The sequence below is a fragment of the Bos grunniens genome, chromosome 6 (assembly GCF_055505025.1).
Source record: "Bos grunniens cultivar Pamir isolate PY7600 chromosome 6, Bosgru_T2T1.0, whole genome shotgun sequence".
Taxonomy (NCBI): Eukaryota; Metazoa; Chordata; class Mammalia; order Artiodactyla; family Bovidae; genus Bos; species Bos grunniens.
Window position 1 is genome coordinate 39883691 of NC_141170.1, and position 72089 is coordinate 39955779.

Here is a 72089-nt window from a genome sequence, read left to right on the forward strand (position 1 = left end):
CGACGGAGCCTGGTGGGCTGCTGTCCACAGCGTTGCACAGAGACGGACACGACTGAAGTGATTTAGCATGCATGCATGCACACACCTACAGAATAGCTAAAATCAAAAACAATGACAACACCAAATGGTGGTGAAGATATGAACCAAGAGGAACTGTCATTCTTTGCTGGTGGGACTGCAAATGATACCACCACTTTGAAAGATAGTTTGGCAAGATTTTTGTTTACAAAACTAAGTATAGTTTTACCACGATTGAGTAATCAGACTCGAAGTATTTATCTAAATCTACAAAATCCCACACACAGATGCTTATAGCGGTTTTACTATAATTGCCCCAAATTGAATGCAACCAAAATGACTTTCAATAGGTGAATGGATAAACTGTGATAAATCCATACAATAAAATGCTATTCTATGATAAGATAAGTGACCTATCAAACCAAGAAAAGACATTGTGGAGCCTTAAATGCATATTGCCCAGTGAAAGAAACCAGCTTGAAAAGACTACATACTACATGGTTTTCACTATGTGACATATTGGAAAAGGTAAAATTAGAGGCAGTAAAAAAGATCAGTAGCTGCCAGGATTTGGGGAGGGAAGGATGTACTGGTGGAGCACAGGGTGTTTATAGGAAAATAGACCTATTCTGTGCAATATTGACATTATGCATTTGTCAAAACCCATTGAACTGTACAACATAAAGACTGAACCCTAATGTAAACTACTGACTGTAGTTCATTATAATATATTAATATTAGTTCAACAGCTGTAACAAATGTACCACATTAATGCAAGAGGTTAGTAATAGAGAAACTATTGAGGTGGGGGGAGGCAGGAAGGAGAAGGAAATACACAAGAACTCTTTGTAAAGCTCATTATTTTCTGTAAACCCAAAACTGCTCAAATAAGTAAATTCTATAAATTAAAAAAAAAAATGTTGGGAGAAGTATGTTTAAAAGAAATAAACTTTTGCCTAGTGTTGTATTGCTACTAGGCAAAAGTAGAAAAATCAAAAATGGCTTATGTTCTACTTTTTGTTTTGTTTATATTTCTATTCTAGTCTATTTTTCCAATTCAAAAGTGTTCTTCAAAAAGATGTATTTTGGAACAGTTGACAACTTATTAATAGAGGTAGCACTTCTGACATCAAGTGAGAATCAGTTCTATATTTCAACAACAGAACACAAAAAGGCTTGCATTCCTTAAGGATTTCACAAACTGCTTATTAAACTTTCACAGGCTACTTCGAAAAGTAGAAAGAGGAGTCAGGTAAAAAACCTCAAAGGAAAAAATAAAAACTACATAGAAGGCAAACTCCTATTTTATTCTCCACACAAACACAACTTCCATTGAAAATGTTTTCTTTTTTCTTTTATTCAATGGCAGACTAAGAATTCTACAGAGAAACAAACCTATTCCCAAAGTGTACGTAACTAGTGCTGCCAAACAGAAGGTTATATCTAAAGGTGAAGCTGACCTCTTCACCATGAAGAGAATAGTGGAGAAGCGAAAAGGTCTTTCATCTGGACATTCAAGAACAACTGTGCAGGACTTGTTAGGGTTATAACTATAGATGACACTGAGAATCTGGATTTAAACAGTCATCCTATGTACAATATTAGCTTGGCTCAAAGGGCCTAAAATATTATTATTTTTTGAAGAAGTTTGTCTATTAAGAGACTGAGAGCAATCAAAAATGGAATCTTTATACAAGAATATAAAATCCTTTTTCTCCTCCAGAAGGTGTTTCCGATAACAAAAATTACCCAATAGCTCAATTTATACTACAAAATGTATTCCCTATAATTATAATATGTAGAGTAAAAAGTAAAGTTGTATGAAGGTTTACGCTACTAAATCAAAAACATAGAAAGGGGCATAATATATAATAGATTTAAATGTCAATGTACACTTTTTCATCTATATGAAATACTGCTGGTAATTTCATACAGGTACCAAAATAGAGGTGATATTTTTCATCATTATGATTTGCTTATAACAGGAGGCTATTTCATAGCTGCAATCTTTTATAAAAAATTATATGCTTTAAATGACTGGAAGCTCTGAATATAGTCTAGGAGAAAGGGCTACTGTACTAAGATTAAATTTATCTATGAAAGCTTTGCTCAAAAAGTCTGCAGGAAATTACTTTATGGCAATAAATAATTTTTCAAAATTAAATTTATCATAAATATTGAGAAAATGTATGTGGAAGGTACTTTTAATGGGTGATAGGATTTTGACATAGCTGACAGATAAGATTTGAGAACTACAGATTCTAACTGTACTTTCTCCTTCTCTCCTGCTAAAAGCAGCTAAAAACTCATCTGCTTCAAAAAGGCTTGGCTAAGTAACCCTAACAAAATTCACTTTCATCCTGCATATATTCTCATTTATGTAGAACCATAATATGAATAATATCCAATGGATCTTTGAAAATAATATTAAATCTTTATTCCACAGGCAGTTTTCTAGAGACCACATTTCTTGAGTATTATTATTTTTAGACCTCATCAGTTCAATTCAGTTCAGTCACTCAGTCCTATCTCATTGTGACCCCATGAATTGCAGCACACCAGGACTCCCTGTCCATTACCAATTCCTGGAGTTTATTCAAACTCCTATCCATTGAGTCAGTGATTCCATCCAGCCATCTCATCCTCTGTCATCCCCTTCTCCTCCCGCCTTCAATCTTTCCCAACATCAGGGTCTTTTACAAGGAGTCAGTTCTTGTAAAACTGGCCAAAGTTGAGGTGGCCAAAGTATTGGAGTTTCAGCTTCAGCATTAGTCCTTCCAGTGAATATTCAGGCCTGATTTCCTTTAGGATGGACTTAATGACTGAGCACACTGGCACAAGTGATTATGCATATGCTGAATAGCAGTAAATATCACTGCTTATTTATTAATAATTTATATCAGAGGTAGCCAATTATGGCCTACAGGCCAAATACACCAACAGCTTGTTTTTGAAAATAAAGTTTGAAACACAGTCATATTCTTGGTTTACATATTATCCATGGCTACCTTTATGTTACAATGATAGAGCTGAGTATTTACAACTGACCACATGGCCAGCTAAGTCTAAAATATTTACTTCTGGACTTTATAGATGAATTATTTATTTGCTACCCCTGATTTCAAGAAATACTGTAATTCCCTGGCTATTACATTTGAGTATTTTGATAGTCCCGAAAGAAAGAAATGGTGAGTTTGGAGAAATTAAATATATTTTATTTTGTTGTTAAAAAAATGAGTTGTAAAAGAGAAAACAAATGTAGTTTAGCCTTTGACTAAATCAAGTTTCTGAAGTTTAAAGACAATACAAATGGTACCATTTGTTACATGCTTACCTTTTGCTTTACCTGTAGTGTTTTCTTCAATAATACTTTTAATGAGAAGGAAATGACAACCCACTCCAGTACTCGTGCCTGAAGAACCCCATGGACAGAGGAGCCTGGTAGGCTGCAGTCCATGGGGTCACAAAGAGTTAGACACAACTGAGCAATTTCACTTCACTCACTTCACTCACTTCATACTTTATCACTGGAGAAGGAAATGGCAACCCACTCCAGTATTCTTGCCTGGAGAATCCCATGGACAGAGGAGCCTGGCTGGCCATGGTCCATGGAGTCGCAGAGTCGGACATGACTGAAGGGACTAAATACGCACACACTTTTAATGAGGAATTATTATAGTTATTTTCCATGTGAGAAAAATGTGGTTTACATAGATTAGGAAACAGCAAAACTTACCTAGCAATTTACTTAGGAAGTGACATGACTAATTCCTGATTTCAAGTCTATTGAATTTCAAACCTAAATGTTAACAACAATGTTAAATTGTACTTTGTTCCTGAACAGTGAAGTATATCATGATCATGAATATGCTTTACCAATATTAGGAAAAAAAATTTCAACTGAATGTCCAACTAAGAATGAATTACTATATACTTCCTTAAAAAAAAAAGGCATAGATATGTTTCTATTTACACTGCAAACATTTTCCTCAATAAGAAGGAGAAACGGCTGGAAACAGTTCGTATGGAACAGGAGGAATCAACCTACCTGACTTCAGGCTCTACTACAAAGCCACAGTTATCAAGACAGTATGGTACTGGCACAAAGACAGAAATATTGATCAATGGAACAAAATAGAAAGCCCAGAGATAAATCCACGCACATATGGACACCTTATCTTTGACAAAGGAGGCAAGAATATACAATGGATTAAAGACAATCTCTAACAAGTGGTGCTGGGAAATCTGGTCAACCACTTGTAAAAGAATGAAACTAGAACACTTTCTAACACCATACACAAAAATAAACTCAAAATGGATTAAAGATCTAAACGTAAGACCAGAAACTACAAAACTCCTAGAGGAGAACATAGGCAAAACATTCTCTGACATACATCACAGCAGGATCCTCTATGACCCACCTCCCAGAATATTGGAAATAAAAGCAAAAACAAACAAATGGGACCTAATTAAACTTAAGCTTCTGCACAACAAAGGAAACTATTAGAAAGGTGAAAAGACAGCCTTCAGAATGGGAGAAAATAATAGCAAATGAAGCAACTGACAAACAACTAATCTCAAAAATACACAAGCAACTCCTGCACCTCAACTCCAGAAAAATAAATGACCCAATCAAAAAATGGGCCAAAGAACTAAATAGACATTTCTCCAAAGAAGACATACAGATGGCTAACAAATACATGAAAAGATGCTCAACATCACTCATTATCAGAGAAATGCAAATCAAAACCACTATGAGGTACCATTTCACACCAGTCAGAATGGCTGCGATCCAAAAGTCTACAAGCAATAAATGCTGGAGAGGGTGTGGAGAAAAGGGAACCCTCTTACACTGTTGGTGGGAATGCAAACTAGTACAGCCACTATGGAGAACAGTGTGGAGATTCCTTAAAAAACTGGAAATAGAACTGCCTTATGATCCAGCAATCCCACTGCTGGGCATACACACTGAGGAAACCAGAAGGGAAAGAGACACGTGTACCCCATTGTTCATCGCAGCATTGTTTATAATAGCCAGGACATGGAAGCAACCTAGATGTCCATCAGCAGATGAATGGATAAGAAAGCAGTGGTACATATACACAATGGAGTATTACTCAGCCATTAAAAAGAATACATTTGAATCAGTTCTAATGAGGTGGATGAAACTGGAGCCTATTATACAGAGTGAAATAAGCCAGAAGGAAAAACACCAATACAGTATACTAACACATATATATGGAATTTAGAAAGAGGGTAACAATAACCCTGTGTACGAGACAGCAAAAGAGACATTGATGTATAGAACAGTTTTATGGTCTCTGTTGGAGATGGAGAGGGTGGGAAGATTTGGGAGAATGGCATTGTAACATGTATAATATCATGTATGAAACGAATTGCCAGTCCAGATTCGATGCACGATACTGGATGCTTGGGGCTGGTGCACTGGGACGACCCAGAGGGATGGTATGGGGAGGGAGGAGGGAGGAGGGAGGAGGGTTCAGGATGGGGAACACATGTATACCTGTGGCGGATTCATTTCAATATTTGACAAAACTAATACAATATTGTAAAGTTTAAAAATAAAATAAAATTTAAAAAAAGAATATTAATTAAACGGTTTTATAAAACCAGTTACCTACTGTTACAAAGAAACAAAAAGTGAAGTAAATGCAGTGAAAACTCTGCTTTGCCACTAATTTTGCTTTCTAGCCAAAACTTTTAAACTATCTGAGCTTCAAACTGATCAACAGTAAAGCAAGACTAAGAAATCTGTATTCCAATGTTCATAGCAACATTAATTATAATTGCCACGATATGAAAACAACCCAAGTGTCCATCAACAGATGAATGGATAGAGAAAATGTGGTATATATCTATACAATGGAACACCACTCAACCAAAAAAAAATGAAATTTTGCCATTTGTGACAACATGGATCAATCTGGAGGGTATCATGCTTAGTGAAATAAGTCAGCTAGAAAAAGACATACTGTCTGATATCACCTATTATGCAGAATCTAAAAAATTAAAAACAATAACACCAACAAATGAATGAACAAAAGATAGAAACAGGCTCACAGGTATAGAAAATAAACTAGTGGTTACCAGTAAAGAAAGAGGAAGAGGGAGAGGCAAGATAGATGAGGGAATGACAAGGTCCAACTATTAGCTGCACAATAAATAGCAAGGAGAGCACAGGAAATATAGTCAACATTTTATAATAACTTCATAAGGAAAATAATTCTACAAAAAATAAAATTACTATGATGTACACCAGAAACTAATACAATAGGTACTGTACTTCAATTTAAAAAAAAGAAAAATTTACAGTAAGTAACTGATGCAACCATGATACAAAAATGCATAGAATGTAGTAGTTAATAGATAATAAGTAGTTAGTTATGAAATACATTGGTCATATAGGAAGACTGTTTTTCTTGCATAAATATTTATTTAAAAATTAACTTATAGTTTAAAAGTGTTGCAAAATAGTATGTTTTCATTTCTCTAAGATGTATGGTTTTCTAATTTGAGTGGGTAGATTCTATAAAAGCAGGAATCAACAATCTCTTGAGGTCTTTTTACTTCCAATAACTTAAAAGAAGTATTAGTTTACTGGATACAAATTAAGGCCCAGAGCTAATCTCAGCACAGTGGATATCAGGCATGTTTACCCTTGTTTCCACCAAACAAGTTTGCCTGATTCAAGCATTGTCTACCTAATACTTTCAATAGACTTTGTCACTAAGCTTACCATTTCCAGAAGCCCAGTTCTGTTTACTTTCTGAACACTTACCACTATTTATTAGAAAGTACAATAACATGCAGAAAATAAGAGTTTTATGGCAAAGATGTTATCTTGGTTAAGCAAGATCTTGAAACTGGTAATTACTGAGAATTTTGCATTACTACTAAATCTGTTCTAAATCTGCATTACTACTAAATCTGCATTACTACTAAATACATAAATATATATGTATGCATACATATTATGCATTTATATACAGTAAAAAAATAATCTGGCTTTGTAGTTATTCTTTCCAACCTATTTTAAATTCAGGAAAAAGATCATTTTCCAAATGACACTAATAGGCAATAAATATCATTCTACTATTAAAAGCAAGCAACTCGCTGCTTTATTATGGGCAGGTTTCTTGCTCTTCACTAACATTTACTAGATATTTACTATGTACTACCTATCCTTATTATTTAATATTCATTAAAACTACAAGAAAAGTCTAGTCAGTATACATGAGAACTGAGGCTTAGGAATCATAATTTACCCAAAGTCTTAGTAAGAGGCAGAAATGGAAATCAGAGACAGCCCTTTCTAACAATGAAGTGTACTATTATACATCAGGGAATTGTATTTGCATTTCAAATTGTGGTCATTTGGGATAGTGTATTCTCCACTTGGAAACAGCTATTATTATAGTCAGTATGTGAAGGATTAGAAAATTATAAAAAGGCCTATTATGATGACAGAGGGACAAAGTGCCAATGTGTTTATGACTTGCATTTACTCCATTAGATATGCAAAACAAAATGTGGTTTTAGGATGCAATTCTTATGACAAATTCTTTTGTACATTGACAAATCTCTGGTATGAAAATGTCATTATATGAAGTGAGACTGGTTAAAAGCAAGCAAAAAAAAAAGAAAAAAGTTACAGCTAATAAACATCTCTCTGTTTTGCTTCTACAAGGTATGAGTACTTTCAGATTTGACTTTCTGTTGATCTGTTAAATTTCTGTAGGGACTCAGGTGTAATTGAGTGCAACTCTTGTCTTTTCTAAGTCTAAATTCTTTCTTTACACAATTATCCCTCTTTTCATGAATCCAGTGTGTGTCTGCCCCTTACCACAATTGAACTTAACCTTTGAAACAAAATTAATCTAATACCAATAACTACTTAAGTGCTGTCTTTCCTGGGCATATTTGCATTTTAAGCCTGTTAACTCTTATCTACAAAAACGACTTTTAATTTTCTTCTGGTAATTTTTTTTTAACACTGCAAGGAAATGGGTCATACTTCAAAGAAGAGAATAAGCCATATAACTCATGCAGTTAGTCATTTTACAATAAGACTAATAAATATGGCCATACAGAATGTCAGCCCTGAGGAATAACCCGGGTACACTCTCTAGACTCCTAATCATAGGAGCTATTAAGGGTGGAACCCTTTCACTCCTGAGTCCAGAATCTAAATTGCATAGCCCTGGCACCCATCCTTTCCCTCTAGTTTTCCTCTCTAACACTTCTTCTTAACCCAGCTATGCATCACTTAACCCAGCCGTATATCTTTAGGAACCAAGAAGCCCAGATCTATAGATTAAATTCTTTGGATCTATACATAATATTTTTAAATGTTGTGACAATTTATAATTTGTTATGAATGATTTCTGTGTTTTCTATTTACAACTGGGAACCAGAGATCAAATTGCCAATATCCGCTGGATCATGGAAAAAGGAAGAGAGTTCCAGAACATCTACTTCTGCTTTATTGACTATGCTAAAGCCTTTGACTGTGTGGATCATAATAAACTATGGAAAATTCTGAAAGAGATGGGAATACCAGACCACCTGACCTGGCTCTTGAGAAACCTATATGCAGATCAGGAAGCAACAGCTAGAACTGGACATGGAACAACAGACTGGTTCCAAATAAGAAAAGGAGTATGTCAAGGCTGTATATTGCCACCCTGCTTATTTAACTTCTATGCAGAGAACATCATGAGAAACGCTGGACTGGAAGAAGCACAAGCTGGAATCAAGATTGCCAGGAGAAATATCAATAACCTCAGATGTGCAGATGACACCACCCATATGGCAGAAAGTGAAGAGGAACTCAAAAGCCTCTTGATGAAAGTGAAAATGGAGAGTGAAAAAGTTGGCTTAAAGCTCAACATTCAGAAAATTAAGATCATGGCAACCAGTCCCATCACTTCATGGTAAATAGATGGGGAAACAGTGGAAACAGTGTCAGATTTTATTTTTTTGGGCTCCAAAATCACTGCAGATGGTGATTGAAGCCATGAAATTAAAAGATGCTTACTCCTTGGAAGGAAAGTTATGACCAACCTAGACAGTATATTCAAAAGCAGAGACATTACTTTCCCAACAAAGGTCTGTCTAGTCAAGGCTATGGTTTTTCCAGTGGTCATGTATGGATGTGAGAGTTGGACTGTGAAGAAAGTTGAGTGCTGAGGAATTGATGCTTTTGAACTGTGGTGTTGGAGACAACTCTTGAGAGTCCCTTGGACTGCAAGGCGATCCAACCAGGCAATTCTAAAGGAGATCAGTCCTGGGTGTTCATTGGAAGGAATGATGCTAAAGCTGAAACTCCAATACTTTGGCCACGTCATGTGAAGAGTTGACTCATTGGAAAAGACTCTGATGCTGGGAGGGATTGGGGGCAGGAGGAGAAGGGGACGACAGAGGATGAGATGGCTGGCTGCCATCACTGACTCGATGGATGTCATTTTGAGTGAACTCCAGGAGTTGGTGATAGACAGGGAGGCCTGGCATGCTGCAATTCATGGGGTCGCAAAGAGTAGGACACGACTGAGCGACTAAACTGAAGTGATTAAGGATAAAATGAATAATAGCATAGACTGGTACACAAACAATCCTTATTAACAGTGTCATTATTATTGCTGTTTAATCTACTAAGCAACACTGCTTTTAAGAATAATCATTTCACAAATCAAATTATTTGCTGGATGTGTATTTTAATATATAGGAAAAGTGAGATTTGTATTTCATGCTCAAATGTCACTTTGTACTTCAGACTTAGATATGAGTTATAAAAAACAGATGAAATTATTATTTTTCACAAATCATAACTGAACAGTTATAACCTCAAGGAGCTCATCCTGACATACATAACAGACCTATGGGCTAAGTGTGACAACAGCATTGTACTGTTTGAGGTCAGAGTATTATCTCCAAAGTAATTATTTTCTAGTCCTATTCTGAGACAGCGTAATTGATTTAATATATCCAATCAATACATATTTGTTTCTGTTGTTTTGATTGTGGATTTTTCAGAGAAGTCAGATTGTTATTTTCAACAGAACAAATCTTTGCATATCCAGTGTAAAATAAAATACTTAGAGACATTGAAAGCTATAAACTTTAATTTTACCACCATAAAACAGAAATAACCCCCAAGTATATTGTAAAAAAGTAGCTCTACTTCCTTTTTAAAAGATGAAACATCTTTTGCTTCTTCTCTTGATTCCAGTTTTTTCCTCTTCAATTCATGCCACCTCCTTAGGGCTTTTATCAAACAAGCACCACTTCTTGATTCATTATCCTTCTTTTTCACTTTTTTTCACCACCCTGCTACCTCCCAACACATGCCAAACAGAATGCTAGAATCTCTAGGCATTACATAAATAGGCAATCTTAGTGTTTCCCTAATGCCTTTCTTTATTTCGTATTCAAGAATAAATATTAGTCCCAAGTTCATCACCTTCACTTCCCTGCCCTACATTTTCATTTCAGTTTTCAGAAATCTACATAGGTACTCTTTTTGAAATTGTTCCCTCTAAGGTCATCAATTACTTCCTAGTGGCAAGTTCATTGAAAATCTCTTTGGTTGACTTCTCTTTGATGTCAATAGCATGCATGATCTTCTCAATTAAAAGCACCCCCTCTCTTTACTTCCATGAAAAAGCTTTTCTTCCTTCTGCTACTTCTCTACCATTTTGTGGTTCTCTACCAGTATTTTTTCCTCTAACTATTCTATAGGTTCACATCACCTATATATACATGGTCTTCTTTCTCTTGAGCCCCAGACATTTGTATCCACATTTAAACTTACATATCTATTTGAATAAAATATAGACCACTGGGTCACTACATAGATAATCTCAATGCATATACTACACCAGTTCCTCTTCTTCAAATATTCTCTATGAAACAAAAAACTGAGAATTGTTTTCCAGTCCCACCCCCTCCAGTCAAAAAGCTTTGTCTCCTCTACATTTTCAGTGTCTTTCCACATTGCCCTACTGACATCACTCAAATTCAGTCCATCAGTATGTCAATTTTTGTACTTTTTCCCTCAGTCTCCAATGTCAACTCTGTCTGGTAAAGAATCCACCTGCAATGCCAAGGAAACCTGGGTTCAATCCCAAGGTTGGGAAGATCCCATGGAGAAGGGAACGGCTACCCACTCCCGTATTCTGGCCTGGAGAATTTCATGGACTGTATAATCCATGGGGTTGCAAAGAGTTGGACATGACTGAGCAACTTTCACTTTCACATTCTCCTTTTTACTACCTGCAAATTCTTTATTAATCCATGAAACAACTTAGAGACTGAAAAACAGATTGGCACTTATTTTAACACAGTCATTATCTCCCCTATTATCCTTAATAAAAACTGCTTAATATACCTATGTCAACTCAACTTTCCTTCTCTGAATCATGAGTGTATGGGCTAAATTTCAGCCTTTAAAGTTCATTTAACTTTTTCCAATTGAATGTCAATATCTCAGGGCTCTCTGCTTTTTATACATTTTCTGTTGGAAACTCCTTCCTTCTCTGGATAACTACTCTTAATTATTTGGGTTCAGAAAAAAATAACACCATATGTAAAAACCTATCTGTGGTATTCCTCACTGGCCTCAGAGAACAAGACAACCAATATTACAGCACTTACTAGGCAATATTACAACTTTGATATTCTTATCAATCACCTTTATGGAAAATTTTATGGACATGTGTTAATCTTTGCATTCACTATGCCTAGTAACTTTAGTTAATCTTAAATATTTATGAAGAAAAAAAAGTTAATCTACAATAAAAGACAGAAGTATCAAATTAATCAAAGATTAATGCATGAATGATATAACCAGAATGTTATTTTTTATCCAGTATGGTAAAACCAAAGTATTTCATTCAGTTCAATTGCTCAGTCATGTTTGACTCTGGGACTTAGGACTACAGCACTTCCTTACCCATCACCAACTCCCACAGGTTGCTCAAACTCATGTCCAATGAGTCGGTGATATCATCCAACCATCTCATCCTTTGTCCCTTTCTACTCCTGCCTTCAATCTTTCCCAGCATCAGGGTCTTTTCCAATGAGTCAGTTCTTCACATCAGGTGACCAAAGTATTGGAGCTTCAGCTTCAGCATCAGTCCTTCCAATGAATATTCAGGACTGATGTGAATCCCTTGGAGAGCAAGGAGATCCAATCAGTCCATCCTAAAGGAAATCAGTCCTGAGTATTCATTGGAAGGAATGATACTGAAGCTGAAACTCCAATACTTTGGCCACCTGATGCGAAGGACTGACTCATTTGATAAGACCCTGATGCTGGGAAAGATTGAAGGCAGGAAGAGAAGGGGACTACAGAGGATGAGATGGTTGGATGGCATCTATGACTCAATGGACATGGGTTTGAGTAAACTCTGGGAGTTGGTGATGGACAGGGAGGCCTGGTGTGCTGCAGTCCATGGGGTCACAAAGAGTTGGACACGACTGAGTGACTGAACCGAACTGATGTGTTTTAGGATAGACTGGTTTGATCTCCTTGAAGTTCAAGGGACTCTCAAGAGTCTTCTCCAATCCCATAGTTCAAAAGCATCAATTCCTTGGTGTTCAGCTCTCTCTATGGTCCAACCCTCACATTCATACTTGACTACTGGAAAAACCAAAGCTCTAACTGGTCAGACCTTGGCAAAATAACGCCTCTGCTTTTTAACACGCTGTTTAGATTGGTCACAGCTTTTCTTCCAAGGATCAAGCCTCTTTTAATTTCACGGCTACAGTCACCATCTGCAGTAATTTTGGACCCCAAGAAAATAAATTCTGTCACTCTTTCCCCATCTGTTTGCCATGAAGTGATGGAACTGGATGCCATGATCTTCATTTTTGAATGCTGAATTTTAAGCCAGCTTTTTCACTTTCCTCTTTCACTTTCATCAAGAGGTCCTTTAGTTCTTCACTTTTTGCCATAAGGGTGTCACAAGATGTACTCTGCATATAAGTTAAATAAGCAGGGTGACAATGTACACCCTTGATGTACTCCTTTCCCAATTCAGAACCAGTCCATTTTTCCATTTCTGGATATAACTGTTGCTTCTTGACTTGCATACAGATTTCTCAGGAGACAGGTAAGGTGGTCTGTATTCTCATCTCTTTAAGAATTTTGAAGAGGAATTATGAGACTCCAAACATTTATGGGTGCCAAATAGCTCAGCCTTTAAAGAGAACATCAGAACATATTCCTCAGTAAATTCCTTAGATGAGGACAAAGACATGATAGAAAATGAAAAAAAAAAAAAAAAAAAATCAGCATGTGAAGCCAATAACCATGAAAAACAATGGATTCAAAAGCTAGAGCAGATGCAGGACTGTATCCTAAATAGCAAATGTTTCCTATCCCCAGGGCAGAGGTACAATATGTTTATCCAGCAGGATTTCAAAATTACTACTGTAGGTTTCTCATTCTTCTGCTTTTTGAATGGTAGTGTCTTATTTTCCTGAGTGGTAGTGTCGTTTTCAAAGCTTGTGAGTGTGTTAAGTTGCTTCAGTCGTGTCCGACTCTTTGCGACCCTGTGGACTGTAGCCCACCAGGCTCCTCTGTCCATGGGTTTCTCTAGGCAAGAATACTGGAATGGGTTGCCGTGCACTCCTCCAGAGGATCTTTCCAAACCAGGGATCGCACCCATGTCTCTTATGTCTCCTGAGTTGGCAGGCATGTTTTTTACCACTAGTGTCAACTGCGAAGCCCTTTTCAAAATATACTAGTTGCTGTAATATATTATAACTAAAGATATTACAATGTAATTTTAATTTATATTATAGATAAATTATAAATATGTAATATATAAATATTTTATTTATTATTTAATCTACGTATATGCCAGAAAAAGAAAGTCAACATTTTGAATCTTTTCCATTTTCTGGCAAAATGAAGGAATATGTGTGTGTGTGCAAATTACCTCCACCTCACTGTTTTTTTAACTTACAGTGGCCCTCTGCCTTGAATGTCCTTCCAAAAATGTTTACTTACTTACTCTCTTTTTGCCTTTTATTCTGTGCTTAAATGCCATATAATCGGAAAATTCTTGGCCCAACCACTTGTATAAGTTAGGAAGACACATATTTTTCTATCTTTTTCTCCTGCTTTGTGTTTGGAATGAAGTACTTATCACCATCTGATATTTGTGTTCATTACTTATTTTGCATCCCTGCCCCTCACTGTGTGTGTGTGCTCAGTCGTGTCTGACTCTTTGCAACCCTATGGACTGTAGCCTGCCAGATTCCTCTGTCCATAGGCGTTTTCAAACAAGAATACTGGAGTCTGTTGCCATTTCCTCCTCCAGGGGATCTTCCTAAACCAGGGATTGAACCCATGTCTCCTGCACTGGCAGGCAGATGTTTTATTACTGGGCCACAGATTCACTGCTATGTCCTCAGTGCCTAGAAGAGTTCTTGGCTCATATTAGGAACTTAACATTAAATACATGATTGAATAAATCACAGAATGTTAATCTCAATAGATTTCCTATCAAATTATTTATGTAATAGATTGATCCTTGAAAATATATTAAACATATCATATCACTTAATATTACACTTAGAATACATCTAAACTACCTAACTTTTGAGAGTTTCATGGGGTGCAAGGAGATCCAACGAGTCCATTCTAAAGGAGATCAGTCCTGGGTATTCTTTGGAAAAAATGATGCTAAAGCTGAAACTCCAGTACTATGGCCACCTCATGTGAAGAGTTGACTTATTGGGAAAGACTCTGATGCTGGGAGGGATTGGGGGCAGGAGGAGAAGGGGACGACAGAGGATGAGATGGCTGGATGACATCACCGACTCAATGGCTGTGGGTTTAGGTGAACTCCGGGAGTTGGTGATGGACAGGGAGGCCTGGCATGCTGCAATTCATGGAGTCGCAAAGAGTCAGACATGACTGAGCAACTGAACTGAACTGAACTGAAACTACCTAAAATGCACCATGATCTGATCAGATGAATGTGATCTGACCTCTGTCTACATTCTCCCATGCAGACTCCAGGGGTAGCTTGTGAATGTCAAATTGGGGTTTTTTAAGCTCTCTGTAATCGCTATCTGCTCTCCCAAAGTTATGGCCAAAAAAAAACCAATATGCTTATCAGGCTCATGATACCCTCCCAACCTTTATTTCCAAACAGATATTAACCTCAACTTTGTAAGTGGACACCATTTATGTACATAAGATCTGTATTCTAGTCCTAGTGCTTTACAGATCCTCTGGGACTCAGTCTTGAGTTTGAACTAATTTATGGTAACCCTTTGACTTCTAAAGTCCTGTAATTCTGTAGCAAATGAAATATCAAATGCCATTCTCATCAAATACATTTAAAGTCTTAACTATTTTGCAGTATTTGTGCAGTTCAATTTTCTGTAGACTGAACTCTTTAAAGGAGAATACAAAAATATCAATGTATCTTGACTGGAATAATTTGTTTTTGCTGAGCAAAGCTCTACTGTTATCAGTAAAATACTAAACACACACACACACACACACACACACACACATGAAAACTGAGTCAATTGAGTATTCCTGTAGCACAGAACAGATTAAGCAATATTAAGGTATTTTTATGTTAAACTTTCCAAATGCAGATAAATAGATCTAGGCTTAGAAAAGTCTATATGTATCAGTTTACTACTTGAGTCAACCTCAATGAAAGAAGATGCCTGAATTTCTAGAAAAATCTGAAAAGCAGAAGTCAGACAAAGTTATATTAAGTTCACATTTTGGTCTGTTTGAACAAATTATATAACTTCCTCATCTCTCACTTTTATCATATCAAAAATGAGATATTATTTGTGTTGTAAGTATTATCAATGATATGCTTATTATGTGTACCATAGCATATTCTCAATGTAATAGGTACTAAATAAACTCCACCTGCTAAGATAATGATTAAGAGGAAAATTTCATATTTATTGTCTTTAAGAAGCAGGATTACTCTTTTTTATTTTTTTTATTTAATTTTATTTTTTAACTTTACAATATTGTATTGGTTTTGCCATATATCAAAATGAATCCGCCACAGGTATACATGTGTTCCCCATCCTGAACCCTCCTCCCTCCTTCCTCCCCATACCATCCCTCTGGGTCATCCCAGTGCACCAGCCCCAAGCATCCAGTATCGTGCATCGAACCTGGACTGGCGACTCATTTCATATATGATATTATACATGTTTCAATGACATTCTCCCAACTCATCCCACCCTCTCCCTCTCCCACAGAGTCCAAAAGACTGTTCTATACATCAGTGTCTCTTTTGCTGTCTCATATACAGGGTTATTGTTACCATCTTTCTAAATTCCATATATATGCATTAGTATACCGTATTGGTGTTTTTCTTTCTGGCGTACTTAACTCTGTATAATAGGCTCCAGTTTCATGCTCTTTTTTAAAATATAAATAATGACAAGGTAGAGATATCTTTTGATGGAAATAAAGTTACGTAAAATTTTTCTTAAAATATATTAAGATCTGGGTCGTACTATTTGCTATTAGTGTTGAAAAGCAGAGATATTACCTTGCTGACAAAGTTCTGTATAGTCAAGGCTATGGTCTTCCCAGTGGTCATGTATGGTTGTCAGAGCTGGACCGTAAAGGTGGACCACCAAAGAATTGATGCCTTTGAACTGTGGTACTGGAGAAGACTCCAGAGAATCCACTGGACAGTAAGGATATCAAGCCAGTCAATCTTAAGGGAAATCAACACCAAATACTAATTGGAAGGACTGATGCTGAAGCTGAAACTCCAGTGTTTTGGTCATCTGATATGAACAGCCGACTCACTGGAAAAGTCTCTGATTCTGGAAAAGACTGAGGGCAGAAGGAGAAGAGGGCATCAGAGGATGAGATGGCTGAATGGCATCACCAATGCAATGGACATGAACTTGGATGAACTTCAGGAGATGGTGAGGGACAAGGAGGCCCGGTGTGGGCTCCAGTCCACGGGGTCACAAAGAGTCAGAGAGGACTGGGAAATTGAACAACAAGTAGCTATTTATATATGTACATATTTGGACTGAACATGAAATTGAGTTCCAAAGCTCTTCCAGTTGATTGTCAATGAAGAAAATATTTTTGCAAAACAATTATATTTTCTAGATAAGAAGTGTTCTAAATATATATATTAATGCAACAATGATAACATAATTTTACCATTTACTGAGTCCCTGAAATTCCACCAAGAACTCTACAAGAGAGGATCTGTTAGCTTGAACTTTACAAGAGTGGATTTTTCAGCTTGATTTAACAGATGAAGAACCAGAGGGCTTCATTTTGTGACATAACATATGCTTTCCAAACATTACCATAAAACTAATATAAAAGATAATCAAACTGAAACAGCTTGCACAGATTTTTTCCTGATAAATATAAAAAGCAATAGATGCATACTTATGACTATATAAGGGAATTCATAGTTCATTACAATCTGTGCACAGATTCAGTATTGTACCTGAAATGGTGTTATCATATTTAGTAAATTTTAGATGATTTGTTTATGATGTAATGTTTTAATTAAAAAGTAATTGGCAACATATGTATTTTTGCTGTCCTCTCTACTCCAAATAGGGTAATTTGTGGGGTTCATTGGCTACCTCCTTAATCGGAAATATTCTATTCTAAATCTGATTATAGTCCAGAAGTACTAACTACTCAAGTACAAGAAGAGTAGATGCCAGCTTAATTTAGAAAAACAAGGATCCCAGGAAACTAACTTAAACTCTAAGTATCAAAAGTAAGGAGATTTGAAAGCTTATCATATCCATGAAAAATATATCAAAAAGATATATGTGGCAGAAGCTAGGCAAAGAGAAAAACAGACATTCTCAATCCTTCTGCAATTCAAAGGTCTTCTGAACAGAATACATTACACTTGTAAGAGATGAACATCACTAAAATAAATTAAATTAAAAACCTGCAAATGAAATGATACTGTGAAAAATGTATATGTACACTTAAGGAAATATTTTAGGCTCTAGAATATAAAGCGATGCACATCTTATTTATAAGTTTATGGATATCCACTGTAACTAAGGTTATTTTAGCAAAAAGATTTTTACTAAATACATCTTAATGCTTCTGAAATCATAGATTTCTAAAAGCAAAATAAAATGAACACTGTTGCTGCTGTTTAGTTGCTAAGTCATATTCCAACTCTTTACAACCATTGGACTGTAACCCACCAGGATCCCCTGTCCATGGGATTTCCCAGACAAGAAACCTGGAGGAGTGGTTTGTTGTTTCCTTCTCCAGGGAATCTTCCCAACCCAGGGATTGAACCTGCCTCTCCTGCTTGGCAAGCGAATTCTTTACCACTGAGGTATCTGGGAAGCCTAAAATAATAAGAACTATAGATTAAGTTCCTTTGTATTTCTACTTAAAATATATAGCAAATGAGTTCTTTGCCAGGACATTAATTAAATTGTTTTAATTCCATAAATAATGAAGCAGATGTTGTATTCCTCAAGGCAGAAACAAGCTTTCATAGGTTGTGTCATTTCTATGACATCACATGTGGTCTGAACTGTATATGGAGGTGAACCAAATGTTTCCCATTTAAAGCTGGCCACAGTAAAGATTTCAGCTCCATCCATGTCATATAAACATGCTATGGGCAAGAGCTCAACAAAAACTTGTAAAAGAGACACCTGTGGTTTTTACATTAAGTCCATTTGGTGTAATTAACCAGCTTTATTTTTCATAAGTCAACTTTTTTCATTGTTTTTTAAACTGTCCCTGTAGTGGTCATAAACACCATGCAGTTTTAATGAGGGAGGATTTTGTTTCTTACAACCCCAGGCAACTTGAAATCAAATCAGTCAGGCCACTTCTAAAAGGAAAAAAAAATTGAGGGCTCTGGTTAATGCAGCTCTAGTTGTAGGCCAATTCAATCCAAATAAAATAGACAGGCATTAGTGAAGTTCCATCTTATACAGTCTCAGTAGATTTACCTTTCCCTTGGAGGTTAATCCCCAGCATGGCTATTGTTTTGTTTTGCTTTATTTTTTTGCAGTATGCTTGGTTCATAATGTACTTTTTTGCATGATTATCCTTTAACTGTGCATCCAAAACAAAATATAGCTGGAAATAAAATCTTAAAGAATTTCATAAAATTTGTGTGGTTATTTAAAAATGTTTATAATGTTTAAGAATAGCCAATACCATTTTAAATCAGCACAGCACAGTTGGAGATATGATATATATTTAGGAACTTTTTAGTACTATTTAAGCTTTCATTTGATTCCAAGTATATTTTACATTTATTTCTTTGCTTAGCTCTAGTCAGAGCAGAAATGTGTGACTCTTTGGTACATCAGAACAAGACACAAAAAATTTTTGATATGAGCCTTTTTTCTTGAACAAAAGACATTCCTAGAAATTGTCTATAATTTTTCAAAAAGTTTTCAGGGACATAAATATAGTATATAATGAAAAGCATTTCTACTATTTAAGAAACATCCTTATTTATAAGAAATAGCATATATTCATAAGGAAATATATAAATAATACATATGATTCTGCCAAATCCATTTCTTTTTCAATGCTATTGTACCACAGACTTTCAAAACAGCACTATGCTTCACAAAGGGGCAAGGGAATAAAGATATATGCAAAGTGTCCCAAATAAGAGTGTGCTGCTGCTGCTGCTGCTAAGTCGCTTCAGTCGTGTCTGACTCTGTGTGACCCCAGAAATGGCAGCCCACCAGGCTCCCCGTCCCTGGGATTCTCCAGGGAAGAACACTGGAGTGGGTTGCCATTTCCTTCTCCAATGCATGAAAGCAAAAAGTGAAAGTGAAGTCACTCAGTCGTGTTGGACTCCTAGGGACCCCATGGACTGCAGCCCACCAGGCTCCTCCATCCATGGGATTTTCCAGGCAAGAGTACTGGAGTGGGGTGCCATTGCCTTCTCCAATAAGAGTGTATTTAAACACAAAAATTATGTCAAGAACCTCAAAAATTATCAACTGTTGACCAAAATGGTTTCAACTTTTGAGAAAAATAATTTCAAATCTAAGAGTTTGTTATAGGGAAAGAAACAAAAACCTGGGCACAGTATGCAAAGTTCACAAAGAAATTCATTTTAGCATCATATGTAATCATAAAGAAAGAAAAACAACCTGCATTCCAAACTAGAGGAATGGATACACAAGCCACACATAATCTATTCAAGTAAAAAATTTCCAAGCATGATTTGGTTTGTAGAATCCATTTTGGAAATAGTTTGTCATTCTTGGGCTTCCCTGGTGGCTCAGCTGGTAAAGAATCTGCCTGTAATGTAGGAGACCCAGGTTTGATCCCTGGTTTGGGAAGATCCCCTGGAGAAGGAAATGGCAACCCACTCCAGTATTCTTGCCTGGAGAATCCCATGGACAGAGGAGCCTGGCAGGTTATAACCCAGGGGGTCACAAAGAGTTGGATACAACTAAGCAACTAACACATACACACATACATATACAAGAATGATCAAAAGAGTGTGGTTTATGACAGAAAAGTACTGAAAATAACCCACATGTCATTCATAATAGAATAAAATATTTCTGATAGAGTCAAAAATTATCACTATTGTATGTACCTATAAAAACACTAGCTATAGCTTCCATGCAATACAATGGATTACATATTTAAGAAAACGTTGGGGTAAAAAAGCAGGATACAAACTAATAGTACAGTATGATTTCATGATATAAAGATCAAAAAAGCAAAACTATACCATATTATTTAGGGAAATACACATAGGTGATAAGGGTTTCCCAGGTGGCACTAGATCAAAAACGCAAAACTATACCATGTTATTTAGGGAAATACACATAGGTGATAAGGGTTTCCCAGGTGGCATTAGGCAGGGTTTCCCTGCCTGCCAATGCAGGAGATGTAAGAGACATGGATTCAATCCATGGGTCAGGAAGATCCCCTCGAGGAGGGCATGGCAACCACTCCAGTATTCTTTCCTGGAGAATGCCATGGACAGAGGAGCCTGGTGGGCTACAGTCCATTGGGTTGCAAAGAGTAAGACATGACTGAAGCCACTTAGCACACAGCACACATATAGGTGATAAAGTGTACATAGCAGTAAGAAAATATTTTTATAAAAGCATGTTTATAAAGACATCTTGGTGTAGTGAGAGGAATATGACTAAGAAGGAATATATAGTAGGCTTCTGAAGTGTGAATTTATTCATAAATGTATAGGTATTTATATTTCACAATACAAACATAATGTTTTTAAATGCATAATTTCAAACAACTCTTGAAAAGAGAAAATAATTATGTTGTAATATTAGATAGAGTAGCAGGATTTCTTTTGTGTTTGTGTATGTTTGTGTGCATTCACATATATAATTATGTAACTACTATATTTTAATAGATGAATAAATATTTGCATACATATGTTAAACTAGCTGTGTAATGGAGCTTAAAAATTACTTATACCAAAAATTAGATGATCAGAAATAATATAAATCTTTAATAATGAATGTGATCTTCTTTCCAGGTCCCTATCCTTAATGGAGCAGGTAAAACTGTATTTACTTAACTTCAACTCACTTTTTAGTCAAACCAAATATTTTTAAAATGTAATGAATCAGTCTTTCAATTCAGCAACAACTCAGATTCTCTTATTTCTGTTTCTTACCAAATTCCTGTTCCTATTCAAGATAATGATTAGTTAGATAAATGTGGGCAACAAGGTGACCTCACTAGCTATGAGAAGCATGTCATTGCATCAGCAAAGAGTCCAATGGCTGCTCTGAGCTCTACTGCAATACTCCTTTTCTTCTTGGTTCTTTCAGTTGGCATTTAAGGTTGATGTTGGCAGACTACACACTCAAGACCTTTTCACTGCTTCAGTCTTATCTCAATAGCTCTTCCTATTGGCATGGCCTTCACAAAACTCTCACTGGCTAAAGTCATTTTTGAAGCTTTACCATATTTTCCTTCCACCTCCTGACTCATCTGTAACCTCCGTTATAAGTTTAGTTCATCCCTACAATAACCTGGCCCTCTGAGCATGGTGGCACTCAATTCAGCACAGTATCATATAGAAATGAAATGAATATTGCACATCAATTACACTCACTCTCTTTCTCTAGGCTTAAGCTCACAGCTGTCTCCCTAGTTCTTGCTTCTTTTCGGTTCAATTTCATTCTCCCTCAGTGCTTTCCTCAATTTTGTACTACAGTTGATCCTTGGACAACATGGGTTTGAACCTTGTAGGTCCACCTATGTATGGATTTAATTTTGATAAATATATTGGAAAAAATTTTGGAAATTTGTGTCAATTTGAAAAAAACTCATAAATGAACTGTAGAGCCTAGAAAATTTTTTAAATTAAGAAAAAGTTAGGTATGTTATGAATGCATGAAATATGTATAGTTACTAGTCCATCCTTACATAGGCATAAGGTGAGTGACATTTAACAAAAAATTAATAATTTTATGATTTTCTTATTGTTCTGAACTTTGCTTTCATAGAAGTATATTACCATATACTGTCTCTCTTTTGTAACTGGAGCCTATCATTACATGTGCTTTTAATATAACAATGCTTCCAATACTGTATATGAATATGACTGCAATAATGTATGTCAAAGATATTGTAATATCCATTCATTAGTCTACAGGTTAGGCTGCTGCTGCTGCTAAGTCTCTTCAGTCGTGTCCGACTCTGTGCAACCCCATAGACAGCAGCCCACCAGGCTCCCCGTCCCTGGGATTCTCCAGGCAAGAACACTGGTGTGGGTTGCCATTTCCTTCTCCAATGCATGAAAGTGAAAAGTGAAAGTGAAGTCATTCAGTTGTGTCCGACTCTTAGCGACCCTATAGATGGCAGCCCATCAGGCTCTTCTGTCCATGGGATTTTCCAGGCAAGAGTACTGAAGTGGGGTGCCATTACCTCCTCTGATAGGTTCAGTTCAGTTCAGTCCGTCAGTCATGTCCGACGCTTTGCCACCCGATGAATCACAGCAGCCAGGCCTCCCTGTCCATCACCAACTTCTGGAGTTCACTCAGATTCACGTCCATCGAGTCAGTGATGCCATCCAGCCATCTCATCCTCTGTCATCCCCTTCTCCTCCTGCCCCCAATCCCTCCCAGCATCAGAGTCTTTTCCAATGAATCAACTTTTCGCATGAGGTGGCCAAAGTACTAGAGTTTCAGTTTTAGTATCATTCCCTCCAAAGAAATCCCAGGGCTGATCTTCAAATGACCTAGTTGGATCTCCTTGTAATCCAAGGGACTCTCAAGAGTCTTCTCCAACACCACAGCTCAAAAGCATCAATTCTTTGGCGCTCAGCTTTCTTCACAGTCCAAGTCTCACATCCGTACGTGACCACTGGAAAAACCATAGCCTTGACTAGATAGGCCTTAGTTGGGAAAGTAATGTCTCTGCTTATGAATATGCTATCGAGGTTGGTCATAACTTTCTTTCCAAGGAGTAAGGGTCTTTTAATTTCATGGCTGCAATCACCATCTGCAGTGATTTTGGAGCCCCCAAAAATAAAGTCTGACACTGTTTCCACTATTTCCCCATCTATTTGCCATGAAGTGATGAGACCAGATGCCATGATCTTCGTTTTCTGAATGTTGAGTTTTAAGCCAACTTTTTCACTCTCCTCTTTCACCTTCATCAAGAGGCTCTTTAGTTCTTCTTCACTTTCTGCCATAAGGGTGGTGTCATCTGCATATCTGAAGTTATTGATAGTTCTCCCAGCAATCTTGATTCCAGCTTGTGCTTCTTCCAGCCCAGCGTTTCTCATGATGTACTCTGCATAGAAGTTAAATAAGCAGGGTGACGATATACAGCCTTGACGTACACCTTTTCCTATTTGGAACCAGTCTGTTGTTCCATGTCCAGTTCTAACTGTTGCTTCCTGACCTGCATACAAACTTCTCAAGAGGCAGATCAGGTGGTCTGGTATTCCCACCTCTTTCAGAATTTTCCACAGTTTATTGTGATCCACACAGTCAAAGGCTTTGGCATAGTCAATAAAGCAGAAATAGATGTTTTTCTGGAATTCTCTTACCTTTGCAATGATCCAGCAGATGTTGGCAATTTGATCTCTGGTTCCTCTGCCTTTTCTAAAACTAGCTTGAACATCTGGAAGTTTGTGGTTCATGTATTGCTGAAGCCTGGCTTGGAGAATTTTGAGCATTACTTTACTAGCATGTGAGATGAGTACAACTGTGTGGTAGTTTGAGCATTCTTTGGCATTGCCTTTCTTTGGAATTGGAATGAAAACTGACCTTTTCCAGTCCTGTGGCCACCACTGGTTTTCCAAATTTGCTGACATATTTAGTGCAGCACTTTCACAGCATCATCTTCCAGGATTTGAAATAGCTCAACTGGAATTCCATCACCTCCACTAGCTTTGTTCATAGTGATGCTTTCTAAGGCCCACTTGACTTCACATTCCAGGATGTCTGGCTCTAGGTGAGTGAACACACCATCGTGATTATCTGGGTCATGAAGATCTTTTTTATACAGTTCTTCCATGTATTTATGCCACCTCTTCTTAATATCTTCTTCTTCTGTTAGGTCCATACAATTTCTGTCCTTTCTCGAGCCCATCTTTGCATGAAGTGTTCCCTTGGTATCTCTAATTTTCTTGAGGAGATCTCTAGTCTTTCCCATTTTGTTGTTTTCCTCTATTTCTTTGCATTGATCACTGAGGAAGGCTTTCTTATCTCTTATTGCTATTCTTTGGAACTCTGCGCTCAGATGCTTATATTTTTCCTTTTCTCCTTTGCTTTTCACTTCTCTTCTTTTCTCAGCTATTTGTAAGTCCTCCCCAGAGAGCCATTTTGCTTTTTCATTTCTTTTCCATGGGAATGGTCTTGATCCCTGTTTCCTGTACAATGTCATGAACCTCAGTCCATAGTTAGGCTACCATAAAGCAATTGTATTGTTGCTAATTTTTATCAATGCACAAATCATTACACTTGTAAATAAAAGTTAATTTTTTTCATATCTTTTCATTTTTGATGTCTAGAATTAGTAGCATCTACAGTATTTTACATCATCATATGAGAAAATATTCATATATTTACTGATGGAGGATTCCTCTTACAAACAGATAACACAAACTTACGGTATCAATAAGTATAGTACAGGACTGTAAATGCATTTTCTCCTTACAATCTCTAGCTTACTTTATTGTAGGAACACAGTTTACCAGTGGGAGTTTCCTGTATGACACAGGGAGCTCTCAACCCAGGGTTCTTGACAACCTAAAGGCATGGGAGATGGAAGGGAGGTTCAAGTTTGGGGTGATGTGTGTATACCTATGACTGATTCATGCTGATGTATGGTAGAAACTAACACAATATTGTAAAATAATTATCCTCCAATTAAAAATAAATTAAAAAAGAAAAAGAAAATCAAGGCAAGTAGAATAGTTAAAACAATTTTCAAAAAGAATAAAGTGAGAGAATTAAAAAAAGAATACAGCTTATAAAACATATATCACCAAAAAATACATTGATGGACTGCTTATGTTATCAGTAAAGCTAAAGTTATATGTGCAATATCGAATGCATGGGGGTTACCCCTAACCTCCCATGTTGTACAAGAGTTAACTGCATTTTTAAATCAATGCCTTCCTCCCCTCCACCACTGTCTTCTGGCTTAGCCCCTAGCTTCTGGCTTGAATTGGCCATGATTTAGTCACTAAGTTGTGTCTGACTCTTGAGACCCCATGGGACTGTACCCTGCCAGGCTCTTCTGTCCATGGGATTCTCCAGGCGAGAATACTGGAGTAGGTTGCCATTTCCTTCTCCAGGGGATCTTCCCAACCCAGGAATTGAACCCAGGTCTCCTTCACTGCAGGCAGACTCTTTACCATTTGAACCACTATGGTAGCACCAGTTAAGGTAGGAAGATTCTAAACAATTTGTCCTGTAGTAGAACAATTAAACAGGGGAATAAATTATTCATGCTTTTCTTTTTAAAAAAACAATGAGGCAATCAATGTTTTAAGTTCTGGAATCAACATAATATAAAACATACACATTAAAACATGAGAGTTAGTTTCAAAACAAATTAGAGAAATATAATTTAAATCACTGGAATTCATCTCAACCTAACAACCCCTCTAACTCTGTTTTTACTTGTGGTTAAGCCTGTAGCACTTGAAATTCTGTGTTTTTTCCTTTTAGTGTCATCATTAGAAACACGATCACCAAAAAAAAAAAAAGACATGTCTGTTCAACATAGCTTTAATTATCTCAGTGTAAAAAACAACAAAAAATAACTAAGCAACAAAAAAATCTAATTTAAAGTCAATCAAGGAAAGAAAATACAGTCTTTACCCTGGCTCAGTAGGTTTTTCTCATTATTTCCTAAATTTCAGATATAACTTTGTTTAGGATAGAGCACTTCTTTTAGATATAATTTGCATTTTTGACATTGAAGAACTTATTCAAAATTTAAATATTACCATATTTATAAATACAAAACTAAACAGATTAATGCTAAAAAGAGAGAAGGTAGAGTATTAACATGATCACTATCTGTATTTAAGCAGTTGTTTTTAACCCTCACAAACAGATTCAAATGGGGCAGTAGAACACGATGAAGCCAGAAATATAGAAAGTCACACAAAGATACACCAATAGGAAATGCATACTCAGTGCTGGAAACTTTTCCCTTGGCAAGAGATACAGCCTCCTATTTTAGAAACCACAAGTAACCTGGGTTACCAGTATCTTCCTCATGAGTAGTAAATATTTTCTTTTTATATTTCAACATGCCAGTAGGAAAAAACTGTTTTCTCTTTTCCTCCCCTAGAGAAGCGAAAAGCAAAGGGAAAAAGGAAAAAATATAAACATCTGAATGCAGAGTTCCAAAGAATAGCAAGGAGAGATAAGAAAGCCTTCCTCAGAGATCAATGCAAAGAAACAGAAGAAAACAACAAAATGGGAAAGACTAGAGATCTCTTCAAGAAAATTAGAGATACCAAGGGAACATTTCATGCAAAAATGGACTCAGAAAGGACAGAAATGGTATGGACCTAACAGAAGAAGAAGGTATTAAGAAGAGGTGGCAAGAATACACAGAACTTTACCAAAAAGATCTTCATGACCCAGATAATCACGATGGTGTGTTCACTCACCTAGAGCCAGACATCCTGGAATGTGAAGTCAAGTGGGCCTTAGAAAGCATCACTACGAACAAAGCTAGTGGAGGTGATGGAATTCCAGGTGAGCTATTTCAAATCCTAGAAGATGATGCTGTGAGAGTACTACACTTAATATGCCAGCAAATTTGGAAAACTCAGCAGTGGCCACAGGACTGGAAAAGGTCAGTTTTCATTCCAATCCCAAAGAAAGGCAATGCCAAAGAATGCTCAAACTACCGCACAATTGCACTCATCTCACATGCTAGTAAAGTAATGCTCAAAATTCTCCAAGCCAGGCTTCAGCAATACATGAACCACAAACTTCCAGATGTTCAAGCTAGTTTTAGAAAAGGCAGAGGAACCAGAGATCAAATTGCCAACATCTGCTGGATCATTGCAAAGGTAAGAGAATTCCAGAAAAACATCTATTTCTGCTTTATTGACTATGCCAAAGCCTTTGATTGTGTGGATCACAGTAAACTTGGAAAATTCTGAAAGAGATGGGAATACCAGACCACCTGACCTGCCTCTTGAGAAATTTGTATGCAGGTCAGGAAGCAGCAGTTAGAACTGGACATGGAACAACAGACTGGTTCCAAATAGGAAAAGGTGTACGTCAAGGCTGTATATTGTCACCCTGCTTATTTAACTTCTATGCAGAGTACATCATGAGAAACGCTGGGCTGGAAGAAGCACAAGCTGGAATCAAGATTGCTGGGAGAGCTATCAATAACCTCAGATATGCAGATGACACCACCCTTATGGCAGAAAGTGAAGAGGCACTAAAAAGCCTCTTGATGAAAGTGAAAGAGGAGAGTGAAAAAGTTGGCTTAAAACTCAACATTCAGAAAACTAAGATCATGGCATTTGGTCCCATCACTTCATGGCAAATAGATATACAACCAGTCCATTCTAAAGGAGATCAGTGATTTTGGAGCCCAGAGAAATAAAGTCTGACACTGTTTCCACTGTTTCCCCATCTATTTCCCATGAGGTGATGGGACCAGATGCCATGATCTTCGTTTTCTGAATGTTGAGCTTTAAGCCAACTTTTTCACTCTCCACTTTCACTTTCATCAAGAGGTTCTTTAGTTCCTCTTCAGTTTCGGCCATAAGGGTGGTGTCATCTGCATATCTGAGGTTATTGATACTTCCCCCGGCAATCTTGATTCCAGCTTGTGTTTCTCCCAGTCCAGTGTTTCTCATGATGTACTCTGCATATAAGTTAAATAAGCGGGGTGAAAATATACAGCCTTGACATACTCCTTTTCTTATTTGCAACCAGTCTGTTGTTTCATATCCAGTTTTAACTGTTGTTTCCTGACTTTGGCTATATATAATTTTCCCCTATATGATTTTGTGTACATGCCAGTAATATATAGGTGAAAATTAATAAAGGTCACACGCATATTGATATTAATAATAGTCATTGTGTGTGTGTGTGTTAATCACTCAGTCATGTCCGACTCTTTGCAACCCCATGGACTGTAGCCTGCTCAGTTCTGTTCATGGAATTTTCCAGGTAAGAATATTGGAGTGGGTTTTCACTACATACATTAAAACTTATCGCAATAAAATGTTCTCTGTGCATTAATTACAGTTTTAATGAGAAGTTATACTTACTTGTTTTAAAGTGAGGAAATTTTAATTGATTGTCCTAGACTTTTCAACAAAAGTCTGCTTTCAACAAAAGTTTGATTTTCAAACAAAATAAGTGAGCATACACGCATTTTATTTTGGCTTAAGTCATTAAAATCATTGCAGCAAAAGATAGATGACTAGTAGCTGCAATGTAAGGCAGCATAGAAAGTCCACGAGAAAACAGAAGGAATGTAGATCAGGAGGAGCCTGGTAGGCTACAGTCCATGGGGTCGCAGAGAGTCGGACACGACTGAGTGACTTCACTCTCACTTTTCACTTTCATGCATTGGAGAAGGAAATGGCAGCCTCCTCCAGTGTTCTTGCCTGGAGAATCCCAGGGATGGGGGAGCCTGGTAGGCTGCCGTCTATGGGGTCACACAGAGTCGGACATGACTGAAGCGACTTAGCAGCAACAGCAGCAGCAGCAGCAGCAGCAGCAGATCATACCCTCCCAGGAGTCTTAGGTTTGTGAACATTTTAACAACTTCATCTACATTTCTCATAACTGTTTTTTTTTTTTTATTTTATTTTTAAACTTTACAATATTGTATTAGTTTTGCCAAATATCGAAATGAATCCGCCACAGGTATACCTGTGTTCCCAACTGTTTTTTAAGTGATGTGTTCTAAAATGAATTTTGTTTCATTCTTTTTAGAAAGCTAAACTTTAAACAAAATATCATTATTAAGAACAGTGGCAAAATATACCACTTTTTCATACATTCAACTACTACGTATTGAGTTTAACCTAAATAATAAGTGATGACTGTGAAAAAAAACTCATATTTTATGGCAAGACAAAAAATTAAACAGTTTTCTCTGCCCTGCAGCATCCTCTCATCACACTATGCACTGTGCATCTACCAAATCTTCCCCATTGGCATAAATACCTGCTCAACCATAAAGTAAAACACTCCCCTAGCACCAACAAAACAACTTCTTAAAAAATAACATTCCTTCTTGATCTTATGAGAACCACATGACACTTAGATCTGGACTGTGTAAACTGTCAATAACACATCATTTAATGTACAGCCCTCTGTCTCAAAAACCTTCAGAACTGTGCCTTGACTTCTCATTGGTACAACAGTTCTTAGAGCTTTCTGAGATGCTCTTCCTTAGTTATTGCCCTCAAATCTGGCTTGAATAAAATTTTCCATTTCTTTCATAGATTGATTGATTAATTTTTCATTGACATAACTTCAAACACCAATCTTTGAGGCAATGTTAGGGGTGAAACAATTTTATTCTTGTTTTTCAGAGACTCTTAAGTGTTGTCCTAACGGTCACACAGCTTGCTATTAATAACATCCAGATTATAACTCTGTTTTGTCATACTTCACAGACCATGGGATTTTAGAACAAGGTGCTTTTCTCACTAACTGTCCTAATTTGTTCAGCATTCCCCATCCAGTGTCTAATAAATATTTGTTTCACTTTTTGAGCTTAAGAAACTTGTGTTGAATAACTGAATACATGAAACATATTGTTTATTAGATTATTAGACTTTTCATTTGAGATCGTCTAAAGAAAGAATTTGATAAAATCATGCATTTTAACTAGAACAGTAGCCCTGAAATGCTTTTGGCTTCAAGCAACATAACTACCGTCAGTGACTTAAACATATGGTTTTGTTAATAAATTTTGAAGGACAAGAAGCTCAGAAGTTAATTCAGCAGCTCAACCACGTCAGACCTCTCAATCGTTTGTGATTCTCCTATCTCTTTCCTCACAGTCATAATCCAAAGCTGCTGCAAGTCTCAGTCAAAAATAATTGTGTTGAAAGGCAAAGGTGGGAAGGAAATGAAGGGCCCCCTTATGCACCCTCCTTTTTAATTAGAGAGGGAATTTTTGTCTAAAGTCCCTCAGCTGTGTTATTCTTATGTATTTTTTTAAGCCAGAACAGGGTCACATGCTCAATCCTAAACCAGGTGAAAAAGTATAGGATTTGTATAATTGACTATATCAATCACTAGGCATACCCTGTGCAGAGCACAGTCTTCCCGTAAATGTGAATAAAATAGCATCCTGTTTTCAAAAGTGAGAAGAATGGCTCATTGGTAGGCATCCAACAGCAGCAGGTGCTATTTTCTTAGTGTTCTCTCTCTGCCACATACTAGGCAGACTGCTGTACATTTTTTGAACATCTTAGAGATGGAACAGACTTTCAATAATGTAATTGCTTGCATAGACATCATGAAAAAATACATAACAATGATAATAAGAATTCACACAAGACAATGTAATAGGTACTTTTGTTTTACCCATTCATCAATGAATAATATAATATTTAATTACCTTGCCTGATATCAGCAAATCTCAGCAGAGAAGCTGGGACTCAAGCTCATGTTTCTCTGACACTGAAATTGGAGTTCTTAATATCTAAGATACACTGCCTAAATGTCACTGGAGGACTGCCATTTATAATAATTGAGATGAATTCTTGTTCCATGCATTTCTCTTCTTTACTTTGTAAGTTTTAATATCAACTGCTGCTCCTTTGGAATCAGAATTAATATCTATAAGAACATAATGCTGTGCAAAGTATTCGTGCATTATAAACAGCAACATCTAGTTTCTGCCTTCGTGGAGATAGTAGTCTAATGGGAAAAGACAGCAGGGTGGGTGCGGGTAGGGTGGAGTTTTTCAAAGTCAAAAGGAAAAAAGAACTTAGCAATATAATTCTCCCTTCCTCCATAACTCTCCTTCTCTCGCCTCCCTTTTTCAGACATATACACACACACACACCTGCATGCATGAGACCTTGACCCATAGACAGCCTTCATAAAATCTAAACATAATGTCTGAATCATTGTCTTAGACATGAATCAACACCCATCTCTCTAGGCTAAAACTATAAATATACTAGTCTTATTATTATCAGCAAATGCCTAGAAAATGTCTAATAAAAACAAGGTATCTTTCAATCACAATAGATTAATTAAATTTAATATGGTAGGATCAGAAAAGTCACTGTAACTAATTGGCCTTACAGTCAGTGAATGCCTCTGACTGTGATATATAGTATCACACTTCAGTATTTTAGTTAAGGGTCTTGTTATTAAATTACCTTGAAACATCAATGTTGGAGGTTATAGAGCTCATTTCCTATTTATCTGCATTCTAAGATAGAAGGTCACCTTGTCTTTTAACATTTAGTTCTTATATTTTGCATGTGTCTGCAGCTAATGATATCAACCTATAATGCAATGATGTTACCTAATGGAACAATAGTAATCAATCCCTACAAATACCTGGAGAAATTAAAAATGTGCCCCCAAATTGATTGATTGCCCAAGCTACATCTTATCATCCAGTAGCTAGTAAGCATAATTTAACTACATGATGAGTGCTACCTATCATCTCTTTTCTGGTTTCAAATTTAGCAGTCTCAGAAGAAGCATTGTTCATTTGTTTGTAAAATGTCACTGACACAAACATTAGCCCACATATAAGTATAAAAAAATCCATCCATCTTCTAAAAGCTCTGTGACTTTCACAGAGAGTCATTATTTACCATCTTCCCCTAAAAGCACTTCTAATGCTGAAGAATTATGTTTGTCCCACACATATGTGGATGTGTGCAGTTCTCTCTATGAGAGTTCATTGTTGGGATAAATTCAAGCATTTATATTAGGGCTTCACAAATATCTTGATGTATCCAGAAGTGAAAAGAAGGACAAAAACCAAAGAGGTAGAAAGCATATCTAATATGTACAGAATGAAGTACTATCTTAGAGTCTTCAGCAAAGTCTATGTTATAAATGAGGTCATCTCAGAGTAGGAGTATTGGGGATGGCAGTAATAGTTTCATGGTATCAGAGGTAAATAAAAATAATTGCCAAAAATACTACTGCAATTATTGAATGTCTATTACATGCCAGGCACAGGTACACCAGATATATGCAAATCACTTTAAGATAGAATTGGGCTATCTGCTTCCATAAATAGACAGGATGTGTGCATGCTTAATAGCTCAGCTGTGTCCAGTTGTTGGTGACTGCCCCAAGAAAGCAAAGGAATTGCAAAAAAAAATCATCTGCTTCACTAACTATGCTAAAGCCTTTGACTATGTGGTTCACAACAAACCATGAAAAATTTTTAAAGAGAGGGTCAGTTCAGTTCAATTCAGTCACTCAGTCGTGTCCGACTCTTTTCGACCCCATGAATTGCAGCACACCAGGCTTCCCTGTCCATAACCAACTCCAGGAGTTCACCCAGACTCACGTCCATCGAGTCAGTGATGCCATCCAGCTATCTCATCCTCTGTCATCCTCTTCTCCTCTTGCCCCCAATCCCTCCCAGCATCAGAGTCTTTTCCAATGAGTCAACTCTTCACATGAGGTGGCCAAAGTACTTGAGTTTCAGCTTTAGCATCATTCCTTCCAAAGAAATCCCAGGGCTGATCTCCTTCAGAATGGACTGGTTGGATCTCCTTGCAGTCCAAGGGACTCTCAAGAGTCTTCTCCAACACCACAGTTCAAAAGCATCAATTCTTTGGCGCTCAGCCTTCTTCACAGTCCAACTCTCACATCCATACATGACCACAGGAAAAACCATAGCCTTGACTAGACAGACCTTTGTTGGCAAAGTAATGTCTCTGCTTTTCAATATGCTGTCTAGGTAGGTCATAACTTTCCTTCCAAGGAGTAAGTGTCTTTTAATTTCATGGCTGCAGTCACCATCTGCAGTGATTTTGGAGCTCAAAAAAATAAAGTCTGACACTGTTTCTACTGTTTCCCCATCTATTTCCCATGAAGTGATGGGACCGGATGCCATGATCTTCATTTTCTGAATGTTGAGCTTTAAGCCAACTTTTTCACTCTCCACTTTCACTTTCATCAAGAGGCTTTTGAGTTCCTCTTCACTTTCTGCCATAAGGGTAGTGTCATCTGCATATCTGAGGTTATTGATATTTCTCCTGGCAATCTTGATTCCAGCTTGTGCTTCTTCCAGTCCAGCATTTCTCATGATGTACTCTGCATATAAATTAAATAAGCAGGGTGACAATGAACCAAACCATCTTCTCTATTTCCTGAGAAAGTTCTAGGGGGGTCAAGAAGCAACAGTTTGAATGGGACATGGAATAATTGACTGGTTCAAAACTGGGAAAAGAGTACAAAGCTGTATATCATCACCCTGCTTACTAACTTCTATGAAAAGTATATCATGTGAAATGCTAGGCTGGATGAATCACATCAAGATTGCCAGGAGAAATAACAACAGCCCCAGACACACAGATGACACCACTGTAATGGCAGAGACTAAAGAGTAACTAAAGAGCCTCTTGATGAGGGTGAAAGAAGAGAGTGAAAATGCTGGCTTGAAAGTCAATATTTTAAAAACTAAGATCATGGCATTTGGTCCCATCACTTCATGTCAAATAGAAGTGGGAAAGTGGAAGCAATGACAGATTTTCTTTTCTTGGGTTCCAAAATCACTGTGGACAGTGACTACAGCCATGAAACTAAAGATGTTTGTTCCTTGGTTGGAAAGTTTTGACAAACCTAGACAGTGTATTAAAAAGCACTTTGCCAACAAAGATGCATATAGTCAAAGCTGTGGTTTTTCCAGTAGTCATGTCCAGATGTGAGAGCTGAACCATAAAGAAGGCTGAGAACAAAATAATAGAAGCTTTTGTACTAAGGTGCTGGAAAAGACTCTTGAGATTCCCTCAGACAGCAGGGAGATCAAACCAGGCAATCCTAAAAGAAATCAACCCTGAATATTCATTAGAAGGGCTGATGCTAAAGTTGAAGCCCCAATCCTTTGTCCACCTGATGAGAAGAGCTAACTCATTCGAAAAGATGCTGATGCTCAGAAAAACTGAAGGCAAAACAAGAAGTGAGTGGCAGAAAATGAGATGGTTAGATAGTATCACCGGAGAAGGCAATGGCACCCCGCTCCAGTACTCTTGCCTGGAAAATCCCATGGGTGGACGAGCCTGGTAGGCTGCAGTCCATGGGATTGCTAAGAGTCGGACGCCACTGAGAGACTTTACTTTCACTTTTCACTTTCATGCATTGGGGAAGCAAATGGCAACTCACTCCATTGTTCTTGCCTGGAGAATCCCAGGGACTGGGGTGCCTGATGGGCTGCCATCCATGGGATCGCACAGAGTCAGACATGACTGAAGTGACTTAGCAGCAGCAGATAGTATCACTGATTCAATGGACATGAATTTGAGCAAAGTATGGGAGATAATAAAGGACAGGGAAGCCTAGCATGCTACATTCCATGGGGTTGCAAAGAGTCAGATACAACTTAGCAGCTGAACAACAACAGTGACAAAAGAATTGTAGCCTGCCATTCTCCTCTGTCCATGGGATTTTCTAGGCAAGAATCCTGGAGTGGGTTGCCATTTCCTATTCCATGGGATCTTCCTGACCAAGGGATGGAACCACCCACATCTCATGTCTCCTGCATTGGCAGGCAGATTCTTTACCACTGAGCCACTGGGAAGACCTCAATATGGTGTATAGCAACTACTTGATCCTGGAGTAGGACATGTCAACCCATTCCAGTATTCCATGGACAGAGGAGCCTGGAGGGCTACCATCCATGGAGTTGCAAAGAGTTGAACATAATTGAGCATGTAAGACCACAACAACCAGTAACCACTTTATATTCTGTGGCCATAGCATATGGTCTTTATCTCAACTGCTTTTTTTCTACCCTTGTAAAAGGGAAGCAGCCAGTCACTAAAAATGGGTATGACTGTATTCAAAGAACTTGGCATTGGGCCAAAATTTCTTATGTTACATTTTCATTTATGCAAGTTTGAAATATTTTATAAATTCAACTGTGATTCCTTCGTTAACCTATGTATTTAGAATTAACTGTGTTATTTCTAAATGTTTTGAGGTTTTCCAAGTCATCTTATTGATTTCTAATTCCTATGGGATAAGAGAACATACTGTATATGATTTGAAATTATTTTTATTATATGAGTCAACTGTACAGCATTATAATTCAACACCTGTATATACCACAAAATGATCATCACCACAAGACTAGTTACCATCTATCACCATTCAGCTGACCCCTTTAACCCACTTCACCCAATCTCAAATCCCTTCTCTTTGATAATCACTGATCTATTTTCTGTATCTATGGATTTGATTTCATCTAGTTTATTCATTTGCATTTTTTATTTTTTTATTCTACATATGAGTGAAATAATATGCTATTTGTATTTTTTCATTGAACTTATTTTACTTAGCCTAATACTTTCAAGACTATCTATGTTGCCAACTATGGTTGGATTTCATTTTATAAATAACTTAATAGTATCCCATTGTATATAGATTTTTTTTCCTTTCATCACTTTAACTACATCCTGATACTCCCTCTGGCCTCCAGAATTTCTGCTGAAAGATCAGTTGTTAACCTTATGGGGATTCCCTTTTATGTTATTTGTTGCTTTCCATTGCTGCTTTAAAATTTTTTTTCTTTGTGTTTAATTTTTGCTACTTTTTTTAATATGTGTCTTGGCATGTTTCTTAGGGTTTACACTGTATAGAACTCTCTGGGCTTCCCGGAGTTGGATGCCTACTTCCTTTCCCATGTTAGGGAAGTTTTCAAATAAAATCTCTTCCAATATTTTCTCATATCCTTTATTTTTCTCTTCTTCTTAGGATGCCTATAATTTGAATGTTGGTGCATTTAATGTTCCAGTGGTCTCTAAGACTATCTGCATTTCTTTTAATTTTTTTGTCTTTATTCTGCTCTGCTTCAGTTATTTCTACCATTATATATTTCAACCCACTTATCTATTCTTCTGCCTCGGTTATTCTGCTATTGGTTCCCTCTAGTGTAGTTTTCATTTGAGTTATGTTGTTCATTGTTGACTGTTCTTTAGTTCTCTTGCTGCTGCTAAGTCACTTCAGTTGTGTCTGATTCTGTGTGACCCCAGAGACGGCAGCCCACCAGGCTCCCCCGTCCCTGGGATTCTCCAGGCAAGAACACTGGAGTGGGCTGCCATTTCCTTCTCCAATGCATGAAAGTGAAAAGTGAAAGTGAAGTTATTCAGTCGTGTCTGACTCTTAGCAACCCCATGGACTGCAGCCTACCAGGGTCCTCCACCCATGGGATTTTCCAGGCAAGAGTGATGGAGTGGGTTGCCATTGCCTTCACTTTAGTTTTTCTTGGTCCTTGTTAAATATTTCTTGTATCTTCTCAATTTTCACTTCCATTTTATTTATCTGTACCTCCATTTTATTTCTTAGTTTTTTTTTAATTTAATTTTATTTTTTAACTTTACAATATTATATTGGTTTTGCCATGTATCAACATGAATCCGCCACAGGTATACACATTTTCCCCATCCTGAACCCTCCTCCCTTCTCCCTCCCCATACCATTTTACTACCATTACTCTGAATTCTTCTTCAGGTAGACTTTCCAGTTTCTCTTTGTTTGTTCTGTTGTTTTTTTTTTTTTTACCACACTCCTTCATCTGCTGCATGTTTCTCTGTATTTTCATTTGGTTTAATTTATTGTTTTGGGGATCTCCTTTCTGCAGGCTGCAAGGTCATAGTTCCTCTTACTTATGGAGTTTGTGCCCCATGGGTAGGGTTGGACAGTTTTCCTGGTAGCTAGGATCTGTACCTATGTTCTGGTTGCTGGAGCTAGATCTTATCTTTCAAAAAGGCAGTGTCACACCCAGTGTTATGTTATGGGGTGTCTGTGAGCTTGGTACGGAGAAGGCAATGGCACCCCAGTACTCTTGCCTGGAAAATCCCATGGACAGAGGAGCCTGGTGGGCTGCAGTCCATAGGGTTGCTACGAGTCAGACACGACTGAGCAACTTCACTTTCAGTCTTCACTTTCATGCATTGGAGAAGGAAATGGCAACCCACTCCGGAATTCTTGCCTGGGGAATCCCAGGGACGGGGGAGCCTGGTGGGCTGCCGTCTATGACTTTCAACAACCTGTCTGCTAATGGGTAGACTGGTGTTCATGTTTTGCTAGTTGTTTGGTGTGAGATATCAAGCAGAGGAGATTGCTGACCTTTGGGTGGGGCCAGGTCTTAGTGAATGTTGAGATGGAAGCCTTTGAGAGAACTCTTGCTGATTAGCGTTCCGTGAGGTCAGGAGTTCTCTGGTGTTTAAATATCCTGTACTCTGGTCTTCCACCTTGGAGCTTCAGACCATTTTCTGGAGCACCAAGTCTCTACAAGGCATACAGCATAGAAGGGAAAAAGAAAGAAAGAAAAAAGAAAAAAAGATAAATAAATAAAAAAGAAAGAGAAAAAATTCAAACAAACATATAAACAAAAACAAGAGACAGAAAAAGCTCAAACACAAATGGTAAAACATTAATCAGACAGGAACACATAAAGAAACACAAACTTACACTCACAAGAAGAAGAAAAGAAGAAAGAATAAAGAGAGGAAGTAAAACAGAAGACAGCAATCAAACCAATAAATCCATAAATGAAAATAAACACTAAAAACTAGAGTAGCAAAAACAAAAAAGAAACATGGGGGGAAATGCAATATAATGGAAAATTATTGTAGAAATAGGGAAAAATAAATACAATTAATTTAAAAATAAAAGCATTAAAAAGAAGAAAAAGTAAGTAAAAAACAAAAATTAAAGGATTAATAAAAAGGAACAACAATTTAACCAAACAAAAAAGTATGTATGTATAGAGTGGTAGCAAGAATATTTTCTTGTGACATCCGTCCTTGTGACACAGTGAGCTCTAGCCAATCTGCCTACTTAGAAAGTTCTCCAGTGTTTTTCAGGTCTCTGGGCTTGCTGTGGGCACCCTAGGGTCAGTTCTGAATCAGATCTGGCCTTAGTCCAGCTTATGAAAGTGAAAGTGGCTCAACTGTATACAACTCTTTGCGACCCCATGGACTATACAGTTCATGGAATTTTCCAGGCCACAGTACTGTAATGGGTAGCCTTTCCCTTCTCCAGGGGAACTTGGACTTGCTTCCAAAGTCCACATTTGCCCCCAAGGTCCACAGTCTTAAGCTAATTTCAGGGATTTAATCTGCTGCACCTGCAGTTGAAGGAGTGGATTCCCTTCCTCTTCTTTGGTCATATAGCCCTTGGTACTTCACTTTGCTTTTGGCCCTGCCTCTGCTTGTAGGCCATCCTTCAGCATTTGTTCCCTGCCCATACCAGAGGAGGTGAAGGCCAAGGCTCATTAGAGCTCACTTGCTCAGTGGCACTGGAGAGAGGAAGGGGTCTGGCAGCCACAGTTGGGATGGGCAGTGGCTATATAGACTGCTGGAAGTCCCTACAGTCTGAGGTGGATCATGTAGTCTCCCAGGTTGTGGGTTCCTTGGAAGAGCCAAGCTGCATAGGCTCCCAGGAAGTTGTAAGTGGTGACCTGTGCCTGTTTATAGCTTGGTGGCCACTGTAGCAGCCATCATACCCATCTCTGGGGTCACAGACCCCAGGCCCATCTCACCCCCAGTTTCTGGCATTTGTGTTAGCCTTGGCTGTGGCATGTCCACAAGCATGCCCACGGCCCACATCTGGGGTTGCAGGCTGCAGCCAGATCATCCTACCTATGGCACTCATGAAGGCAGGGTCTGCAGAGTTAGAGGGTCCCCACGACAATGATCTCTTGCCTTTCTGGCAGGTCCAGGCTTTTCCCTGGACTCCCTCAGCTGTACCATACTAGCCTGTTCAGAATACTTTCAAGTCAGTCAATCTCAATCCTCTCCCTAGCGTCTGACCCCCAAAGCCTGAGACTCAGCGCCCAGACCTCACTCGCCGTGGAAGACCTGCAAACCACATCTTGACTGAAGTGCTAGTTGGCAACAATCTCTACAATTAATTCTCTCCATTTTGCATTTTGTCTTCTGAGAACCTATTGCTGCGCTCCCTTCTGAGGTTCCAAAGCTCCCCACTGTCCTCACCCCTGATGGGGTATCTGAGTGTGCAAAAACTTTCCCTCCTTCATAGGTCCTTCCTTGAGATGTACCACCGGTCTGGTTTCCTTTCTCTCTACTCCCTCCCTCCCCTCTCCATTTTTCTTATTGCTCTTTTCCTACTGCTTTATGTGGAGATTATCTTGCCTTTTTGGAAGTCTGAGGTCTTCTGACAGCATTCAACAGGTATTCTGTAGAAGTTATTCCACATGCAGCTGTATTTTTGATGTATTAGGGTAAGAAAATGATCCTCACGTCTTACTCCTCTGCTGTCTTCAACTCTTCCACTATTCTATATATAAGCCACATTTTCTTATCCATTCATCCATTGATGGATAATTAGGTTGTTTCTATATTTTGACTATTGCAAATTATGCTGCAATGAACATAGAGGTGTATCTATCTTTTGAATTAGTGTTATTCTTTTGAAATATACCCAGAAGTGGAATAGCTGGGCCTTATTGTACCTTAATTTCTAATTTTTTGAGGAATTTTTATACTGTTTTTCAAAGTGACTGCACCAATTTACAGTCCCACCAACACCATTTGAGGGTTTCCTTTTCTCCACCTTCTTGTTTTTGTTTTTTCTTTGTATTTGTCTGGAACTTATTATTATATCTCTAGGAAGTTCCTGTCCAATAGGAGCATTCATGATCATAAAATGTGCAAAGCTGTCCAATTTTGGCATATGAATTCAGGGTTCTACATTTACCTCACTTTATTTTATATTATTGGCTTTTGGCCATTGTTTAGTAACTTTTTCTAAATACATATCAAAATGCCTAGGATTCATCAATGAAATGACTAAACTTACATTGTATGAATGAGATAATTTCAAATATTATTTTTTAACATTCACTATTTTCCCTCCCAGTTGTATTCCTGTAGAAGAAATAGCTTATAATTGTACTCATGACCAAAATTATTTATAGAAAATTAGTAATTTAGACCAAGATATACCAATTCAGACTTTTTCCTAGGTTGTCACTAATTCTTGTCATATTATTTAAGCATTGCTGCAAAATACATACCTTGTCTCTCTTTTTCTAAGTTATGTGTGTGTGAATGTATGTGTATTTTCATTGAATAAATATATACATGTAGTTTCATTGTGTGTGTGTATATATATATACACACACACACACACACACACACACATATATTATGTCTACTATGCCTTGCTGTACGCTAGAGATTAATAACCTAAAAGTTGAATTTTTAATAACCTAGTGACAAAACTAATAGCTCAGTTTGTAAAGAATCCACTTTCAATGCAGGAAACCCTGGTTCGATTCCTGGGTCAGGAAGATCCACTGGAGAAGGGATAGGCTACCCACTTCAGTATTCCTGGGCTTTCCTTGTGGCTCAGCTGGTAAAGAATCAGCCTGCAATGTGGGAGACCCAGGCACCCTTGAGAAAGAAACAAGCAATAACATCACAAGTGCTTGCTATAACTTTTGTTTGACAAAAGAGCTTGCTGCTATTAACCAAAAAAGCTGCAGATTTATGAAAGAGAAATGTCCAGACTTTTCAGGATTTACTTGAACCAGGCTCTGTATTACTTTTATATTACCACTATAACAAGTTATACAAACTTACAGTTCTAGAAGTCAGAAGTCTGAAATGGGTCTTACTGGGCTAAAATCAAGATGTAAGTGGAACTTCATACTTTTTTGGATGTTCTGAGGAGAATATGATTTCTTATCTTTGCAGCTTCTAGAAGCTGCCTACACTTCTTGGTTCCTGGGCCCACTTCTGTATCTTCAAAACCAATAAAAACTGGTCAAGTGCTTCACACCACTCTGACAAAACTGTCTGCTTCCCTCCTCTACGTATTCTTCTACTATGTCTACTATTTTCCTACTTCTACTTAGGACCCATGTCGTTATATTGGGCCCTCTGAATATCCCAGTATAATCTTCCCATCTCAAGGTCAGTTAATTAGAAACCTTTATTCTGTCTACAATGTTAATTTTCTAACACATTCAAAGGTTCTAGAAAGACATGGGCAAGTTTTTTAAAATTTTTTTTGCAATGGAGGGGGCGGGGGGAATTTTATTCTACCACCAAGCTGTCAACTAACAATTTCTGGCCACATCAAATATTATGGTGATCCAGCAGTGAACGTGGGAACTTATGAAGGTCAATAATAGAGTCTGGTCTTAAAGTGATCTTAGCAGACTAGCTAAGTCATGACATTGGTTTCCTAACCCATGAAGTAAAAGTTATCTGAAAAGAAAAGGGAGTTTGGGATTGATATATACATACTGGTATATTTAAAATAGATAATCAACAAGCACTTACTGTATTGTATAGAGAACTCTGCCCAATATTCTGTAATAACTCAATGGGAAAAGAATTTGAAAAAGAATAGATGCACATATATGGATAACTGAGTCAATTTGCTTTTCACTCAAACTCATATAGCATTGTTAATCAACTATACTCCAATATAAAATAAAAGTTAAATAGAAAATGAAAACTTCTGAAACTGTAATTCTATGCCCAAGTAATAATGCAAAACTATGCCCCATTTTTGGGAGAACTATAAAGATTAGAGTTAACATTAAGGACTTGAAAGATGCACAGGTATACCAAAAATACCTCTTATGTCCATTATTTAAAGTGCTTCTTTGACCTAAGGAAAGAAGAAAAGGGTCTTACATTTGCTGTTTCAAATTTAGTCTCTACTGAAACAAAGCAACACATGCTTTGGTTCAATTAAAACAGACATACACATTTACTTTACATATATTTGATATGTATATATTTAATAAGTATAAATTACATTTATATACATGACAGTCAACACAAATTAAATAATATGTAGAATAGACACATTTTTCTCTTCTTCTTTTTTTTTTTTTGGTGTTAGTAAATGTTATAGTTTCATCCAGACATTACTGGATATCAACATCAGGTTACGAAGATGGAACTTCCACATTTCACCCACTGAAGTTGCCACCCATTTATTCCAATTTAGAACTTAAAAAAAAAAGTCCAAAGTAAAGTAATTCCTTAGAGATCTGAATATGTTGGATATACTAAGTAGATTTAGCCCTCTATGTAAGTTACAAAGTGAAGTCAGGACTTAAACAGCTGTCCCTTTTTCACCAGTGGTTCTAGAAAACTCTTGGGGATGGGGTTGGGGAATAATTTCCATTAAAAATGGAAATATAAATTTAAACTCTTCGTTATATCATTTAACTCTCCTTTCATGTAAGATTTTGAAACCAAAACATCTTACTGCTGATAGAAACTCATCAACTGTTTTCACAACTTGGGCTCCTGAGACAAATAACTCATGATTAAATGGTGTGAGCATTTTCCTTGTAATGTTAAATAAAACAATTCCCGCAATGAAATTAGCAACATTTGTCAGTGGTTTGCATGAGACTATTCTATCTTGCATGTATAAAAAGTGGAAACAATAGTAAAATTACAGGGCAAACCATAGCTTGAGAACAGCTTAACATGACCAGACTTTTAACAGTTATTAATACAAGTGTTAGGGCATAATATAAGCAAAGATTTGATGCTCAAAAAGCATTCTTACAATAATATTTAATATCTGCCTGGGGTTAAAATAAAGCAATATAGATTATTAGGTTTATTATTCCCCAAAATATCAACTGCGAGAGGATGTTTACCAAAGAAGTTGTCCTCTCTTAAATCTTGAAGTTGTAGAACAAATAAACCACTAGGATCACAGAATAAGATTGTTTCACAGATGCAGTTTTCAAAGATTTCTTTATAAAACTTCTGAATGTCTAAGATAAATATTCCAATATTTCTCACCTTACATTGTTTCACTTTTCCCATAAACATTTTACAGATGCTAATCTGATTGATATGCAACCCTTAAAATAAATGTTGAATTTCAAAAAGGCTACATCATTAAAATGATGTAACTCAAAATAATCACAAATATCTGGGAGTGAACTTCAGTGTATTGGCACAACACACTCCCACTTTGAGACAACCATTTCAGCTGTACCTAAAAGTCTTTTTAAAAAGAAATCTAAGTTTACAAAGGGAAGCTTAAAGTTTGCCAACTATTTTGATAGCACTAAGAGTTAAATTTATTTAAATAAAATATATGTAACTAGTAACACTTCACTTTTGTTCACCTTGCTTACCTCCTGGCATGAAATCAACCTTTGGTAATAATAAAAAGTACATAGCCTAGAGAAATGCATATTGTGTAGTCAAAGAGGATTAAGACAAATAAGAACTTATCCTGGCTCCTAAAGTCTACCTTCCTCACTTGTAGCAGCCAGAGGGAAAGAAATGTAAATTTATCATCAATGACTACTGTGATTTTCATATAGTTTGTTGGTACTGTTCCTGCCTACCTAGGGCCACTGTTTAGCTCCAATCATTGGGCTGAGTAATGCAGTTCTGAACCTGCCATAAGCAAACTAGAAATATCTGGTTGTCCCTAGCTGGAGGCAGAGCCCAGAGAAATTCTACTCTGAGGTGATACAGGTTTAAACACTTGACAAGGCAAGTTTGGAAGGGTGAGAAAATTTACAAAATGGAACATATGGCTACAGATTAGATGAAGACTTGGTTTGGTAATAGAGACTGTATTTATAAACCAGCGCTTAAGTGAATATAGTTCAGGTCTTTTGCTTTACTGGGACTAGTTGGCTAAACATCTTGTTTTTTCCTCCAATACCCATCACTATCAGATAACAGTAAAACCACCCTAAAGCTAAATTGTAGAATGAGATAATTCTTCACTATTGCTTTGATCGGGTTTGGAAGTAAATCCCTCTTCTTAATTTGGACCAGGACAAGTGAATTAAATTTCTAAACTTCTAATTCCTCACATGAACAGATAATAGTTATATAAGGATTAAAATAACATCAACCATTTGCCTTGCATGGTGTCTGGTATATATGCACTCCATATGGGATAATTATCTTGATCACCTCCACACATAATTTTATTAAAATAATGGCACTTGTGGTTTAATATATGTCATTATTGGTAACTCAGTCAATCAAACTGAGTATAACTTCCTTCCTACACATTATGTTCTTTAGCATCTTATCCTATAGCAAATCAACTGTTGACTACAAATTGGCACTTACCAAAGGCATTGCCTTTGAACAACAACATTTGCCATGAACCCAGTGCTGCTGCAGCCTTTGACCTTCAACAACCCCTGAGGGAGTTAAGGGTGGAGTGAGGCACTCTCTGCTGCAGGTAATCTGATGGGATTACTTCCATGGAACAACAGACTGGTTCCAAATAGGAAAAGGAGTACGTCAAGGCTGTATATTTCCAACCTGCTTATTTAACTTCTATGCAGAGTACATCATGAGAAATGCTAGGCTGGAAGAAGCACAAGCTGGAATCAAGATTGCCTGGAGAAATATCAATAACCTCAAATATGCAGATGACACCACCCTTATGGCAGAAAGTGAAGAGGAACTAAAAAGCCTCTGATGAAAGTGAAAGAGGAGAGTGAAAAAGTTGGCTTAAAGCTCAACATTCAGAAAATGAAGATCATAGCATCTGGTCCCATCACTTCATGGCAAATAGATGGGGAAACAGTGGAAACATTGGCTGACTTTGTTTTTTGGGGCTCCAAAATCACTGCAGATGGTGACTGCAGCCATAAAATTAAAAGATACTCCTTGGAAGGAAAGTTATGACCAACCTAGATAGCATATTGAAAAGCAGAGACATTACTTTGCCAACAAAAGTTTGGCTAGTCAAGGCTATGGTTTTTCCAGTGGTCATGTATGGATGTGAAAGTTGGACTGTGAAGAAGGCTGAGTGCCGAAGAATTGATGCTTTTGAATTGTGGTGTTGGAGAAGACTCTTGAGAGTCCCTTGGACTGCAAGGAGATCCAACCAGTCCATTCTGAAGGAGATCAGCCCTGGGATTTCTTTGGAAGGAATGATGCTAAAGCTGAAACTCCAGTACTTTGGCCACCTCATGTGAAGGGTTGACTCATTGGAAAAGACTCAGATGCTGGGAGGGATTGGGGGCAGGAGGAGAAGGGGACGACAGAGGATGAGATGGCTGGATGGCGTCACTGACTCGATGGACATGAGTCTGAGTGAACTCCGGGAGTTTGTGATGGACAGGGAGGCCTGGCGTCCTGTGATTCATGGGGTCACAAAGAGTTGGACATGACTGAGCAACTAAACTGAACTGAATTTGCATCTTCTCATATCTAGAGAAGCACTAAATCCCTTCATGATGACATCAGATCCTTAGGACTAATAAAAAACCTTTTGTAAAATGAGTACTTCATGGTATTGAACCACCCCCCTTCACCAAAACCTTACATATTGGCTTTCAACTACTGCTGCTTTGGAGCAGTCTCTCAGAGCTATCTGAGATGCTGCCTCCCAGGCTGCAGCCCTAATTTTTCCCCAAATAAAGCTTAACTCACAACTCTCAGGTTATACATCTGTTTTTAGTCATCATAGGCATTCAGTTAAGTACAGTCACTCAGTTGTGTCTGACTCTTTGTGGCCCCATGGACTGCAGAAAACCAGGCTTCCTTGTCCATCGCCAACTCCTGGAGATTGCTCAAACTCATGTCCACTGAGTCAGTGATGCCATCCAATCATCTCATCCTCTATCTTCCCCTTCTCCTCCTGCCTTCAATCTTTATCAGCATCAGTCTTTTCCAATGAGTCAATTCTTCATATCAGGTGACCAAAGTATTGGAGCTTCAGCCTCAGTCCTTCAAATGAATATTCAGGACTTACTTCCTTTAGGATTGACTGGTTGGATCTTCTTGCAGTCCAAAGAACTCTCAAGAGTCTTCTCCAACACTACATTTTTAAAGCATCAATTCTTTGTCATTAAGCTTTCTTTATAGTCCAACTCTCACATCCATACATTACCACTGGAAAAACCATACCCTTGACTAGACGGACCTCTGTTGGCAAAGTAATGTCTCTGCTCTTTAATCAACTGTCTAGTTTGGTCAGAGCTTTTCTTCCAAGGAGCAAGTGTCTTTTAATTTCATGGCTGCACTCACCATCTGCAGTGATTTGGGAGCCCAAGAAAATAAAGTCTGACACTGTTCCCATTGCTTCCCCATCTACTTGCCGTGACATGATAGGACCAGATGCCATGATCTTAGTATTTTGAATGTTGAGTTTTAAGCCAGCTTTTTTACTCTTCTCTTTCACTTTCATCAAGAGGATCTTCAGTCCCTCTTTACTTTCTGCCATAAGGGTTACTGATCTCCAGAGGAGGGAAATTCAATCCAGGGCATATCTATGGTTATTGATATTTCTTCCAGCAATCTTGATTCCAGCTTGTGCCTCAGCCAGCCTGACATCTTGCATGATGTACTCTGCATAGAAGTTAAATAACCAGGGTGACAATATACACCCTTGACATACCTGTTTCCAAATTTGGAACCATTTTGTTGTTCCATGTCCAGTTCTAACTGTTGCTTCTTGACCTGCATACACATTTCTCAGGAGGCAGGAAAGGTGGTCTGGTATTCCCATCTCTTGAAGAATTTTCCACACTTTGTTGTGATCTACACAATCAAAGTCTTTGGCTTTGTCAATAAACCACAAACTACAGAACAATTATACCAAAGAAGTTCTCTTTGGTTAAGAAAGTTCTAGGACCCACAACAGATTTCCCTACCTGGAGATCTGGCAAAGGGACTGAGAACCCTCAGGGAATTTGACTCTGGAGGCCAGTGGTATTTGATTACAGAAATACCACAGTACTGGGGAAACAGACTCTTGGAGGGCACAAACAAAACCTTGTGTGCATCAGGAGCCAGGAGAAAGGAGCAGTGTCCCCATAAGAGACTGAATAAGACTTGCCTGTGAAAGGTTGTTGCTGAGCCATGAAAGAAGCCAGGACTTTTGGCCTCCAGAGGAGAGGGATTCAATCTGGGGTCAGTAACAAGGTTTGATTGCTCAGAGCTTTTGTTTAATAAAGTTTTATTAAAGTGTAAAAGAGATAGAGAAAGCCTCTTACATAGACATCGGAATGGGGCAGAAAGAGTGCACCCCTGCTAGTCTTTAGCAGGAAGTTATATACCTACCAGTAGGCTGCTAATGAGAGAAAGGAAATGTCTCAAAACTCAGAGAGTGACACCAGACCCCTCACGCACAACATTCATTCTGAGTTAATATTGGCATAAGGTGAATCATCCTGGGCCATAAAATGACTGACATTAATCTTGAAGAAAGGCGGGTTTGCAAGCAAATACAGTCTCATTAATTTAGATTAAGAGAACATCTGTGTGAGTAAAACATACTGGTTTGTTGAGTAAGACATACTGGTTTGTCAAGTTAGTCATATATGGACGTGGGAGTTGGACTATAAAGAAAGGTGAATGCTAAAGAATTGATGCTTTTGAACTGTGGTGTTGGAGAAGGCTCTTGAGAGTCCCTGGGACTGCAAGGAGATCAAACCAGTCAAACTTAAAGGAACTCAGTCCTAAATATTCATTGGAAGGACTGACACTGAAGCTGAAGTTCCAACACTTTGACCACCTGATGTGAAGAGCTGACTCATTGGAAAAGACCCTGATGCTGGGAAAGACTGAAGACAGGAGAAGAAGGGGAAGACAGACAATGAGATGATTGGATGACATCACCAACTCAATGGACATGTGTTTGAGCAAGCTCGGGAGTTGGTGATGGACAGGGAAGCCTGGCATGCTGCAGTCCATGATGTCACAAAAAGTCAGACTCTATTGAGCAACTGAACTTAACTGACTGGGCTTGGAAAGTCATTATTAAGATCTTATAGACATTAATAATGAGGAAATCATCCCAAGGCAGAAATCATAATTGAAAAAATTATCAACTGAAAACAGTAATATGAAAACCATAATACATTACAACCAAACTTAGATAATTCTGGGAATGTGAAGTTGGACTGTTAATCTATTTTCCCCATTAATAGAATAAAGAGAAAAATATGATCTCAATACATTTAGAAATATTTGATAAAATTCAAATTTTAGTAAATTGAAATGGAAGGAAACTCCTTAATCTGATAAAATGTCTATACTAGTAAAATTCTATAGAAAATATCATAAACAATCATAAAAATCATGATGGTGTGATCACTCACATAGAGCCAAACATCATGGAATGTAAAGTCAAGTGGGCCTTAGAAAGCATCAATATGAACAAAGCTAGTGGAGTTGATGGAATTCCAGTTGAGCTATTTCAAATCCTGAAAGATGATGCTGTGAAAGTGCTGCACTCAATATGCCAGCAAATTTGGAAAACTCAGCAATGGTCCCAGGACTGGAAAAGGTCAGTTTTCATTCCAATCCCAAAGAAAGGCAATGCCAAAGAATGCTCAAACTACCACACAATTGTACTCATCTCACATGCTAGTAAAGTAATGCTCAAAATTCTCCAAGCCAGGCTTCAGCAATATGTGAACCATGAAATTCCAGATGTTCAAGCTGGTTTTAGAAAAAGCAGAGGAACCAGAGATCAAATGCCAACATCCTTGGATCATGGACAAAGCAAGAGAGTTCCAGAAAAACATCTATTTCTGCTTTATTGACTATGCCAAAGCCTTTGACTGTGTGGATCACAATAAACTGTGGAAAATTCTGAAAGAGATGGGCATACCAGACCACCTTGACCTGGCTCTTGAGAAACCTATATGCACGTCAGGAAGCAACAGTTAGAACTGGACATGGAACAACAGACTGGTTCCAAATAGGAAAAGGAGTACGTCAAGGCTGTATATTGTCACCCTGCTTATTTAACTTCTATGCAGAGTGCATCATGAGAAATGCTGGGCTGGAAGAAACACAAGCTGGAATCAAGATTGCCAGGAGAAATATCAATAACCTCAGATATGCAGATGACACCACCCTTATGGCAGAAAGTACATCATGAGAAACGCTGGGCTGGAAGAAACACAAGCTGGAATCAAGATTGCTGGGAGAAATATCAATAACCTCAGATTTACAGATGACACCACCCTTATGGCAGAAAGTGAAGAGGAACTAAAAAGCCTCTTGATGAAAGTGAAAGAGGAGAGTGAAAGTCTTGGCTTAAAGCTCAACATTCAGAAAACGAAGACCATGGCATCCTGTCACATCACTTCATGGGAAATAGATGGGGAAACAGTGGAAACATTGGCTGACTTTGTTTTTTTGGGGTCCAAAATCACTGCAGATGGTGACTGCAGCCATGAAATTAAAAGACACTTACTCCTTGGAAGGAAAGTTATGGCCAACCTAGATAGCATATTGAAAAGCAGAGACATTACTTTGCCAACAAAGGTCTGTCTAGTCAAGGCTGTGGTTTTTCCAGTGGTCATGTATGGATGTGAAAGTTGGACTGTGAAGAAAGCTGGGCACCGAAGAATTTATGCTTTTGAACTGTGGTGTTGGAGAAGACTCTTGAGAGTCCCTTGGATTCCAAGGAGATCCAACCAGTCCATTCTAAAGGAGATCAGTCCTGGGTGTTCTTTGAAAGGACTGATGCTGAAGCTGAAACTCCAATACTTTGGCCACCTCATGCGAAGAGTTGACTCATTGGAAAAGACTCTGATGCTGGGAGGGATTGAGAGCAGGAGGAGAAGGAGATGATGGAGGATGAGATGGCTGGATGGCATCACTGACTCGATGGACATGAGTTTGGTTGAACTCCGGAAGTTGGTGATGGACAGGGAGGCCTGGCGTGCTGCAATTCATGGGACTGCAAAGAGTCGGTCACGACTGAGCAACTGAACTGAACTTATCTTGAGATCTAGAAAAAGGCAAGGCTACTCTATACATTACCATTTTTAGTTACTTAGTTTTGAGGGTTCTAAGCAGTAAAATAAAATGAGAAAGATAAAGAAAATTTATTGAGCTTGAAAGATGGAGCAAAGTATCTTACTATTCACAGATAAATGATTGTATACGTTGACAATCTAGAAAAATATTTAGGTAAACTATTAGTATTATTAAGATTTATCAAAATGCAGGACATATTTAAATACAACATAAAATCAACTATTTCTATATACCAGAAAAAAAACACTATGTTGTCTTTAAAAGATTTAAATAACATAAAATGTCAACTAACTAGGAATAAACATAACAGAAGATGCAGAAAGTTCCATTAAGAAAACTTAAACCTATATTGATAGATATAGAAGAAGCCTTTAAAACAGTAGGTTACAGTATGTTCATGTACTATTAGATCTAATTTTTTAAAGCTGTCCATTTTCCCCCTAGGTTTTACAGATTTAATACATTTCCCAATAGCATATGTGTGTGTGTGTGTGTGTGTGTTTGAAGAACAGGAGAAGCTAAATCTGACTTTTAAATAGAAAGTTTAAGGGCCAAAACCAGCCAAGAAATCCTTGAAAAAAAGAAACAAATAGTACAAATTACATTTCCAGATATTGAGACTTATAAAGCTGTACAAATGAGTGTGTTCTTGGAACAGGGATAGAAGAATGGAATAGAATGGAATGGAATAGAACATAACAGAATAAACAGAATAGAATAGAACATAGCCTAGAAAATGAGTATTACAAATATTTAAATGAACATGAGTTTTAAAACAGCAGTACTGCAGGGTAATGGAGACAGGATAGTATTTTTAAAATGTCATGCTGGGAAATTAGATATTCTTAAATAGAAAAAAAAACTGAACCATTACTTCACAGTCTACATAAAAAGTTCCATGGAGATCATGAATATTATATTATAAATAAGAAAGAAGTGAATAAAATCCTTCAGAAAAGTAATACAAAAAAAATTCATATGCTTATACAGGAAATATTTTTTAAAATAAGTTACAGAAAGGACTGACTATAAGAGGGAAAATAATAAATGGATCATGTTAAAATAACCTAAATCAAACCCCTAACAATTATACAGTGGAAGTGAGAAACAGATTTAAGGGACTAGATCTGATAGACACAGTTTCTGATGAACTATGGATGGAGGTTCGTGACATTGTACAGGAGACAGGGAGCAAGACCATCCCCAAGAAAAAGAAATGTAAAAAAGCAAAATGGCTGTCTGGGTAGGCCTTACAAATAGCTGTGAGAAGAAGAGAAGCAAAAAGCAAAGGAGAAAAGAAAAGATATAAGCATCTGAATGCAGAGTTCCAAAGAATAGCAGGAAGAGATAAGAAAGCCTTCTTCAGCAATCAGTGCAAAGAAATAGAGGAAAACAACAGAATGGGAAAGACTAGAGATCTCTTCAAGAAAATCAGAGACACCAAAGGAACATTTCATGCAAAGATGGGCTCAATAAAGGACAGAAGTTGTATGGACCTAACAGAAGCAGAAGATATTAAGAAGAGATGGCAAGAATACACAGAAGATCTGTACAAAAAAAAGATATTCACGACCCTGATAATTACAATGGTGTGATCACTCATCTAGACCCAGACACCCTGGAATGTGAAGTCAAGTGGGCCTTAGGAAGCATCAATATGAACAAAGCTAGTGGAGGTGATGGAATTCCAGTTGAACTATTTCAAATCCTAAAAGATGATGCTGTGAAAGTGCTACACTTAATATGCCAGCAAATTTGGAAAACTCAGCAGTGGCAACATGACTGAAACAGATCAGTTTTCATCCCAATCCCAAAGAAAGGCAATGCCAAAGAATGCTCAAACTACCACACAGCTGCACTCATCTCACATGCTAGTAAAGTAATGCTCAAAATTCTTCAAGCCAGGCTTCAACAATATGTGATCAGTGAACTTCCAGATGTTCAAGCTGGTTTTAGAAAAGGCAGAGGAACCAGAGATCAAATTTCCAACATCCACTGGATCATCAGAAAAGCAAAAGAATTCCAGAAAAACATCTATTTCTGCTTTATTGACTATGCCAAAGCCTTTGACTGTGTAGATCACAAGAAACTGTGGAAAATTCTTCAAGAAATGGGAATACCACACCACCTAACCTGCCTCTTGAGAAATTTGTATGCAGGTCAGGAAGAAACAGCTAGAACTGGACATGGAACAACAGACTGGTTCCAAATAGGAAAAGGAGTACATCAAGGCTCTATATTGTCACCCTGCTTATTTAATTTATATGCAGAGTATCATGAGAAATGCTGGGCTGGATGAAACACAAGCTAGAATCAAGATTGCCAGGAGAAATATCAATAACCTCAGATATGCAGATGACACCACCCTTATGGCCGAAACTGAAGAGGAACTAAAGAACCTCTTGATGAAAGTGAAAGAGGAGAGTGAAAATGTTGGCTTCAAGTTCAACATTCAGAAAACAAAGATCACGGCATCAGGTCCCATCACTTCATGGCAAATAGATGGGGAAACAGTGGCAGACATTATTTTGGGGGGTTCCAAAATCACTGCAGATGGTGACTGCAGCCATGAAATTAAAAGACACTTACTCCTTGGAAGGAAAGTTATGGACAAGCTAGACAGCATATTAAAAAGCAGAGATATTACTTTGCCAGCAAAGGTCCATATAGTTAAGGCTATGGTTTTTTCCACTAGTTATGTATGGATGTGAAAGTTGGACTGTGAAGAAAGCTTAGTACTGAAGAACTGATGCTTTTAAACTGTGGTGTTGGAGAAGACTTGGACTGTGGTGTTGAGAGTCCCTTGGACTGCAAGGAGATCTATTCAGTTCATCCTAAGGGAAATCAGTCCTGAATATTCATTGGAAGGACCGATGTTGAAGCTGAAACCCCAATACATTCACCACCTGATGGGAAGAGCTGACCCATTGGAAAATACTCTGATGCTGAAAAAGATTGAAGGTAGGAGAAGAAGGGGACGACAGAGAATGAGATGGTTGGATGGCATCACCGACTCACTGGACATGAGTTTGAGTAAACTCTGGGAGTTCATGATGGACAGGGAGGCCTGGCATGCTGCAGTCCATGGGGTTGCAGAGTCGGACACAACTGAGTGACTGAACTGAACTTAACTGACAAATAAGAACATCACTTCATCAAATGAATTTTTAAAAACTAAGTAATGGGATATCAAGCCATAGAATTCAAGTGTATACATATGCAACCCAAAAATTTTTAAGGGGCTCAATTTCAGAATATAAAGAGCTTTATTAATATAAATCTGTTACAAAAATACACCAAATTAAACAGTTACAAATCACATGAGGGAATGACCTACACAAAAAAGCATCAGAAGCCAAAAAATAGAAAGGTGTGTACTCTTTAAGAACTGAGTCTCTTCCTCCAAGGTCCCTGTTTCCCCAAATCCTCTGGTTCCTGGCTCTCTAGATTCTGGATGCTTTGATCCTCCAGCTCGCTAAAGTCTATTATGGGGCAGGGGTAATTAGTGCTCAGTATTTTGTGTGTTGGGCTTCCCTGGTGGCTAAATTGGTAAAGAACCTGCCTGCAATGTGGGAGACCTGGGTTCAATCCATGGGTTGGGAAGATCCCCTGGAGGAGGTCATGCAAACCAATCCAATATTCTTGCCTAGAGAATCCCCATGGACAGAGGAGCCTAGAGGGCTATAGTCCATGGAGTCACAAAGAGTTGGACATGACTGAACAACTAAGCACATTTGTGTATTTGTTCACTTTCCCCAGTCTTTTCCTATAGTTAAGTTGCAGCTATTTAACATGTTCTGGTCAATGAACCATGAGCAGAAAAATGAATGTTCTTTTCTGCCCAAGGCAGTTCATCACTGGTATTCCTCTTCTTCCTTTCTACAGCATCCAAAGTGCCAAGTGTACCCTATGATGGAAAAGGCTGCTCGACTTGTATCTAACTTTGCATAAGAAGAAAATAAAAAACTGTGATTTTGCAGTTTAACTTTTTCTGTGGTAAGCCAGAGTGGATATCTGCCATAATTTATATGCCAAAAAAGTATAATAAATTTGTTGGATATAAATATGAGTATATAACCTTATTTTATGTAGTCTTTTAATGCTTTCTGCAAAATAAAGGAGAGTTTTTTCCTTAAATATATCAAAGGAAATTAAAATAGTCTAGTCCAAAGACTAAAACAAAATATTAATTTTCTATGAAAATACTTATCAGAATCTCATTACTTTCACAGACCAGTTCTAGATGATCTTGTTTCTGTGCCAACTAATCTGAAAATTCAAGTGTCTTCATCTCACTATTATATATTTATGAGAAATGAAAAACTCCTGCCTAACTCTCAGACAATAGAAATAATAAGTCCTTTGATTTAAGCTATGATAGTACAGTTTGTTGTCAACCACAATGCACATCTCAAGAGATAAACTAGAAATGTAAAATGAAAGTGTAAATTAAAATTTAAAAACTGTTTGAAAGACTTTGGTACTCTTGTATGTTAAAGCAGATCTCATTTTGGGGACTACAATTTTCACCAAAAAAAGTTTCCATATATTCCCTAACAGCATTTTATTCTAAAAAAATGGTACAACAAAAATGATTCTAGAAGTAATAAATGCTAGAGAAGACATGGAGAAAAAGGAACCCTCCTACACTGTTCGTGGGAATGTAAGTTGGTGCAGCCTCTATGGAAAAACAGTATGGAGGTTCCTTAAAAATCTGGAGTTACCATATGATTTAGCAGTGCCAACTTGGGCATGTATCTGGAGGAAACCCTACTTTGAAAAGATACATGTTCACCAACGTTAACTGCATTACTATTCACAGTAACCAAGTCCCGGAAACAACCTAAATGTCCATTGACAGATGACTGGATAAAGAAGTGAGATATATATATATATATATACTTATCAGAATATATATATATTTTATATATATTATCAGAACTTGTATATACACACATACACACACACACACACAGATATATACCTATCTCAGTGATTCCTGAAATCTGTAAAAACTGTCTATCTCTCCAGTGGGTCACTATCCTTGTCTAGACTTACCTGGACCACTGAAAGCTGTGTTCTCTGCACCTGTTTTCATTTGTGCCTTCATCTTACCCATTCTCCACAATGAATCAAAGTTTTCTCTGAAAATCCAAAGTCTGATCATGCCTGGTCTTCAATAAGACCATAGGTTTCTATTAGTAAAATTCAAGTATATATCATTGCCTGATAGATTAGCTATGTTTCTGGTCTTACTTCTTATTCCCTTAGGATTCTATCAAAGCAGACTTCTTTTAGTTATTAAGCATATTATCCTTATTATACATCTTTGCACTTACTGTTAATTTTACCAAGAACTTTAATCCTTTGTCCCTTCTCTTTTGGGCTTCCCAGGTGGTGTTAGTGCTAAAGAACCTGATCAGCAACACAGGAGACATAAGAGACTCCGGTTCCGTCCCTGAGACAGATCTTCTGGAGGAGAGCATGGCAACCCACTCCAGTATTACTGCCTGGAGAACTTCATGCACAGAGGAGCCTGGAGAGCTACAGTCCATAGGGTTGCAAAGAGTTGGACACAACTGAAGTGACTTAGCACACATACACCTCTCTCTCTTAGCATAACTCCCAGCTTTCTTTCAATAACTTCATGTCAGGTACTCATCTCTCCAGGGAAAAATTTCCTGATCTTCAAGCTTGAGTTAAGATAACTTTCTAAAATATCCCCATAGTACTTATAGTTCCCCTCCATTATCCTTATCATGGAATACTATAATTGGCAGTGGCCTCACTGTCTTATTCACCTATCTCCATTGCTTCATAAAGATACAGACACTTGTAATATTTAATTAGAAGATTAATGAGGTCAAAACTTTTGTCAGTCTACAACTGAGAACTATCTGTGTAATAAAAGGAAATGCAAAACCACCTTTTTTTTTCTTCTAAAACTTTTTGTAAAAGTGATTTTCAATTAAAATCTCCCTTACCTTCAATAAGGAAGCTATGATTCAATTTTTCCCAACTTTTTCATTCTAGGTGTTTAATAAAGGACACAGATATTAATGTTAACAGTATTCTAAGCATGATTAGTAGCAATGTTGTGAAACTCTATACGATTCTATTAGCATTAATTGGCAACATTGCCCCTGATGGACAAGCTATTATCTATTGTAGTCCCAGTTGTCTCCTTTTGAATGCCTATCTTTATCCAATGGCTAGAGCCAAATCTTTTCTATTGTCTCCCTTATAGGGTGATTTGATAGTTCAGTTGCAAATACTATTTCTTTCCAAATTATCTTATCCATTCTTTTTCCTTTCTATTATCTTGAGATTCCAAAAGACTAAGTAAAAAGGTGAGGTGCAAAATTCACTGTAACTTTTAGAAACAATGACTCACATTGTTAAATTTTTGATAAAACTTTGGAAATGTATCTCTGTCTTTACAATTAACTCTGATTGAAGCCTGATTGATGAAGGATGGTGGTGAGTATCTGTCAATGACATCTCATGCAAATACAAATGTAAATGTTTAAGATGTGTCACTTGAAATTTTCTGGCAGAGTCTCAAAGTGTATCTTCTAAATTGTTTTCTATCATATTACCATTGTATGAAATGAACCCACAGTTTGCTTTAGGGTTCAAGGACAGCTGTATAAACACTCATGTAATCAAAGCACACTGCATCAGTTGGTTTTGGTTAAAGAGAGAGAAAACATTCAATGATTAAGGAAGTTAAGTATACAATACAGTAAAGATTTTAATAAGCTAAGTAATCTCTTTGAAATTAAATACCTTTTAGTACATTCCAGGAATCAGTAATTTGCTTAGATTTGTACTTTATATTCTATTTTATTTCCACTCTGAAATCTCATTGATGGTGCTTTCCATATTATGCTGTCTTCATTCAGTGCACTAAGAGCATATTCTCTACCTTTTGTCTCTGAACACTAGTTCCCAAAGCATTCTGGGACATTCCTAAAGTCTTATCAGGTATCAGAATTGTCTTTTACTTATGTAAATGTTCCTTAAATTTGATTTTCAATTTATGATCTCATTTAGTCACCACGATTTAATTGGCCCATTTTCATTGGGGAATCGAAATAATAAGTAAAAATTTCATAGTTCTCTCAACCCTGAAAACCAATGTGAGAAGATGCTACTAGTATTATAAAGGGAAACTATACCAATGTATTTTAAAAGGTCACTGAAAAATTGATGTAAGTTGTCAGATTTGGTCCTGAGATATTCAGTGCTCATATTCAGTATTGACATCTATCCCATCAAAACAGATATTTTAAATGCAAATAAACATTGTAAATTTGCTTGAGATCTGATAATCAAATTTCCCAAGTCTGTTAGAATATCAGAACCATTTGGAGAACAAATATATTCCTGGTTCCAACCTCAAAATATTCTGAGTTAATAGACTGGAAAAGATGCTCAGAAATCCATATTTTTTAAATGTTCCCATAAGAATATATATTGTTTTTTTGTTTGTTTTAGTAACATTTACATAAAGAGTACTAAACTATATGCAAATTGCTGCAGCATAACTTTTTAATACACACATAAACCAAACACAAATGCATATAGGCAGGACATATGCCAACTTTTTAATGGTTACCTCTAGGGAGGGAGGGAAGAAAATGGGCTTTGGAAAGAGAATTCTTTAATTCAAACTGTGATATTGTTTTTCCCTTAAAAAGAAAAAGTTAATGAAAATAATGGCAAAATGTTAAGTCTCAAATTTTGATTGTGGGTCTACAGGTTATTAGGAGAAGGCAATGGCACCCCACCCCAGTACTCTTGCCTGGAAAATCCCATGGACGGAGGAGCCTGGTAGGCTACAGTCCATGCGGTCCTTAAGAGTCAGACACGACTGAGTGACTTTACTTTCACTTTTCACTTTCATGCATTGGAGAAGGAAATGGCAACCCACTCCAGTGTTCTTGCCTGGAGAACCCCAGGGATGGGGGAGCCTGGTGGGCTGCTGTCTATGGGGTTGCACAGAGTTGGACACGACTGAAGTGACTTAGCAGCAGCAGCAGCTACAGGTTATTGTTGTTTATGTTATTTTTTATAATTATTCAGAACATTTTATAATTAAAAACAAATACTATCCCCAGGTAATATAGATCAACATCCACAGTTGAGAACTATTGGAATAAAAACTGAGCAATATAATTTATCATCCCAACTGGGACACTGTTGAGATTTAAAGAGAAAGCCATTAATCACTTTACCAGATGAGAGGCAAACTAGAATGTATGGTTACCCTAGGAATAAACTACTTTAAGTCCCACTTAATGCATGAACTTCTTAATAGCAAAATTTATTTTCTATCATTTTCTCTAACCTCCTTCTTTGTAAGTTATCATAGAAGTTATTGATCTAATTTGCCCAAATTATTATCCGTTTTTCACTGAAGCACTTTAGGGTAATATATAATTTCCAAAAGAGTCATAATAAATAGTGGAAATGCAGGACATTTTTGAAATTAATGTATCTCTAAGATGCAATAGTTAGTCAAAAGTATTTAATGAACAGTACTTCAAAGTAAGGTACCAGGGCATGTGAGGTTAAAAGCTGAAAATATGCAGTCCTTATCCTCAAGAATTTATATTTCAACTAACTCTATAGGTAAGATACATAAAGCAAACCAAGAATACAGATTCTATAATTGTGTAACAGAAGAATGAAACGTAACTACTATAAAAAGCCAAGGACTAACAGATAATAAAGTTAAACATATTAAAGTAAATAATGTGATTCACCACTGGTGCCAAGTGAGAGCTCAGTTTCTCTTTTCCACATGTGTATCCGTGCTGTCACCAAATACTCTGTCTTGACTCTTGCTTCTCCAGTTTGTACATTATCTCATCATAGACATGATCTCTGCTTTATACTACTTTGACCAATATATACAGCTCAATCTGTTTTAGTTAGAAAGTTTTATGTAACTATACATAAAAGCCCTCCCAAAAAGTACTTAATGAAAAAAGCAATTTATTGGCTCAAAAAGGTGAATAGTTCAGATGTGGCTGAATTTAGGACTCAAGTGATAGAATCAAGATCTGCTTTACTTTCTTATGTTTTAAGTTCCTTAAAAGTTTTGGCTTCATTTTCAAATCACCTTTCCTTTTAGCCACTAAATTACTTCCAGCAAACCCCAAGTCATTACCTGGGGAGCAGAAAAGAAGTTGACTATTTCCCAGGCCTTTAAAACAGAAATTCTAGAATTTCAAGCAGAAATTTTCACTGTAAATAGCCTGACTTGAGTCAAGTACATTTCCCTGAATCAGCTATGGCTGAAGTTGAAACTTGTAGTTGTCTAGATTGGTTTACCCTAAATCCTATGCTCCACTGAATCATGTTATCCAAAGTAGACAGGCCATTAGTACCAGTAGGTGGGTCCCAAAAGCAAAGTGAACATATTGTAGCCATAAGAAAAGAAAATGAATGCTGGGTGGACAAAAAGGAAGAAAAGAAGGAACTGAAAAACAGAGAGATAAAGAAAAGGAAGGAAGGTAGGAGGGAAGAAGAGAAGAAAGAGGAAGACAAAATTGCAAACAGAGAAGGGGAGACAGAAGAAGAGAAGAAGGAAAAAAAGATATAAAATAGTCCACTAAGAGAATGGTGTATAGGTAAATCTTTAACAATCAGCTTTCAAAAAATAAATAAGCAAACAAAACAAAATACAAGACTTTTTCTGTAGTATTTCACAGTTTTTATGCTGCAAATTTTCTCACCATGATGATTTAAGCTATTAGGTCACTAAACATAGAGTTTGGTAAAGAGGCACAATAGTACTGTATCTATACACAAATACACACTCACACATGCAGTGATACAATCAACATCAATAACCTCAAAAGCAACAGTAGTACTAAAGTAATTAAAAGTGGTGTTTTCAGTAGTTATTAACTTTGCTTTCAATGTGAGTTATTTGCTTATGTTTATATAAGATAATTTTTGATAATGTCTGTATTTAACAAACATCTTACAAAATCCCTGAAAAATAAAAATATTGGCTATTCCAAGTTGATACAGTGTGGCCCCAGCACAACACCAACAGAGCATCTTTCTCAGTTTATTTAAAACAAATAGCACTCACACAAAACAGACTATACTTGTGCAGTGGTCTCCACTAAAGATTTGGTGGGGTGATAGAGGGTTATCATTAAAACATGAGAATTTCAAATCAACCACTATATATCTCTATTCTTAGAAATTCTTCACCCTAGGCACTACTGTGACTTTCACAGTTTTTATCCTCTCATTTCACCTCAGGAGGCACTTCCCCTTCTTGGATTCTCAGAGTTCTCTCTTATCCCAGTTAATAGCCCCTAACCACTGCATCTGCAACAATCCTTCTCACTCTCTTATGAAGAGTTATTTCATGGTATTGACCCCTCAGATCAGATCAGATGAGTCGCTCAGTCGTGTCCGACTCTTTGTGACCCCATGAATCGCAGCACGCCAGGCCTCCCTGTCAATCACCAACTCCTGGAGTTCACTCAAACTCACGTCCATTGAGTCAGTGATGCCATCCAGCCATCTCATCCTCTGTTGTCCCCTTCTTCTCCTGCCCCCAATCCCTCCCAGCATCAGAGTCTTTTCCAATGAGTCGACTCTTCGCATGAGGTGGCCAAAGTACTGGAGTTTCAGCTTTAGCATCATTCCTTCCAAAGAAATCCCAGGGCTACAGCCCCTCAAAAAAAAAACAAAAAAACACCTGCAGTTGTATCATATTTGCAAAGCAAATGTGGAACAGTTCATAAAACTACAGTCTGTGGATCACCTGCTTAAGAAACTACCAAAGTTGTTTAAAAGGCTGATTCCTCCATAATGAAACATATCTTTGGGGAGAGGACCTAGATACTGCCTTGCTTATTAAACACTGCAGGTGTTTTTAGTGGACATAAACATAATACCACAAGTAATAGGCTGGACAGAACTAACAGGCTCTCTACCTGAAAGAAAATCCTCATCTGTGCACGTATTTTTTTCTCATCTGTTTTATGTGCTGTAATGCCATTCTCCCCAACGTCTCCATGACCACGTGAATAACCTACACAACCTTAGAGACTCCATGTAAAAGAGAGCTCTTTTGACCCTCATCTACCCTCAGAACTTTTCCTGACCTTGATTCAACCTGCTCCAGTTAAGTTTAGCTGTTTCCTTCCCTGACAATTACAGCGCTAGGGCCATCATCTCTGTAAGTTATTGATTCTTTTTCCATCTATTTTTCCTAATAGACTGAAATCTCCTTGAAATTCAAGACTGCTTCCTAGGCATCTGAATCACCTTATTTAGCATAATGCCTGGCAATATGCATTCCATAGCTGATTCACTGATGAAGCATATAAAGGCAGAGAGAGGAGGAGGGAAGAAGGGAAATGGATGTGATAGACATCAAATAAGGTAGAAAAATATAAAAGAAAATGAAAGAAGAATATAATAAAATGGATATATCTGCCTTAAGTTCGCATTTGGGCTTGAATTCCTGTTTCATCAAATAATATATTATTTTGCTCTTGGATAATTCAGACCTTTAAAAATAAAAGACCCTGAACTTTTATTAGAATACAAATTTCTATTACTGCAGGTTTCCATCAGAATTTCAGGTTTTACCCTTGCTTGTAACTTGTAAACTTAACAACGCCTGCTCAACAAACCTACTTTTCATGTGTTCACATGCATTGCAGAAAATAATTCATGTCAAATAAGTGTAACGTTTACAAGTCAGGTGCAATGAAGTACCAGGATGCAAACAAGAAGAACTGAATTCCAAGCTGGTTTAGATTACCCATGACTTCTGTGGATCAAGAAATAGAGATACCTTAATTAAAAATACTGTATTGGTAAAAAAGCTATTCAGAACTGAGCCTTTAGTGAGCTGTAGTCTTTTTGCAATAGGAACATAAAAAAAAAAATCACAGATCACAATAATAAATATAATAATGAACAAGCATGAAAAATTGTAAAAATTATCAAATTTGACAGACACAAAGTGAGTTAATGCTGTTGAAAAAATGGCACCAACAGACTTGTTTGACACAGGGTTGCCACAAAACATCAATTTGTAAAAAACAGTATAAGCTAAGTGAAATAAAGCACAGTAAAACAAGAAATGCCTGTTTATCTCCAGTTTTAAAGAGTCCACCCACTAAAACATCATTTATCAGTTTGTGGACAGGCCCTTATATATCCCCAGGTATTTGTAGAAAACTGTAAGTTCTACACTAAAAAACATTCGCTACATTTTGAGTTTGTTAAGACAGCTTTAGTGCCCATGTTTGCATTTATATTTATAATCAGTCTGCCTACAGCCAATTCCATGGATGGAGGCTTGTAAAATTGTACAGGAGACGGTGATCAAAACCATCCCTAAGAAAAAGAAATGCAAAAAGGCAAAATGGTTGTCTGAGGAAGCCTTACAAATAGCTGAGAAAAAAAGAGATGCTAAAGGCAAAGGAGGAAAGGAAAGATATACCCATCTGAATGCCAAAGAATAGCAAGGAAAGATAAGAAAGCCTTCCTAAGTGATCAGTGTAAAGAAATAGAGGAAAACAACAGAATGGAAAAGACTAGAGATCTCTTCAAGAAAACTAGAGATACAAAGGGAACATTTCATGCAAAAATGGGCACAATAAAGGACAGAAATGGTATGGACCTAACAGAAGCAGAAGATATTAAGAAGAGGTGGCAAGAATACACAGAAGAACTAAACAAAAAAAATTCAGTGAGCCAGATAGCCATGATGGTGTGGTCACTCACCTAGAGCCAGACATCCTGGAATGTGAAGTCAAGTGGGCCTTAGAAAGCATCACTACAAACAAAGCTAGTGGAGGTGATGGAATTCCAGTCTAACTATTTCAAATCCTAAAAGATGATGCTGTTAAAGTGTTACACTCAATATGCCAACAAATTTGGAAAACTCAGCAGTGGCAACAGGACTGGAAAAGGTTAGTTTTCATCCCAATCCCAAAGAAAGGCAATGCCAAAGAATGCTCAAACTACTGCACAACTGCACTCATCTCACATGCTAGTAAAGCAATGCTCCAATTCTCCAAGCCAGGCTTCAACAATACATGATCTGTGAACTTCCAGATGCTCAAGCTGATTTTCGAAAAGGCAGAGGAACCAGAGATCAAATTACCAACATCCACTGGATCATCAAAAAAGCAAGAGAGTTCCAGAAAACCATCTATTTCTGCTTCATTGACTACACCAAAAAAAGCCTTTGACTGTGTGGATCACAAGAAACCGTGGAAAATTCTTAAAGTGATGTAAATACTAAACCACCTTACCTACCTCCTGAGAAACCTGTATGTAGGTCAAAAAACAATAGTCAGCACCAGACATCAAACAATGCACTGGTTCAAAATTGGGAAAGAAGTACATTAAGGCTGTATATTGTCACTCTGCTTATTTAACTTATACACAGAGTACATCATGCAAAATGGTGGGTTGGATGAAGCACAACCTGGAATCAAGATTGTTAGGAGAAATATCAATAACCTCAGATATGCAGATGACACCACTCTTATGGAAGAAAGCAAAGAGGAACTAAAGAGTCTCTTGATAAAAGTGAAAAAGGAGAGTGAAAAACTGGCTTAAAACTCAACCTTCAAAAAACTAAGGTCATAGCATCCAGTCCAATAACTTCATTGCAAATAGATGGTGAAACAATAGAAAGTGTGATAGACTTCAGTTTCTTGGGCTCCAAAACTACTGCAGATAGTGACTGCAGCCATGAAATGAAAAGACACTTGCTCCTTGGAATAAAAGCTATGACCAACTTAGACAGCATGTTAAAAAGCAGAGACATTACTTTGCCAACAAAGGTCTGTTTAGTCAAAACTATGGTTTTTCCAGTAGTCACATATGGATGTGAGATTTGGACCATAAAGGTTGAATGCTGAAGAACTGATGCTTTCCAAACGTGGTGTTGGAGAAGACTCTTGAGAGTTCCTTGAACTTTAAGGACATCAAATCAGTCAATCTTAAAGGAAATCAGTCCTGAAAGTTCATTGGGAGGACTGATGCTGAAGCTGAAACTCCAGTACTTTGGCCACCTGTTGCAAAGAGCTGATTCATTAGAAAAGAACCTAATGTTGGGAAAGATTGAAGGCAGGAAGAGAAGGGGATGACAGAGAACAAGATGTTGGATGGCATTACTGACTCAATGGATATGAGTTTGAGCAAGCTCTGGGAGATGATGAAGGACAGGGAAGCCTGGCATCGTTGCAGTCCATGGGGTTACAAAGAGTTGGACAAAATTGAGTGATTGATCGACAGTCAATTGAACTTTAGAAATCACAGGCAAATAAAGACAGAATTGAGTCCAACTTAACATGTAAACATGGTATTTTGTACCATAGCCAATGATACTAGATAGTACCACATGAACAAATATTTCCCAGTTATTCAAATAGAAACAATTGTAGGAAATATGAGGCCACATAGAGTGACCAGCAGTTGAGATGTGCCAAAATCAAAGAAAAAAGCAACACAGCAATCAGAATCATAGTCAGAATGGGAACTGCAATTTGGATTCAGCAAAACAATCTTATCTGTCATATTAAATTGATGTTAGTCTGAATTTTATTGGTTTTGCAGATATGCTTGCATTTCATGTGTAAATTTTATTTTACTTTTAAAGTTGAATAAGAGAGAAAAGCATGAAGAATTTATCCCCTTTTTTAGGTTAGATACACAAACAAAATTATAATAAATCTATGCAATAAGACTAGCAAGCCCTAAGAATATAAATTTTTTCCTTTACAAAGAAAGACTGATTTAGAATAAAGTGCAATACTGATGTGTCATCTTTTTTATTCAAAAGGACAAATGCCAACCTTCAATGCCACTTGTGATTTTGGTAAGAGTTTGATGAGATGTGCTCACATCAGAGTCCTCTCCTTTCACTCTCCCATATTGGTTTGGGTTTTTTTCTGCTTAGTTTTTTTGTGTTCATGTGTTCTCAGTAGTATCCAACTATTTGTGAGCCCATGGACAGTAGGCCACCAGGATCCCCTATCCATTAAATTTTCCAGGCAAGAATACTAGAGCAGGTTGCCATTTCCTTCTCTGGGATATCTTCCCAACCCAGGAATCAAACTTGTGTCTCTTGCATCTCTTGCATTAACAGGCAGATTCTTTACCACTGAAACGCTCGGGAAGCCCTTGCATTATAAATATTTCTTCCTAAGGAATACTTAGTGATTAAGAGTGTGCCCTATAAGTCTAAGTTGAAATCTTGACTACTCTACTCCATAACTGCAGTAGAGACTTGTCTGATGTTCACCAATCCATGTCCTTCTGTGAGCACAAAAGACAACTGTTATCAAAGTGTTTTTATACTAAGTTGGACCCACATGAGTGGTATGGTCAGTGGCTATGAGGGAAGCAATGTTCACCATTTTGAGTGGCGGTCATTATCCCCCCTGAGCAATCCCTTATTCCCCTTATCCCATCACACATGGGTTATGTCTATGATGACCTTGAGAACTATGTGTTCCTGATGTGTTGACTATAGTGTTATAGCAGCAATGTAGAAGCAATTTGGGTCATCGCTGTGAGGAGGGCTTCCTAAACCATGTGAGACTATTCATGAGCAAGATACAGACTTGATAAACCTTTATTCTGTTCACCTCTAAGAATTTTTGGTGTTTCTTTGATAGGTAGCATGGCCTCAACTCTCCTGACTAATAGAATAAACACACAGGCTTGGACAATTTAACCTCAGTGATAAGTTTCAGTTTTATCATATGTAAAACTGGAGGAAAACATCTATCTCATAAAGTAAATGTGAGAATCAAATCAAAGAATTCAGGTAAACCTGTAAAAAAAATGCCTGATGCTAGGTAAGGATTACTATGAGCCTTTCTCCCCCTTCCTCTTCTATAGTTCATTTCCAATTTCCAATACTTTTATTGCTTCATACATAGCCAATGTTAAATGTCTACATTTTTTATCTTTAATTTTTTTGGCTGTGCTGGGTCTTTGTGGCTGCGCGGGCTGTTCTCTAGCTATCGTGAGCAGCAGCTATTTGCTAATTGCAGTGTGTGGGCTTCTCACTGTGGTGGCTTCTCTTGTTGCACAGCACGGGCTCTAGGGCACACAGGCTTTAGTAGTTGTAGTGCATGGGCTCAGTATTGCAGTTCCCCAGGCTCTAGAGCACCCATGGACAGTTGGCTCAACAATTGTGGTGCACAGACTTTGTTGGTGCATGGCATGTGGGATCTTCTAGGACCAGGTATCGAACCTGTGTCCTCTGCAAAGACAGGTGGATTCTTTACCACTGAGCCACAAAAGAATCCATTTTTAAAAAATAATTTGCTTTATTGATAAATCTGGTCTCTTCACAAAATTGAAAGTCCTCTCAAGCTCATCTTTGGTTTGTGTTCAATTTGTATTGATGCTCTTGCTTCATAACAATTATTAAAAATTCACTGCAGCAAGAATACAAGTATATTTTTTGTAATTCCTTATTTACCTTGGATCTCCTCTTTCTCCATTGTTTTCTACCCTCAAGCATTTACAACACTGATCTACATTTGAAAAGAGTCATTAGAGTTTATTAAACTTAAAACAAGGAGATCCAACCAGTCCATTCTGAAGGAGATCAGCCCTGGGATTTCTTTGGAAGGAATGATGCTAAAGCTGAAACTCCAGTACTTTGGCCACCTCATGCAAAGAGTTGACTCATTGGAAAAGACTCTGATGCTGGGACAGATTGGGGGCAGGAGGAGAAGGGGACAACAGAGGATGAGATGGCTGGATGGCATCATTGACTCGATGGACGTGAGTTTGAGTGAACTCCCGGAGTTCGTGATGGACAGGGAGGCCTGGCGTGCTGCAATTCATGGAGTCGCAAAGAGTCAGACACGACTGAGCGACTGAAATGAACTGAACTGAACTGAAAACCTTAATTTAAGTAATTTTATGTAGAATGAGTCTCCCTCTGTCATCTATAGGATTATTCTCAAACTATAGAAATACAAAATTGAATTTCATTTATCTATATGCTAAATAATTGTAATGAATCTTATTATCAATCAGCAGAGAGAAGGATGAGCATATGAGAGCATATCTTTCCTTTGCCTCATGGTCACAGAAAGATGACATGTTTTTTTGTCCTACAGCTAAAATGACATGCATTCAGCTCTTCATTATGCCAATCCATCTTCCTTCCAGCAGTCACTGCTGCTCTCCTTTGGGAACAATTTTTTTGCTTATTTACATATTAGCACCTACACCAGGTGTTTAAGGACAAAATTCAAACTTACTCTATTAGCATCTCTAGCAAATGCCTTAATCACGGAGGAAACTGAATTATTGAATAAGTATATTAACTCATTTATCTGTGAATTTCCAATATGCATCCTGCTATCCCACTTTCCATAGCAAGTTAAGCTCAGAGTATCAGATAAAAATCTGAGATATAAGGTGAGGGTGATAAATTAATAAGAAAGCAGGAATTTGCTCAAATGCTCAGGAAGGAATCACAAATACTACAGCATACTGTCCAGACAGGAATTGTCCAAACAAGGAAAGGATAGAAAAATAAAAATGCTGAACTCTTAAATTGCTGAATTTACCAATAAATTCATAAATCAACATAGAATACAATTCTGGGAGACATCTTTTAATAAATAATTACATTTTTTAAATAATAGAGACAAGTGGACTGCTGAATGAGGAGACTTGTAATCATATCTGGACAATGAGAAAAGTATACTGCAAATGTAACTTCCTATCGTAAATCAAATTTTTAAAAGAGTAACTAGTATTTGAAAATTAAACAAACATTGTTAATACTATTGTATTATATATTTGAAGATTGCTAAGAGTAAATCTTAAAAGTACTCATCATAAGAAAAACAATTCTTCTGTAGCTTTGTATGGTGACAAATGTTAACTAGATTTTCTATGTGATCATTTTGCAATATACAAAATTATCAAAAATAATATAAAATGACAATAAAATCATTTACTAATTAAAAAAATAAGTAAGCTGAAGAGATGAACGGTTTTATAAATGGTCAGATTATGTTCAATTTTAGGATGGTTTATAAGCCATTTCTTAATGTTTTTTCCTTCAAACCAATTCTAATTTAACTTTGAAGTTCATCTGAAGAAACTGTCAATAATAGAACCAGAAGTATTTCCTTTTTGTGTTTGTAAGATTACATTAATATGAATCTTTTTCTTTTTATAATGCATTTATCAGGGATGCATTCAAATAATCAAAGATAATCTTTCATCATATTTTTTCTTGCTTATGTTAATCTATCATACTAGCACTAGGGAGGAGTAGTGTGGAAAAAATAGGTAGGTAGATAAATAGATAGAGGATAGACAAACTTATTCCAACTTGACAAACTTAATCTTATCCAATAATGAAAAGAATCACTATGGATAATTCAGTCTTGTCTATTTTCTTGATAAATCTTAATCTTTGGGGTTTCCTTTCCATTTCCATATTACTATCAGATGGTATCTGCAGTGCATACAGAAAGTGGGACCTTAAATAACTTCCAATGCTGGGAGTACATTCATGCAATCTACAGGAGTATGATTTTGTTCCATCCTCTGGCTCCTCTGATTTCAGTGATGATCTCCTCTGGACACCAGGTATAATACTGAGTTTCAATGCTGAAACCTGAGGCTTGTTAACAAGTGGGCTGAATCTTAGAGGGATCAGAACATGTGATCATCGGCACCCTCATGCCCCTTGATTCAGTACTTGCTGGCACAGTTTTAGTACTGGTATAACTTTCATTTCATCTTCAGGAAAACTGGTCATTCCTAAAGACCTCAAGAGCAGGATTACTCCCCACCTAGCAGGGATTCCCTTTGGCGACCTGCCCACTCACATTCAGCAATTGCCTCAACTCTCCCTGTGTATAGAAGAATTCCTAAGTCCTTCACACTACATGGAATCCAGGGTAGGCTTGGGAGTGCTATGTCGGTGTGCAAGCTGGCTGACTCACCAGTGGCCCCAGGCTGTCAGGGAACAGAGAGCTGGTCTCTTCAAAGAGCCCCATATGGAAAATGAAATGTGACCCAGAGCAGGAGGATCATGACAAAAATGTCTCGCTGGGTGTTCCCCTTTTAAATTGAATTCTTCCTACAATTGTAAGAGGGTTAAATAGTGCTGGTTTTCTGTTCAGTCTTCCCTAAAGCCAAGATTTCTTGTGTGTGTGTGTGTGCATGCATGTGTGCATGTGAGTGTGTGTATGTGTGTAGCCTGCCAGGTTCCTCAGTCTACAGAATTCTCCAGGCAAAAATTCTGGAGTGGACTGCCATTTCCTTCTCCAAGGGATCTTTCCAACACAGGGATCAAATCCACATCCCTTGTGAGTTGGCTGAAGCTGAAGAGCCAATGCTTTGGCGACCTGATGAAAAGAATTGACTCCTTGGAAAAGACCCTGAAGCTGGGAAAGATTGAAGGCAGGAAGAGAAAGGTACTGTGCTCACCTCCAGCAATGAAAATTTCTGAGAATGTATGTCCCTCCCATTTTTATTCTGTTGCCCAGAAGACTGTATTCCTTAGACTGAGTCAGCTCCATATTTATATATTCTTCAAGTCTCATTCCAGAGAAGGCAATGGCACCCCACTCTAGTACTCTCGCCTGGAAAATTCCATGGACAGAGGAGCCTGGAGGGCTGCAGTCCATGGGGTCGCTGAGGGTCAGACACGACTGAGCAACTTCACTTTCACTTTTTACTTTCATGCATTGGAAAAGGAAATGGCAACCCACTTCAGTGTTCTTGCCTGGAGAATCCCAGGGACGGGGGAGTCTGGTGGGCTGCCGTCTATGGGGTCGCACAGAATTGGACACGACTGAAGTGACCTAGCAGCAGCAGCAGCAGCAAGTCTCATTCTGATCTTATTTGTGTTTCCTCTCTAGGTTTGAGAGGAGTGAATGAAGTGGGAGGCGAGGTGACCAGCAGAGCAGTAACTCTCCCCAAAGCAATAACATCACAAAGTGTTCATGCTTTCCATTCAGTATAATCCTTTATTTTGTATCCTTGGTATGATCAAATGATTCAAAGTTGTGAATCATTTCCTCTTGTAGATTCTGTATATGGCCTTTTTCTCTGTATTTACTTAGGAGTCTGATATGTATTATTATTGACATCTCATTTAAAATAAAGCAGAGAGTATAATTTTATAAGCACATACTATGTCCCAAAGAATTCAGTGATAAATCAATTTATTCACTGCTCTCACATAGTTTATAATCTGATGCAAGTCAGACAACAAAAAGCAAAGACTACAGTAAATAAATGATCTCACATAATGATAAATCATATGACTTTTTCTAAGACACTTACTTCCAATAACATTTTTTTTGTCATGAATACATTGTTTTGTTTCCAATGTTTCATTAGAAACATAATTAGATTTATATTTTGTGCTAAAAATACAACTCTAGGGAAAAAAGGAAGCAAATTCCTTGTTCTAATGAAGCATTAATGGAATGGAGAAAACAGACTATTGGAGTAAGTAAATAAATAAAATAATTTAAGATTATGATAAATAATCTAATGGAAATAAAGAATATTCTGTAATAGAGAGACATGAACCACAGATGAAAATTGAGTGATGATGAGGCCTACTACAGCTGGATGGTCAAAGATAGCTTCTCTTAGGAAGTAAAACAGAAGGTAAAACTTGAAGGATGAGGAAATGCAAGTTATGGGAGAAACAGGAAATTTGTTTTCCAAGCCCAGTAGAACAGGAAATATGAAGACCTTAAGATCAGAAAAGTCTTAAAAAATCAAGGAACTAGAAGGCTAGTGTGACCAAACACAAATAGCAAGGAGAATAGTTCAAGATGAGATTGGATTCTAGAAACTTCTGCCAGTACAAATTATTTGGAAGGTAGGTAACATTCCTTAATAAAATCTAGATTGACAGTGTCTCCTGTGATATTCACATTAATACACATAAAATATGTTAATTTCAATAGGAGAGCTAATTAGTGTCTGGCTTGATTTGTCAATGATCATGCAAATTAAGTCTTGAAAGAAATAGATCCACTTTCAGGAGTATGATAAAATTCTTTGTTGAACAAAGAAACTCTAAAAACCCTTAGGGTGAAGAACTTTTTCTCTAATGCAGTGTGCTGGAAAAAGACAGCCCACTGTGCTCAAAGTGAAGTTAGTTGCCAAAACTCAAAAAATAAAAAAAATAAAAAAAAAAAACTTTGCAATTTGCTGAAGATTCTACTATGAAAATTTCAGAAGGAAAAACTGCAAAGCTCACAGTATAAAGCAATTAAAACCAGGCTTCCAAAAACTCTGCACATTTATTCAAACAAACAGTTATAGACAATGCTTATAAAATAAAATCTATCTGGGGGAATGACATTTTCAAAGACAATGCCTCAAACTAAGAAAGATCCCAAAGCATATTAAGTTTCACTATAAAACTGAATCCCAGCTTAAGTTTGTAAATATTTTGGAACTGAGCCTAGAACAATTTCCACATGAGCCCCAAGGTGGAGATTCACACATCTCTTTAAATTTCTCTCTGACTTGAGCAATTGCTCTTCTGGGCCAAATTTCTGGACAAGAGGAAGACATCTTGAG